Source organism: Triticum urartu, chromosome 1A (genome assembly GCF_056163025.1).
Source record: "Triticum urartu cultivar PI428250 chromosome 1A, HENAU_Tu73, whole genome shotgun sequence".
NCBI lineage: Eukaryota > Viridiplantae > Streptophyta > Magnoliopsida > Poales > Poaceae > Triticum > Triticum urartu.
In genome coordinates, this window is record NC_141873.1 from 351,477,733 (window position 1) to 351,549,821 (window position 72,089).

General features: G+C 46.9%; 3 protein-coding genes across 3 annotated transcripts; 2 read left to right on the forward strand and 1 right to left on the reverse strand.

The window, feature by feature from the left end:
* The first annotated feature begins 8,498 nt into the window (after positions 1 to 8,498).
* Positions 8,499 to 11,896, forward strand: NARA5 (pfkB-like carbohydrate kinase family protein). Its single transcript, XM_048676319.2, has 5 exons — positions 8,499 to 8,972; positions 9,533 to 9,798; positions 9,913 to 10,030; positions 10,366 to 10,574; positions 10,960 to 11,896. Exons 1-5 carry the CDS (start codon positions 8,631 to 8,633, stop codon positions 11,411 to 11,413), a joined length of 1,389 nt encoding a protein of 462 aa, XP_048532276.2. The 5' UTR covers positions 8,499 to 8,630; the 3' UTR covers positions 11,414 to 11,896.
* A 928-nt stretch (positions 11,897 to 12,824) lies between these two features.
* LOC125511055 (AMMECR1 family) lies at positions 12,825 to 15,190 on the forward strand. Its single transcript, XM_048676339.2, has 5 exons — positions 12,825 to 13,082; positions 13,698 to 13,817; positions 13,943 to 14,057; positions 14,153 to 14,246; positions 14,724 to 15,190. Exons 1-5 carry the CDS (start codon positions 12,979 to 12,981, stop codon positions 14,933 to 14,935), a joined length of 645 nt encoding a protein of 214 aa, XP_048532296.2. The 5' UTR covers positions 12,825 to 12,978; the 3' UTR covers positions 14,936 to 15,190.
* Positions 15,191 to 15,448: 258 nt separating this feature from the next.
* Positions 15,449 to 17,675, reverse strand: LOC125511044 (uncharacterized). Its single transcript, XM_048676329.2, has 2 exons — positions 17,257 to 17,675; positions 15,449 to 17,002 (listed from the first exon to the last, which is right to left on the reverse strand). The coding sequence occupies exons 1-2, from the start codon at positions 17,464 to 17,466 to the stop codon at positions 16,091 to 16,093; spliced, it is 1,122 nt and encodes a 373-aa protein (XP_048532286.2). The 5' UTR covers positions 17,467 to 17,675; the 3' UTR covers positions 15,449 to 16,090.
* Between the last annotated feature and the right edge of the window lie 54,414 nt (positions 17,676 to 72,089).

Here is a 72,089-nt window from a genome sequence, read left to right on the forward strand (position 1 = left end):
TCCTGCTAGGCACATTTTACCTTGGCTTCCTGGGGAAGTTGTCAGTTTTTCATACGGGTGTTCTAACTAAAACGTTTGCGATGAGTGTTTTATATTTAAAACCGTATTAAACTGCGTCTTGGGCACCATTAATGGAGAGGATGCGAGCAAGGCGGGCGGCCATGGAAATCAAAGGGCTCGCTTCCTGGTGAGCCTGTGGGGCGTACATCTCGCACGCTTCCCGGTGAGCCTCCGCATTGGAGTACAGTCCGCACGCCTCCCGTTTAGTCAAGCACTCAAGCACATGTCCGCACGGCACCTCCTAGCCATTAAAAGAGTGAGGCGTGACGTCACGTGAATGGTTAATAGAACGCACACAATTTAAATTATACAAAACATTTGAGATGTTATAGTGGCAGCTATTTGTTTCAAAATGCCTTTGTTGGCTGTTATTTGAGTGCGCATTCTCTCAAAATGGACATGAAAAATACCACAACATGTCGAGTGCCATTCCATTATAGCATGCCAAGTTCCATGAATTTCAGACAAGTTTTGGATTTACTAGAATTTAAAAACAAAGTATCTCAACTAGGGCAATTATGTATCATTAATTTCATCCTCTCCCAAGCTTGTGCAACATGTTCATGATCAAGCTGCTTAAAATTCATAATATCGTTCTAAGAGAGATGATTTTAGCAGGAGGAAAATACTTAGAGATAAAAGCATATTTGCACTTATTCCATGAACCAATACTATTTTTAGGCAAAGACGAAAACCAAGCTTTAGCACGATCTCTAAGGAAAAAAGGAAGTAGCTTCAATTTAACAATATCATTGTCCACATATTTCTTCTTTTTCATATCACACAAATCAACAAAGCTATTTAGATGGGTAGCGGCATCTTCACTAGGAAGGCCGGTGAATTGATCTTTCAAGACAAGATTCAACAAAGGAACATTAATTTCACAAGATTCAGCATCGGTAAGAGGAGCAATCGGAGTGCTAAGAAAATCATTGTTGTTGGTATTGGCAAAGTCACACAATTTAGTGTTGTCTTGAGCCATCGTGACAAGCAAGCAATCCAACACACGAGCAAACAAGAAGCGAGCGAAAAAGAGGCGAACGGAAAAAGAGAGGGCGAATAAAATGGCCAGGGTGAAGTGGGGGAGAGGAAAATGAGAGGCAAGTGGCAAATAATATAATGCGAGGGATAAGAGTTTGTGATGAGTACTTGGTATGTCTTGACTTGTGCGTAGACTCCCCGGCAACGGCGCCAGGAATGGCTCGTTGTTGGTAGTCAAATCTTGATTTGACTTGGCGCGAATCTCCCCGGCAACGGCGCCAGAAATCCTTCTTGCTACCTCTTGAGCACTGCATTGGTTTTCCCTTGAAGAGGAAAGGGTGATGCAGTAAAGTAGCGTAAGTATTTCCCTCAGTTTTTTAGAACCAAGGTATCAATCTAGTAGGAGATCACGCTCGAGTCCCATGCACCTACACAAACAAATAAGAACCTCGCAACCAACACGATAAAGGGGTTGTCAATCCCTTCACGGTCACTTACGAGAGTGAGATCTGATAGATATGATAAGATAATATTTTTGGTATTTTTATGATAAAGAGAAATAAAGATGCAAAGTAAAATAAACAGCAATAGAAATAGCTAAGTGTTGGAAGATTAATATGATGGAAGATAGACCCGGGGGCCATAGGTTTCACTAGTGGCTTCTATAAGTATTACAGTGGGTAAACGAATTACTGTCGAGCAATTGATAGAATTGAGCATAGTTATGATATTATCTAGGTATGATCATGTATATAGGCATCACGTCCGTGACAAGTAGACCGAAACGATTCTGCATCTACTACTATTACTCCACACATCGACCGCTATCCAGCATGCATCTAGAGTATTAAGTTCATAAGAACAGAGTAATGCTTTAAGTAAGATGACATGATGTAGAGGGATAAACTCATGCAATATGATATAAACCCCATATTTTTATCCTCGATGGAAACAATACAATACGTGTCATTTCCCCTACTGTCACTGGGATCGAGCACCGCAAGATTGAACCCAAAGCTAAGCACTTCTCCCATTGCAAGAAAGATCAATCTAGTAGGCCAAACCAAACTGATAATTCGAAGAGACTTGCAAAGATAAACCAATCATACATAAAAGAATTCAGAGAAGAATCAAATATTGTTCATAGATAATCTGGATCATAAACCCACAATTCATCGGATCTCGACAAACACACCGCAAAAGAAGATTACATAGAATAGATCTCCAAGAGAATCGAGGAGAACTTTGTATTGAGATCCAAAGAGAGAGAAGAAGCCATCTAGCTACTAGATATGGACCCGAAGGTCTGAAGTAAACTACTCACACATCATCGGAGAGGCCATGGAGTTGATGTAGAGGCCCTCCGTGATCAATGCCCTCTCCGGCGGAGCTCCGGAAAAGGCCCCGGGATGGGATCTTTCGAGTACAGAAGGTTGCGGCGGTGGAATTAGGTTTTCGTGGTGCTCCTGGATGTTTGCGGGGTATGTGGACTTATATAGGAGGAAGAAGTAGCTCAGTGGAGCAACAAGGGGCCCACGAGGGTGGAGGGCGCGCCCCCTGCCTCGTGGCCTCCTCAATTATTTCTTGACGCCCATTCCAAGTCTCCTGGATCACGTTTGTTGAGAAAATCACGTTCCCGAAGGTTTCATTCCGTTTGGACTTCGTTTGATATTCCTTTTCTGCGAAACACTGAAATAGGCAAAAAAAACAGCAATTTGGGTTGGGCCTCCAGTCAATAGGTTAGTCCCAAAAATGATATGAAAGTGTAAAATAAAGCCCATTAACATCCAAAACAGATAATATAATAGCATGGAGCAATCAAAAATTATAGATACATTGGAGACGTATCAATCCACAACGACTCTTGGATCCTTAGAACGCGACGCCTAACCGGCTGGAGGATTCACAGTCCTCAAGTGTAACAAGTCTTCAGGTCACGCAGACAGAAAGACTTCAGTGATGCCTAACACTCTTTGGCTCTGGGTGTTTAGGGCTTTGTCCTCGCAAGGGTTTCTCTCAAAGGCTTCAAGGTGGGTTGCTCTCAAACGACAAAAGCCATGCACTAACTCTGAGCATCCACCAATTTATGGTGTAGGGGTGGGCAATTTATAGCCAGGAGGCAACCCGACCTGATTTGTCCGAAATGACCCTGGGTCACTAAGGAACTGACACGTGTCCAACGGTCATATTTCAAACACACGCGGCAGCTTGACTTGGGCTACAAGTAAAGCTGACTTACCCAGCTCTGGATAAGATTTGCTCTCATTGTCTTCGCTCGAAGACATAGGATTTGGTTGAGCATCACTTCAGCCAGTCTGACTTTGTTCACTTGGACCCTACTTAACAGTACGGTGGTTATTATGACTCGACAAAGAAGAAAAGGAAACTACGAAACAACTATGTCTTTGCAATCCATAGTCTTCATACGATGTCTTCTCATGTCATAGTCTTCAATGTGAAACTCTTCACAGACCACCATTGTCTTCAATGTCTTCACACATTTTTAGGGGTCATCTCTGGTAGGTAAACCAAATCAATGAGGGACTACTACCTGTGTTATCCTACAATTCTCACAAACACATTAGTCCCTCAACCAATTTTGTCGTCAATACTCCAAAACCAACTAGGGGTTTCCGCAATAAATTAGTCATCAAACGAGTGATTCCATCTCGCGTGACTGATGTGATCTACAGAATGTGTGGCTTCTTGCAGCTCTGGAGACCGCTTAGTAAGCGGAGCGACCGCGGCGTCATCGACAACATCATGGCGGGTCTTCGTGCCTCGGCAGCGTCTTTTTCTCCTCCTCCACCGCCACCACCTCCTCCTCCCGAGCCAGATTAGAGTCTCCTTTTAGCTTTATTTGGGGCTTGTCTTGCTGTGCCCCCAGCATGATTCTATGACTTATTGTACTTGACTTTGTGACTTTGGATGCTTGGTGGTATGCTTTATAATATAAAGCGGGGGGAAACCCTTTTTCTTAAACCAACTAGGGGTGGCACTAGATGCACTTACAGGCTTACTAGGGACACATTATTTGTTTATGTATTCACCCATGTATTTAAGTTTCCGATCAATACAATTCTAGCATGAATAATAAACATTTATCATGAATAAGGAAATATAAAATAACATCTTTATTATTGCCTCTAGGGCATATTTCCTTCAGTGTTCCCCTCTCTTGGCCCATAAGGCCCATTAATCTCCCGGGGCTTCCGAGAACCCCTTTCGGTGATCCGATGACTACCCGATACACTCCGAAACCTTTCCGGTGACCAAATAGTATCGTCCTATATATCAATCTTTACCTCCGGACCATTTCGGAGCTCCTTGTCATGTCTGTGATCTCATCCGGGACTCCGAACAACATTCGGTCACCAAATCACACAACTCATATAATACTATATCGTCAACGAACGTTAAGCGTGCGGACCCTATAGGTTTAAGAATGATGTAGACATGACCAACATGCCTCTCCGGTCAATAACCAATAGCGGAACCTGGATACCCATATTGGTTCCTGCATATTCTATGAACATCTTTATCGATCGAACCTTATGACAACATAAATAATTCCCTTTGTCTGTCGGTATGTTACTTGCTCGAGATTCGATCATTGGTATCTTCATACCTAGTGCAATCTCGTTACCGGCAAGTCTCTTTACTCGTTCTGTAATACATCATCTCGTAACTAACTCCTTAGTCATTTTTCTTGCAAGCTTCTTGTGATGTGTATTACCGAGAGGGCCCAGAGATACCTCTCTGATACACGGAGTGACAAATCTTAATCTCAATCCATGCCAACTCAACAGACACCTTCGGAGATACCTGTAGAGAATCTTTATGATCACCCAGTTACATTGTGACGTTTGTTAGCACACAAGGTATTCCTCTGGTATCCGGGAGTTGCATGATCTCATAGTCGAAGGAATATGTATTTGACATGAAGAAAGCAATAGCAATAAACTAAACGATCATATGCTAAGCTAACGGATGGGTCTTGTCCATCACATCATTCTCATAATGATGTGATCCCGTTATCAAGTGACAACATATGTCCATGGTTAGGAAACCTTAACCATCTTTGATCAACGAGCTAGTCTAGTAGAGGCTTACTAGGGACACGGTATTTGTTTATGTATCCACACATGTACTTAAGTTTCCGATAAATACAATTCAGCATGAATAATAAACTTTTATCATGAATAAGGAAATATAATAATAACAACTTTATTATTGCCTCTAGGGAATATTTCCATCAGAATTTTGTCTCTCAAAATCATTTCAATAACAATGCTTATAGGGGTAATTTCAATCCTAGGCCATTTCATGGAAATTCCTCTAATAATTATGGTAATTCCTATGGTAATTCATATATAATAATAATAATAATAATAATAGGATGCCCTCTGATCTTGAAAGTGATATTAAATAATTTATTAATTCTCAAAAGATTTTCAGTACTATGATAGAGGAACAAATTGAATAAAGTTGATGACATGGCTAGGAATATGGATAGGATTGCTCATGATGCGGAAAATTTCAAATCTAAAATTTTGCCACCCAAGCTTGATATTAATGAGTCTATTGAAGCAATCTATGTCTCCATTAATGAAAGTAAATGAAGAACCGCTAGGTTGAGAGCTAAGCGAGAATTCCTAGAAAAGGCTCTTCCGCCTGATTTTTACCGTAACCATGATGAAGATATTAAAATGATTGGTGTCTCACCCATTGAATCTTTTTTAGTAATATAAAACTTGATGAAAAAGGGACTAAATATGAGTCAACTTTAGCTAGAAGGCGTCCCAATTGTTCGGGGGGTGACAATCTTAATGAAAAAATTGATAAAAGTGGGTTTGGAGAGGTTAAAACTTTATTTGATCTCCAAGTGAAGCTAACTAAGGAGATCACAACATGTCCTCCTTTTGTTTTAATTGATCATGCTCATGCAACTAACCCTTTTTGTGAGCATGCTCATCTTGTTGAGGAGAACACTAAATTGAAGGAGCAACTTGAGAAAGGCCTTGTCTCGTGCATACAAGGTGAGAATAACCTCAACAAACTTTTGAGCAATCAAAAGGAAGTTCTAGCTAAGGAGGGGCTTGGATTTGCACCCAAGTCGAAGAAGAAGAACATCAAGAAGAGCAAGACCAAGCAATCTCTTCCTCTCGAAGATGTATTTGTGAAGGAGGGAGAGAATGCTCCAAAGGAGAAGAAGAACAAGGTGGTGGGTGGTAGCCAAAAGGGGCAAAGCCACTTATCCCGATCATGCCAACGATTTTAAACATTCTTATGCTTTATGTCGTGCTAGTGAAAGCCAACTAGAACTCTGTTGCTGATGAAGAATGGCAAAAGAGCAGTTGGAACGGTTGATTCATTGGAAGGAAAATTGTGAGTCGTGAAGTCTTAACACCCACTTTTTGGTAACCCAAGTGGATGATTTCTAATATAGTAACTCCAGTGATAACAGTGGAAAGAGGAGTCTCACTCCATGCTTTGTGACACCGTCAAACAAGAGTCCTTCGAGGGAAGAGTGAAAAAGAGAGGTTGAATAAAGGGAGAGGTGATCGATACTCTGCCACACTTGAGACCATGGTGATAGTAAATAAGGAGCTTGCCATAGATAAGGGAGCAGATAAGGACTCAAAATTGATGGAGCCCAAAGAATTGGAGGAGCTCCAGTTTGCCTTAGAGGAGCGAAGGTGATCCATGATGGGACGCCAAATTGCTGATGAGGAGATCATGTTGAGGAACAAGCAAGAGAAGCAGGAGCAAAGGCTTAAGTTCATGAATTTAGAGGCCCTTTATGAGAAGGGGAAAGCCTACTTCGAGCTTATGCGCTGTTAGTGAGAAGGATACCTAATCGAAGGAGGGGGGCCTATGGGCGTACCTAGACCGAGCTGCACGAACGAGTGTGTAAGGGCTCCATGAGTCCCACACCCATTGTGCCCCGAGTACATTCAAAGGGGATGAAGATGGGTGTGATAAGTTAGAGAATACACTATTATGGGAGATATGTCCCTGTTATAATGGGATGATCATACTCGAAGATAGTTCCTGAACTACTAACATTTCATCTACCTATAAAAGGATAGATGCACCTCTATCAAGGATCAAGTCATTCCAGGAGCAATAAGCCCATAACAAGCTAATTATAGATCCACTCCATTGTAATCCTCATACTGATTCATAAAAAAATAGACAGGGCGTAGGGGTATTACCCACCTGGGAGGCTAAAGTTGGGTAAAACACTATGCCACCTTCGTTGCTATCGAGATCCCTTCGGCACCGCTACTCCCTCTACTGTCTTCCACGGCCTCTAGTAGATCATAAGATTAGTAGTGCATTAATCGTCGACATGCATGATCAATTTTGCCGGCCAAGGCAACGTGCAACTACATGAGAGGTTTCAGTCCCAGGTTCGTCATGCCAGTGATGGTAACTTGGGTGGCATGGTGGCGATGAGAGGGCATGATGGTTGAACTATCATTACTGATTTGGTTGGTAGTTGTCTTGTGATGATGACCTCTTTTGGATGAATTATGCTTGTTTAATCTCAATTTGAAATTTTGAACTTCTAACTTTGATATGTATTGGAATTGTGAGGATATGATCATATTTTTTTGAATTCTTGTCCGCCCATTTATTTATCACCACTTTGGTCTTTTATTAGTCAATGGTTTATAGATGAGAGGACACCCTAACAATATCGATTTAACATTCCATTATCGAATCTCCTAAATTGGAAACAGGAAAAGTAATCGAAATCTTGTGCCAAGGGGCCATACGAAATTCACTCGTGATAAATCCCGATGATAGTTTGAATGTGAAGAAGAGATATATATAGCCAAATAAAAGGTAGGCAAGCAATTTTAGACTTGATGTTGGAGAAGAGAAATGATTCCTAAGACTCATCCCTTCTATACATAAAATTGTTTTTTGATCATCATTTTTGGGTAACCTACCAAAGATACTCTTACCGACTGCCATAACTCAAGGCATGAGCAAATGCCATAGTTAGGTTTATGATTTGTGATCCTGTAACAAGGAGAGGACTAGGACACCGATGTACATAGTCAGGAGCAACGTTACATCCATGACTGACTTTTATGGAGTTGCGTTTTACATGTTTCTATGGCAAGTTTTGGAAAATGGAGCCCCCCCACACTTGAAATTCGGAGTGAAGGAAAAGGGTTTGTAGGACTTTTCATTGGATTCACTCATAAATTGTATCCACTCCGATTTAAAACAAGTGTCGTAATTTTAAAGTAAAGTTCAAAATAAATGTCACAGATTTAAACTAATGTTAGGAGGAAGTAGCAATTTCGGTATAGATTTTTCTTATAATAGTGTGGTGTATTTTTGTCATGCGTTTACCGAAGATTTCCTAGAAAAGCTAGGAGCATGGGGTAAATTCTTATCCGGTCGGACCGGCAACATAAACTTGCTTCCGTTTTCTCTTTCTCAGCCTGGCCGTGGCCGGCCGCGCGAGCTCCACGTCCTCTTCTCCCTCCCCCACACCCTAATCCACTCCATTTCCCTGCTCCGAACACGGCACGGCTCCTCCTCTCCCACTCCCATCCTCCTCTTCAATGGCGCTCGCCTCCACCACCGCCTCCCGCCTCATCAGCCGCCGCCTCGCCGCTCCCCTCCCGCCTCCTCCTTCCTCTTCCTGCGCCGCGCCGCGAGGAGGAGCCAGGCCAGGGCTGCGCCGGTTCGCGGTGCGCTGGGAGGGCAGGCCGAGGGCGCTCCTGGGAGGATTCTCGGACGCCGACGAAGATGCCAGCGACGACGAGGACGAGGAGGATGGCCCGGGCGCGCTCAGCGGTGGGCCGCCGAGGCAGGAGCAGGAGTGCGAGGACGTCATCGAGCTCGCCGCCGCTGCCTTCTCCGGGCCCGAGCGCTGGGACGTGCTCGGACTCGGCCAGGCCATGGTGCGCACATTCTTACCGTTGCTAATCTGCAATCAACCAGTAGCTTCAAGCCTTCAACATAACGTAGGGCATTGACTGGTTAGGACTCTGACAAGATTTTGGTGTTGTTTTTACTGTTAATGATTTAACATTTCGACTTGTGCAAGTTTGACGGTGTTTACTAATGACCTGAATGTTTCCTCGATGTTTGGTCGTGCTACTATATTGTTTCCTAAGTAAATGTGGAATTGAAGGTGGTTTCCCGATGCCAAATTGCAAGAAACCAGTAGCTGGGAAAACAAACATTGACCCCTTCCATGCACCACAAATGCAGAATACACATTGCTAGTAATTGGTGTGAATAGGCTGTGGTGGCTGTCACTAGTGTCAGGGATTCGTCTTGTGGCCTATCTCGTTGATTATTTGCTGCTTGTATGTGCACAAATACAATTTATTCGTCATATGTGTTGTTGGTGCCAAATATGTAATGTACACCAGTACAGAGTACAGACATTCGATCTATTTGGATAAGCTCTTGGGATCAATGGTACTAACTTATGAACGGTTTCTTGCTCAAATAGGTTGACTTCTCAGGCATGGTGGATGATGAATTCCTCGAGAGACTGGGCATAGAGAAGGGTACTAGAAAGGTCGTTAACCATGAGGAGAGGGGACGGGTCTTGCGTGCCATGGATGGCTGCACCTACAAGGCCGCTGCCGGAGGCTCATTGTCCAACTCGCTTGTGGCTCTAGCAAGGCTTGGTAGTAGTCGGGCCAGCAGCTACCCTGAGCTTAGAATAGCAATGGCCGGCAGTGTGGGCAGTGACCCACTTGGTAGTTTCTACAGGTAAAATTCACTAAGACAATATCTTCACTGCCTCTGATCTTGTTGTACTATTGCTACCAGTAAGGCTTTTGAACATTGTCTGACATCAAACTGTTGTTTGGATCATGCTGTTAGGCAAAAGCTGCATCGTGCTAATGTGCAATTCTTGTCCAAGCCGGTCAAAGATGGGACTACTGGCACTGTGATTGTTCTAACAACTCCAGATGCACAGCGAACTATGCTTGCTTACCAGGTTAGTTTCTTCACCAACGGCTTTCTGCTTTTTACAATAGTTGGTAAACTTGTCCAGATTATGATGTATCGTTAGACATAATTTATATGCTCTTTACTCTTTGGGTACTTCGGAGTTGTGCTAATGCCTTCCGGAAGATGCATCAATTCACTGTTTGGCTTCTTAAGACCGTATATTATACACATGATCTTATTTGAAGTACGTATGGCATTGTGAACATCCATCTTATATCAAAGATTCAATGGACAAGTATAATTTATTTTGCTGGCCATTTATGTAGAAATACTCCTGGTACTACCTTATTCTCTAATGATGCCTTGTAACTTGTCTTGCAGGGTACCTCTTCAACTTTGGCTTACGATTCAGACTTGGCAGAGATAGTATCCAAGTCAAATTTACTGATAGTGGAAGGGTACCTTTTTGAGTTTAGTCATACAATTGAAGCCATCAAGCAGGCATGTGAAGATGCTAAGAAGAATGGTGCACTTATTGCTGTTTCGGCATCAGATGTGTCATGCATCAAGCGTTGCCACAGTGATTTTTGGTGAGACTAACCTCCGGGCGATTTCCTGTTTCTATGGCACTTGCAATTATCTCGTCCCAGTTGCACATCCTCTTCAGTCTATAAGTCATCCTCCATTTCCTTTTAATTAACAAGAGGTCCATGAGTAGATCAGGGAAAGGTGTTGCTTTTACTTGCTTCCTACGGTGGTGATGACATGTGCCTGCTCTAGAAAATGCTACATCAGTGGGCTACATGACATGGTAGTTCTATGTGTTGATCATGTGACTGACATCATCAACAGAGCCATATAGTTCTGTATGCTTGTTTGTGATTGCAAGTGTATTTTTGCTCCACGTTCTCTATTATGGTAGCACAATGCTCTGCATATCCCAGCACCACTGACCTCGGTCCTAAACATTTTCAGGGACATCGTAGGGAACTATGCAGACATACTGTTCGCCAATGCCAACGAAGCAAGGGCGTTCTGCGAGCTAACCTCAGAAGAGAGCACGGTCTCAGCTGCGAGATACTTGAGTCATTCTATCCCTCTAGTGTCTGTTACAGATGGTATGCATGGTTCTTACATCGGTGTGAAAGGTGAAGCAATATACATCCCCCCGCCGGCATGTATACCTGTGGACACCTGCGGAGCTGGTGATGCATACGCATCAGGAATCCTGTACGGTATCCTCCGGGGCGCATCGGATTTGAAGGGCATCGGCCTGCTGGCGGCGCAGGTAGCCGCTGTTGTCGTCGGGCAGCAAGGCACGCGCCTGAGGGTTAAGGATGCTGACAGGTTGGCTGAATCGTTCGAGTTCCACCTTGACAACTTGGAGTTCTGTTCAGATGCTGGAACGGACCAGGTTCCCAACTTATGATTTTTCCTCCCCCTCAAGTCCCAAGTCCTCGACAGGCGGCGACGATGGGAACTACTGGGGGCTGAAGTGGGCTGTGCCCCCTTCTCTAGAAGATCTCTTGAGCAATTGTTTAGTTTTACCACTCAGACTCAGGTTCTATATAAATGCTAAACCAGCACCTCCTTCCTTTGAAAAGCATACTAGCAGGTAAATTCCATCAGATTGCCGGCCCTTCAACTTCAAGCCCCGCCGCGACAGGTCGTAGGCACATTCACTTGTATATAGCATCTCATTCCTTTAGTCCTAGCTCATTGTCAGCTCTCTCGGCCTCTGTCACCATTTCATCACTTACATTTTTGCACGGGAAGGATGCTACATACATGATACATGGGTGTTTTTATTTCGAAAAAGGAACATGATATCATATGTTTGGCTGTAATGTAATGCAGTCGAAAGACAAATGCCATCTTGGTCTAGAATGTGAATAAACTTCTTTCGGCGGAACCCGTGTGTCCACTGACCGAATTCGCGTCAAAGGGGATATGCTTATCACCACAACTGTAATGCGATCGTCCGACTTCGTTGGATGGGGATTCGATGTGGTTGGGTGGAACGTCGCCTTCAGCAGCGAAAGGTATAATATCTTGAGCTATACTAGTCAGAGCTGTACTGCAACCAAGTGCAGTTCAGTGCCCCAGATTCTCTTCTTTCTGGTAGCCTATATATATATGCTACTTGTTCTGCTAGCTTTGTTTCTACTAGCTTGTTAAATTTTTGGATGCTGCGTGGCGTGGAGCACACGTATGCTTGCTTGTTTGCAAACTTTTCTTGTTTGATCTGGGAACGCCACCCGACTGTAAAATGTTTCCTTATAGATACGTGTCGACCTGCTGAGCCATTGCCTCGAACAGTTGGCGAGAGCTGTAGACTGTAGAGTTGTTAGCACCATTTGAGGAGCTCCACCCCATGATAAAGAAAAGTTTTACATATATACCCCCTCTGTAAATTTATATAAGATCCAGTGATCTATATTCATTTCTCCGACAATATATCCATTTTCTCGACAAGTATTTTTGGAGGAAGGGAGTATCAGTTTAGTTTACAGAGGGAGTACCAGCTAGAATTTGTAGCAAAATCAGCAACATTGAAGGCTGACTATCTCTGCGCAAAAATTCAAAGCCTGAAGTAGTGTGATGCATCGTATTAATGTGGCGAGTTAGTGCGGATCCGGAATAACGTGGCAGAAATTTCATGGGCAGCAGTTTTAATTCTCCCGGGATTCATGACGCGCAAGCAAATACCCGTTACGTCCCTGGCTACCCCCCACCGCTTGCTTGCATAGGCCGTAAATACCAGCGGCAGCCAGGGGCAATCGTGACAATTCCGAAAAGGAAAGGAAAACTCCCACGGAGACGCACGCATCCCCCTTCTCTACTTGACTCGGAATCCAACAGCACGAAACGAACGCACCGCTCGCTTCCGCCCCTCCCCAACCTCCGTACCCTCCCTCCCCCCACCGCCGCGCCGTCCGCGCCCGCCGCCTCAGCTGAGCGACGGCCGGGCCCTCTCGGCGGCGGCGATCGACGATGGTGGTGGCCACGGAGGAAATGGCGGTCTACTGCTTCGACACCCTCGTCGCCCACTACAGCGGCGAGCAGCCGCCGCCGCCCGCCTTCGAGGAGGGCGTCCAGTAAGCCTCCTCCTCCTCCTCCTCCTCCCAGGCCGCGATCGGCCTCTCCCCTCCACGCCGTAAAGGACGGGCTTTCACGGCGGTCTGGCGTGGTTTCTGGTCAATTTCGCCGCGGATTTGGGGGAAGGGCTCGCCTTTTACGGCGGCGAGAGTGGATTTGGGCGTTTGCTGGCTTGGATTCATCGAGTGTATTCGCTAATATCAGATGCAGAGATTATCTTAAGTAGAGAAGAGGAAATAAGAAACACTCCCTCCTTTCACAGATATAAAGATGCTGCAACTTTCTTTTTTTGAATCAGATGTATATATAGACACGTTTTTAGTGTGTGTTTTCACTCATTTCAGTCCACATCTAGTCCATATTGAAATATTCAAAACGTTTTATACTTGTGAATGGTGGGAGTCCACATGTTTTTGCATGTTTGGCCTTCCAGCTTTTGGTACCGATTCCTATCCTGCCATTCGTAAAATGTTGTCAGAGTTCCATCACAATATTGTAGGTTTATTAAGACTGTTTAGCTAATAAGGTAGTTTCTGAAAAAACGTGTTAGTGTTATCTGGAAAAACATATATGTACCATGTCTGAGCTCAGTGGGTTAAATCTTGTAACTTCAGCCCACTGTTTGTCACCTGGAAGAAGGCTACCAATGGTTCCGAGCCACGCCTAAGGGGATGCATCGGAACTTTGGAGCCCCGTCAGATTGTAAGCGGCTTCAAGGATTACGCGCTGACCAGGTAACTGTTGTAAGGACATAAGATTTCCATGTGCTTGGTATCAATATTTTCATGTGCGCTACCAGTCAGTGTTGCACACTATCTATTAGTTGGATCATATGAACCAACTAAGATCTCACTTGCAGTGCCCTGAGGGATCGGCGCTTTTCTCCGATACAGTCCAAAGAGCTGCCATATTTGGAATGCACAGTTTCTATATTGACTGAATACGAAACTGCACTCAACCACCTTGATTGGGAGGTTTGCTCCTACATGCTATTAACTCTAATTCCATTGGTGTCTATGGTCTTACAGCCAAAAAATTGCATCAACGCCATTTTCTTATGAGACTGCAGGTTGGAAAGCATGGTTTAATTATTGAGTTCACCGATCCTGACTATAATGTAAGACGGAGTGGAACTTATTTACCTGAGGTTGCTGCCCATGAAGGTGAGCACTTATCACCTACATATCCCTCCACCAATATCCCTCAGTTCTTAAAACTGCTACACACAGTTACATAATCAGCCCAAAACCCGTTGAAAATTTCTACTGAGTTACAATGCCATTGTGTTGTTGAGAAATTTGTCCCCACATGCCAATGTATTTTGGCTTTGTGTATCTCTATATAGAGTCTGCCATTTAGCTAGCAAAATCAACCCTCCAGTCTGTACCCTGTTTAGATATCAAGTACTCATCGCAGTTTACTCACTTGCTTGAATGTATAAAGAACCTCAATGCAAGAGAGCCTCAAAGTGCTGGATATGTTAACTTCATGGGATTTCGCAATATCACATGTCCATATATGGATGAAATAAATAAAATTGAAGAGCGCGGGAGAACAAATAAAAATCTTTTAATCAGTACATTCCCATTTTAGTTGCCTCTCTCTCGATATATATGACATAGTCCTGAGATACCTGGCAGGATGGACACAACTAGAGACCATTGACTCGCTCATGAGGAAGGCTGGCTATAATGGCACCATCACCGAGTCTTTGAGGAAGAAAATCCGCGTCACCCGCTACCAGAGTACCCTGTACACCATGCACTATGGTGAATATACTGCATATGTCAAGAAGAACAGAGGTGAAATTAACGGGGCACCCATAGTTAATGGATTCAAACCAGGCCAGTGATTTATCTGTACTGTAGCAGGTAATACAACTATTTTTAATTTGGCTTGGAAGGAATTGGTGTGAGAATTTGTTCGAAAAAATCAACTCTAGTCATTGATCTGCCATCATGCCATTTCATTCCAAAGAATGTGGGGTGCCATGTCAACGGCCCTCATGTCGTTCTGGGACAAATTAAATGGTGATGGTTATGTATCTGTAAGCCTATGCACTTTGATTACAAATAATTGTGTGAAATTAATTGATTTAAGTTGTTCATTCACTGGTTATGATACCAGTAATCTTGTCTTGTTACTACTTGAGATTTGATCTGGAATGTTAGTCAAAAGCTCAAACATAACAATTATTGCCAAGAAAAATACAGGATGAACTCACAATCTGATGTTTGTTGTGACCAACTGAAGCATGAAGAACAATTCTGAAATTACTTGGTACTATGGCAGTGCCCTTCTGTTCCTTTCCACTCTAGACAACTGGAGGCAGGCACCTCACACAAAGAGCAATAACACTGCATTGTGTAGAACAGCAAATTATTTATGCTGGAAAGGAATTTATCATAGTATAGTGGAATCTCTAAAAAGACATATACTCCCTCCGTCCCAAAATAAGTGTCTCAAGCTTAGTACTCCCTCCGTCCGGAAATACTTGTCCTAGAAATGATTGAAAATGAATGTATCTATAACTAAAATAAGTCTAGATACAACCATTTGTAGGACAAGTATTTCCAGGCGGAGGGAGTACAACTTTGTACTAGAGTTAATACAAAGTTGAGACACTTATGTAGAGACAGAGGGAGTATTTAGGAAGGGAGGGAGTGCTTGCAAGCAATCATGGATGGGCAGTCAGTCAGGTTACCTTGCGACAACGGCTCTCGTGCGGAGTTGTATCAAATGGGTAATTCCCACACAGGTGCCTTGGATGCGGAAAGTCTTTCAGTGCCACCTAGTTATTCATCATCATGGAGTATATCAGAGATATTGTCACATTTATATGGATTCAACATCATAAAACATTGAACAGTTCTTGTCACACAAAATCTGAATCATTTGCACTTAGTAGTACTACTGTTATTTGTGGAGCATAAAACATCATTTCTCATTGCAAGCATGCTCAGATTACTTAATACATAGATGTAATATAGCAAGCTGGAAAGCCAGTTCAAAGAGCCTGTTTGGCTACTACAACTACGTCGTCACCGTCTTCCTCATTAAACACTCTTCCTTCAGGGCTGAGTTTATCCATCTCAGGGAGATGGTCATACCCATCCTCTTCTCCGACACACTCTTCAGCACCAAGATGGTCTTCAGGTTTGTGCTTTATCGGCGACATGACAGGAACAGCAACATCCTCAAAGTATTCAGATTCAGACTTCAGCAGCGGCATGGCAGGGATGGTTTTCTCCTTGGAGAGTTCATCCGTGCCACTGTTGTGCGTTACCGGCGACAAGTCAGGAATGACGACCTCCTCAAAGCATTCAGACCCGCATTTCAGCGGCGACATGTCAGGGATGATTTCCTCCTCGATGGGTTCATCCACAGCACCGGCATTGCCTTCAGTCTCACACTTTGCCTGTGACATGCCAGGATTGACGACCTCCTCGAAGCATTCAGAGTCACACTTCAGCAGCGACATCTCAGGCATGACTTCCTCCTCAGAGAGTTCATGCTCATCGCCACCACTGGTGCCATCTTCAGGTTCGCCATTCACTGGCAACATGACAGGAACGCTCTTCGGCAGCAGCACGTCAGGGATGGTTTCAGGGAAGAGCTCGTTCGCACCATTGCCATCTTCAGGTTCACGCTTGACCGGAGACATGTCAGCGAAGAGCCCCCCAAAGGGCAGTTCGGAATCGGACATCACCAGCAGTGGCTCGACAAGGGTGCTTTTGACATCAGGCTTGGCCTCAAGAGGCTCCATCTGATGGATAGTAGGTTCATCTTCTTCAATCTCATAGGGGTTATCCAAGCGATCACCAGCAATGCGTCCGTGCAGGCCACCATTACCATTGGCGATGATAGGGATGGTTTCTGCAGAATGCTCCGACCGATCTACTTCCACCTTGACTTTGATCTACAGGGCATGACAGGAAAAAGAGAAGATGTTCCCGTGGTTCATGAATTTTACATCAGGTGAATATTATGTTTAAGAAAACAAACAATTTCCTCGGTGCCTTCCGATTCATATGCAGCTACCGAGTTAACAGAACAATTACTGATCTGAACTCCAATGGAAAATTAACCGGCCAGACATGTTTTGGGGGGGGGGGGGGGGGGGGGGGGGGGGTAGAAGATAATGGGAGGAAGAGAGAGTGAGAGAGAACCTACCGGGCCTTTCGCCGCAACCACGACCACATCGTCGTCGGCTGATGCTTTGAGGTTCACCTTCTTGGCGAACTCGGCGGGGTCTATCTCGCAGCAGTCGTCGTCTTCCTCGGCGTCGAGTGGTCCTCCTCCGATCTCCAGTATCTTCACCATTGCCGCCCTTCGCTGTTTGAGCTTCTCCTTGCTCTGCTCGGTAGAATGGGCGATTGCCATACGGGAAAGGTGGAGCCCTTTATATGCAGCGGATAGCAATGCCTGATTTATGGCGCATTGAGAACAGGTTGCGGAATCCCAAATGGCACGCTGGTGACCAAGGAGCCTTGTGTGGGAACCGAAGGGACTCTGCACCAAGTCATCAATATACCACGCATTAGGCCCTTCTCCATGGAGTGAGAAGTTATGGTGCACGCGTTTAGAAGTTTCAAAAAAAATATATAAATAAAATCTGTGAAAAAATTATGTGTTCACTACGGATCCATGAAAAATTGTTTTGAACAATATAATTGTAAGCTGTATGGGCCCAAAAGCAAATAAAAGGCCTATTTAAAAATACTTTTGTTTAGGGCACATCTAGGTGTGCATAATTTATTGCACATCTAAATGACACAATCAAGCATAAAATGGAAAGGAAAAGAAAAAAGAAAATATTCACTTGAATTTCCGCGTGAGATCAATGACATAAGACTTAGATGTGCAATACTTATGACACATGTGAAAGTAAAACGTTGTGAAATTTTGCACATACATAGCATACATGTGTGTGTTTATAAAAAACTTATTTTTTAAGGGTTGTAGAAAATGTTTTTTTAATGGGCACCATAGTGCCCGTGCACAACTAGCAATGCCCAATGCTTGTTCAGAGTTACTACTACTACTACGCCTTATTTCTCCTCATAAAGTGGAGGCACTGTTGTCCATTAAAACTTGATATGATAAAAGCCTATGACATAATTGAATGGAATTACTTGCAGGCGATAATGGGGTTCATTAAGAAGTGGGTTGATATTGTCATGAGCTTGGTAAGGACAATCACGCACTCAGTTTTATTTAATGGAAAGAAATTGCAGGAGTTCAAGCCACCCCGTGGGATTCGACAAGGAAACCCAATCTCCCCATACTTCTTGCTGATAGCAGTAGAGGGCCTTTCGTGCCCCATACCTCTTTGACATAAACTAGTGTCGGTGGCATCACGTCCATAGCAACAATGATGTGAGTGGCCTCACCCACCGGTGAGATGATGACCCACAAGTATAGGGAATCTATCGTAGTCCTTTCGATAAGTAAGAGTGTCGAACCCAACGAGGAGCAGAAGGAAATGACAAGCAGTTTTTAGCAAGGTATTCTCTGCAAACACTGAAATTATCGGTAACAGATAGTTTTATGATAGGGTAAATTGTAACGGGTAACAAGTAATAGAAGTAAACAAGACGCAGCAAGGTGGCCCAATCCTTTTTGTAGCAAAGGACAAGCCTGGACAAACTCTTATATAAAGCAAAGCGCTCCCGAGGACACACGGAAATTATTGTCAAGTTAGTTTTCATCATGCTTATATGATTCGTGTTCGTTACTTTGATAATCTTCTATATCTAAATAGCTAGCCCCCACTAACATATTTCTTTCAACATGCAAGCATGCCACCTCATCATTCAACATGCATGAAAAAGGCCCACCTCAACATGGAACTATGCATAATAAAAACCCACCTCAACATGCAAACATGCATGCATGGAAAATTCCATTCTGTTATGCTATTTACATTTAATTTTTATATTCATTCAAAAACTATTATCTCAAATATTCATGTTTCGTATAACCAAAACCTCATCAAAATATTGCAAAACATTCCCGCAACAACGTGGACCGGTGCTTGGGTGTTGCCCTTCCTTGGACAAGCCTCCCACTTATGATTAACCCCTCTTGCAAGCATCCGCAACTACGAAAGAAGAATTAAGGTAAACCTAACCATAGCATGAAACATATGGATCCAAATCAACCCCTTACGAAGCAACGCATGAAAGGACATGCGGTGCCCCCATGTGTGGTTTTGATAATTGATGACATTCTCTATGGACTAATGGTTGCATTGAGTTATATTGGAAGGATTTGTCCATAGGCATTTCTTGAAGTCCATGTGTTGGTTTCAAGGAGTTTATGAGTTGACCAAGGTGCTATTAAGGAAGTATTCAAAGATTGGTCATGTGAGTGTTGAGCTTATTGCAAGCATGTCTTGAAGAAGAAGATTGTGTGATCATTCATGTTTACCTTCAAGACATCATCCAAATGAAGAGAGTTGGAAAGATTCAAGATTGATCAAGACTAAGTCAAGAGTGAATCAAGTTGATCAACTCACAAAGCGTAGAAGAAGTACCGAGAGGGATCAAGTGATCCCATGGTATTGTACGTGTCCATGGGCTTGCGTCAAGAGGAAGATATCACTCACCCCATGGAGAGGATGACATCAAGTGGTGATCGTCATCAAGATTGTCGTGTGCAAGTTCAAGTGGATCATCACGAAGAGATCAAGTGCTTGAAGCTTGCCGTCCATTGTGGTGTCAATGGACTTGTGAAGATGTGTCGAAGAGTGGCTCACCCATAGTGGAGTATGGGGGAGCAATCAACTAGTCTTCATCGAGCCAAAAGAATCAAGAAAGATGGTCCAACTTAAGGAAGTCAAGATCCTCATCATCTAGCTCAAGTGGACTATGTGAAAGGCAAAGGTTTTCCCTTGATGGGTTTTCTATTTTACCGGTCTCATGGTGGTAGTTGGGAGACCGGGTTGTAGGATCGATTGTCCTACTATCAAGGGGGGCTCTCTAGTGAGTAGCTTGATCGTATCGTTCATCGAGAGCTCAAACCATTGCATCCTTTCATCATCTTTATTTGTTCTTGTTTGGTTCTTCTCCTTGTGAGATTTGGAGCTTATGATCATCTTCATGACAAGTTTGAGTTCATCGAAGACCGATTTCATATGCATCTTCTTTTGTGTTTTCGGTGTTGAAGTTTTTACTGGTCTTATTTGAGAAAGGGTTTTCACCATTTTATTTTGGTTTTTTTCTCAATTGCTATTTCTTGACATTTCTAACAATTTTGAGTTTGCTCTTGTCTTTAGCTTTCCAACAAACTTGATTTCATCGAATTCGGAGCTCGTATGCGAAAGTTATGGTTGTTTTGATTTTACCTGTTTTACGTAGACCGGTTGTACCGCTTCTTACACCGGTTGTACCGGTTGACTGGTACTACCGGTGTTTGGGGCTGTTGTACCGCTCCAGAGTTGGTCCGATGGATGTACCGGCCATGTACCGCTCTATCCCCGGTCTGGCTTCTGTTGTGGAGCAGTTGTTGGGCGGTTGTGGGCCGGTTGCACCGGTTACTTCAGTTTAACTGGCACTAACGGTTCCCCGGGCTGTTGTACCGCTTAGGGATTTTTCCTACAGGTAGTTTTTTCCTCTGCTTTGACCGTTTGTACCGGTTTGTGCACCGGTTGTACCGGTCCTATAGTTTTCTGCACATAACGGGCAGATTCGTGGGGACCTATAAAAGGGGATCTTCTTTCCCATTGGACTCTATCCCTTTAGCTCATGTTCTTCCCCCATTGTTGACCTTCTTCGAGCTTGCTATCTCTCAATCCCTCCATGGATTCTTGCTAGTTTTTGAGGGAAAAGAGAGAGGAGATCTAGATCCACATTTCCACCATTCACTTTCTCCTCTATGTGAGGGGAACCCCTTGGATCCAGATCTTGGAGTTCTTGGTGTTCTCCTTCTTGTTCTTCCTCTCATTTTCATCCATAGCTTTCGTTGCTTTGGTGGTATTTTAGAGTGAGGGACTTGGGCACTCGGTGTGCCCTTGCCATTGCATTTGGTGCATAGGTTTGAGTTCTCCACAGTGGTATGTGGAAGTTACAAGTTGAGAAGCTTATTACTCTTGGGTGCTTGGGGCCCTTGAGCTTGTTCCTCTTGGGTGCTTGGGCGCCCTAGACGGTTGGTGGTGTTCGAAGCTCAATCATTGTGGTGTAAAGCTCCGGGCAAGCGTCGGGGTCTCCAATTAGGTTGTGGAGATTTTGACGGGTACCGGTGACCGCCCCCAAGGGTTGCCAAAGTGTACGGGTTCGGTGACCGCCCCTAAGTGTTGCCATTTGTACGGGCTCGGTGACCGCCCTCAAGGGTCCCTTAGTGGAATCACGACATCTTGCATTGTGCGAGGGCGTGAGGAGATTACGGTGGCTCTAGTGGCTTCTTGGGGAGCATTGTGCCTCTACACCGCTCCAAACGGAGATTAGCATCCGCAAGGGTGTGAACTTCGGGATACATCGTTGTCTCCGTGTGCCTCGGTTATCTCTTACCCGAGCCCTTTACTTATGCACTTTACTTTGTGATAGCCATATTGTTCTTTGTCATATATCTTGCTATCACATAGTTGCTTATCTTTCTTAGCATAAGTTGTTGGTGCACATAGGTGAGCCTAGTTGTTTTAGGTTTTGTGCTTGACAAATTAACCGCTAGGTTTATTCCACATTTGTTCAAGCCTAAACCATAATTATTTTAAAGCGCCTATTCACCTCCCCTCCAGGCGACATCCACGATCTTTTAATTGGTATCAGAGCCTCGTCTCTCTTTGTTAGGCTTTACCGCCTAGAGAGTAAAGATGTCGACTAGGGGATTAGGATTCTCTGACACTCTTAGTTTCGATGGCACAAATTTGAATGTTTGGGTAATTCACATGCTTAATCTCTTTAGGGTCATGGACCCAAATTTAGAGCGAATTATAGATATGAGTTTTTCTCCTCCAAAGGATCCCCAAAGATTATCTTTAGAGGATGAGAAAAACTCTTATTTCAATGCTCAAACTTCTAATGTGCTTTTTGATGCTTTGAGCAATGTAGTTATATTTCAACTCATGCCGTTCCGGGATGCTCATGAGTTGTGGACAAAGCTTCAAGATAAATATGGTGTGTCCAAGATTTGTGGGGATGATTGTTCTCCCTCCACCTCTGGCCATGTTGCCTTCTCAACTTCTTCTACTTCACCTACATGTGGGTTGCCACAGGGTAATGTTATGGTAAGTAGTGATGGTCATTGCAATGATGATAGTGTGCTTATCGTTGATGACTCTTCATCACTATCTGTAGGATCGAAAGTATGTCTAGAGGGGGGGTGAATAGACTACTTGACCAAATAAAAATCTAGCCTTTTCCCAATTTTAAGTCTTGGCAGATTTTAACAACTTAGCACAAGTCAAGCAATCAACCTACACATGCAAGTCTAAGAGTATAGCAGTGGAATGTAAAACATTTACATATGAAGGTAAAGGGGGGAGTTTGGAGGGACCAAACACAATGTAGAAACAGAGATTTTTGGCGTGGTTCCGATAGGTGGTGCTATCGTACATCCATGTTGATGGAGACTTCAACACACGAAGGGTAACGGTTGCGCGAGTCCATGGAGGGCTCCACCCACGAAGGGTCCACGAAGAAGCAACCTTGTCTATCCCACCATGGCCATCACCCAGGAAGGACTTGCCTCACTTGGGTAGATCTTCATAAAGTAGGCGATCTACTTGCCCTTACAAACTCCTTGGTTCAACTCCACAATTTTGACGGAGGCTCCCAAGTGACACCTAACCAATCTAGGAGACACCACTCTCCAAAAGGTAATAGATGGTGTGTTGATGATGAACTCCTTGCTCTTGTGCTTCAAATGATAGTCTCCCCAAGACTCAACTCTCTCTCCTAGATTTGGATTTGGTGTAAAGATGATTTTGAGTGGAAATCAACTTGGGGAAGGCTAGAGATCAAGATTCATATGGTTGGAATGGAATATATTGGTCTCAACACATGAGTAGGTGGTTATCTCTCAGAAAATGAATGCTGAAGTGTAGGCACGTTCTGATGGCTCTCCTTACTAATTAAGGAAGGGTGGAGGGGTATATATAGCCTCCACACAAAATCTAACCGTTACACACAATTTACCAAACTCAGTGGGACCGAATCAGAAAACTCAGTCAGACCGATTCGGTTCAAAATGTGAACGTTAGGCTTTTCGTTGGGACCTACATGTCAACTCGGTGGGACCGATTCCATTAGGGTTAGGGCATAACATAATCTAGGTGAGACCGATTACACAAACTTGATGGGACCGATTTTGGTAATAAGCTAACCAGAGAGTTGGTCAGGCAAACTCGGTGGGACCGAATCGCTCATTTCGGTGAGACCGAAACGTTACGAAAGGGAAACAGAGAGTTTGCATTGCGAACTCGGTGGGACCGATCGCTCATCTCAGTTGGACCGAAACATTACGAAGGGAAACAGAGAGTTTGCAATCCCATCTCGGTGAGACTGAGATCCCTATCGGTGAGACCGAAATGACTAGCGTTTCTGGCAGTGGCTATGTCAAGTGAACTCGGTGGAACCGGATAGAACTTTTCCGTGGGGCCGAGTTTGACTTTTGGTTTGGGACATATGTGGATATGAGAAACTGGTTGAGGGTTTTTGGAGCATATCACTAAGAATTTTGAGCAAGTAAGTCATTAAGCAACACCTCATCCCCTTTTAATCGTATTGGCTTTTCCTATGGACTCAATGTGACCTTGGATCACTAAAATGAAAAAGTAGAGTCTTGAGTTTGAGCCAATGTGTGTCCTTAGCATTTTGAGGGCTCCACATTCCTAATCCATGCCATGCCAATCATTGAACTTTCTGAAATGATCATCTTGAAATAGTATTAGTTCAATGACCTATATGTTGTTGGTAATTACCAATACCATCCAGGGATAGTTGCACTTTCAATCTCCACCTTTTTGGTAATTGATGAAAACATATAGATCAAAGCTTTGACAAATGATAATGAGATTTATATACATCGTCGCTTTGAGAAGTATGTGATAAGCAAGAGCTCCCCTAAATTTGTGCATTATTTAAAATTTGCTTTTGAATGCAAATGCACAATCGATTAGGATCATGGGTCACTCTTCCATGTCACATACATCTTGATGGAGCGCTCAAAATGATAGGAATTAAAACATGCACTCATCACCAAGCAAAGTGAATGATCATATAGGGATATAAAACATAATGTCATCCAAGCAAGCATTAAAGTATAATATGATCAAACACATGATCATACAAGTATCTCACACAAAAATAAAGTATCAAACAAGCACACACACACACAAAAGTTCAACCAAATAGCAAGAGAGACAAAGCAGCAAAACACTCTCTCTCGAAGCCTATGATCTATACATTTCTCCCCCTTTGGCAACAAGTTACCAAAAAGTTTGAAAATGCATAGTGCTATGCGTCTCCCAGGCTTGGTCTTCGGGAGGTGGTGTAGAGAGAACTCTAAGGACGAAGGCATCAGTGGATAATGTTGGAGCTGGTGGAGTGGGTGCTGAAGGTGGAACAGAAGCTGTTGCTGGTGTAGATGAAGTAGCTCTTGTATCTAGCACTGGCACCGCAGCTGACCTCTGACTTCTTGGCACTCGCTGAAAAGCATTCGTAGTTGCCTTTCCTCTCTTCTCCTCTGCTTCCTCCTGGAGCTGCTCGACTGCAGTCTGTATCTCAGTCACTTTGAGATCAAGATCATAAAACTTTGTCTCAACGATCCTCTCCAAGCTCTCCTGATTCTGAGTCAGGATGGCCAAGCCCTTCTCAATCCTCAACGTTGCCTGAATCAGATAACCTAGCTGATCTTGTTTGCTCACCTGAGATGCTTCCTCAGCACTTGGCATCTTTGTAGCCTTTCCTTTGCCTTAGCTCTCTTCTCTTTGTGCTTGTGCTGATGAAGGATCATCCTCATTCATCACAACTACGTTATCCTCAAATTCTGGGTGCAATGGTAAATGCTCCTTGTCCAACAAGTAAGTGCATGTGCCCATCTTGTAATTGATGAGCAGCTGAATGTGTGGAGCATACCCACAAGATCTTTTTTGATCTGCATCAGTCCTCTTGATTGTCTCAACAATCAGACTCATGACCTTGCATTTTTTAGGAACATCAAATATCCACAGCAAGTTGATTGAATGTCCTCTTATCATCTTGTGATCTCCAGATTTGGGTAACAGAGTATGCCTTAAGATTGTGTTGATTGTAGGAAGACCAGACAACAGATAATGCATAGAGACAAGCTTGTGTGTCTCCAAAGCTTTGTCTGGGATCTCCTTCTACATGTTTGCCATTGAGTTGTGGTCCTTATTCTTCTTGGCATACACATCCAAATCATCCTCATGCTCTTCTGGGGCATTGATCAACTTGGCCCACTCATCAACAGTTGATTGGTACCTTGTACCCTCAGACATCCATATAATTCTACCATCCGGATAGAAATGAGCTGTAGAATAGAACTGCATAATGAGCTCATCATTCCATTTTGTAAGCTTCTGTCCCACAAACTCATCAACTCCACAAGCTTTGAAGCTTTCATGCACTCCTGGGAAATAGTCTTCATTCTCATCAATGAATTCCCAATCAACCCACTTCATGTCACAAACTATAGGCTTCTTGTCCGGCAGAATGGTCTCATAGAAATCTTGTTGTTCTTTGGTGTGGAACCTATAGTCCACTGTAGTCCTCCTCCTCACATAATAGGGATCAGACTGTATCCAAAGTCTCAATCCTGCATCCTTCCTGATGTTCATGTCCTTAGCCACTGGATGAGTGTCATTGTGTTCTGGAATCTTGGGTTTCAGTTTTCTCAGCACTTGGGCTTTTGCATCGTCTTCAACTTCAGGCACTGGGGCCTTGTTCTTTTCTTCAGCTGGGATGTTCCTGATGCTTCTCTTGGGCTTAGAAGGTTTCTGAGCTTGAGCTGCAGCCTTGGGTGCAGTCTTGGGCTTTGAAGTGGCAGCCCCTGACTTAATGGCATCCCCCATAAGCTTTTGGGACTTGGGTGCTAGTGCAGCATCCTCTTCCTCTTCATCTTCTTCTGGATCTCTCATTATAGAGGATCTACCAATGACTCTGGCAGTTGTCTTCTTGACCCTCTCTTTCCTTTTCTTTCCCTCTCCAGCAGCCTCTTCAGTTGGCTTAGAGATTTCAGCAGTTGAGGCTCTGTCCTTTAGGGTTGGCACCCTCTTGGCAGGGGTCTTCTTGTGCAATCCATGCTTAGTTGTTGCAGCAATACCACACTCTTTCTTCAACACTTTCTTTTTGGATCTAACTTCCTCCTCAATAGCCACTTAGTCCTCATCTTCAGAATCTGAGGTTTTCTTCTTCCTTGTTCTGATGGCTGCCTTGGGCAAATTACTGGGAGTGCTCCTGCTGCCCTCATCATAGCTGCTTGAGGGACTAGTGCCCTCACTTAATTGCACTTGATCTTCTGACTTGTTCTAACTAACACTTTGGTCAGACATCCCGGCAATCAAACTGACAGCAAACCCTGTGAATGGATATAGATGAGGCAGAATAGATGAGCATCACAAAGTGCATAGTTTTTGCAAAAAAAAATGAGTCAAAAACTTAGTTTTAGTTCTTCACAGAAATCATTTCGGAGCTACCGATTTGTCAAACTCGGTGATACCGAAGCAACTGTTGGAGTCTAAACTAGTGAACTCGGTCAGACCGAGTCACAGTTCGGTGGCTCCGAGATTGCTAGGGTTTCACAGAGAATTGAATTCGGTCGCACCGATTTGCAGTTTTCAGTCAGACTGAAAAGCACATTTGCAATGGCCTAAGCCAAATCGGTGGGACCGATTTCTACAACTCGGTCGGTCCGAGATGAGTTCGGCGGAGACCTAACCCTAAATTTTCGAAAAAACCTAACCTAAAGGGAGTTTTCTCTGGATAGATTGATTTCATACTTGGTACTGATCATGGCAAAGCATTTGTTAGAAATATGCCCTAGAGGCAATAATAAAATGGTTATTATTGTATTTCCTTGTTCATGATAATTGTCTATTGTTCATGCTATAATTGTATTAACCGGAAACCGTAATACATGTGTGAATACATAGACCACAACATGTCCCTAGTAAGCCTCTAGTTGACTAGCTTGTTGATCAATAGATGGTCATGGTTTCCTGACCATGGACATTGGATGTCATTGATAACGGGATCACATCATTAGGAGAATGATGTGATGGACAAGACCCAATCCTAAGCCTAGCACAAGATCGTGTAGTTCGTATGCTAAAGCTTTTCTAATGTCAAGTATCATTTTCTTAGACCATGAGATTGTGCAACTCCCGGATACCGTAGGAATGCTTTGGGTGTACCAAACGTCACAACGTAACTGGGTGGCTATAAAGGTGCACTGCAGGTATCTCCGAAAGTGTCTGTTGGGTTGGCACGAATCGAGACTGGGATTTGTCACTCCGTGTAAACGGAGAGGTATCTCTGGGCCCACTCGGTAGGACATCATTATAATGTGCACAATGTGACCAAGGAGTTGATCACGGGATGATGTGTTACGGAACGAGTAAAGAGACTTTCCGGTAATGAGATTGAACAAGGTATCAGGATACCGACGATCGAATCTCGGGCAAGTACTATACCGGCAGACAAAGGGAATTGTATACAGGATTGATTGAATCCTTGACATCGTGGTTCATCCGATGAGATCATCGTGGAACATGTGGGAGCCAACATGGGTATCTAGATCCCGCTGTTGGTTATTGGCCGGAGAGTTGTCTCGGTCATGTCTACATGGTTCCCGAACCCGTAGGGTCTACACACTTAAGGTTCGATGACGCTAGGGTTATAGGGAAAGTATGTACGTGGTTACCGAATGTTGTTTGGAGTCCCGGATGAGATCCCGGACGTCACCAGGAGTGACGTAATGGTCCGAAGGTAAAGATTTATATATGGGAAGTCCCGTTTTGGTCACCGGAAAAGTTTCAGGTGCTATCGGTAACGTATCGGGACCACCGGGAGGGTCCCGGGGGTCCACCAGGTGGGGCCACCAGCCCCAGAAGGCTGCGTGGGCCAAGTGTGGGAGGGGACCAGCCCCAGGTAGGCTGGTGCGCCCCCCACCAAGGCCCAAGGCACAGGGAGAGTGGGAGGGGGCAAACCCTAGGTCCAGATGGGCCTTAAGGCCCACCCTAGGGCGCCCCCCTCTCTCCCTCTCCCCTCTGGCCGCCACCCTAGATGGGATCTAGGGCTGCCTCCCCCCCCTTGGGGAGGGAACCCTAGAGTGGGCGCAGCCCCTCCCCTCCCCCTATATATACTTGAGGTATGGGGCTGCCCAACACATGATTTGATCTCTCTCTTGGCGCAGCCCTACCCCTCTCCCTCCTCGTCTCTCGTAGTGCTTGGCGAAGCCCTGCTAGAGTGCCACGCTCCTCCACCACCACCATGCCGTCGTGCTGCTGCTGGACGGAGTCTTCCCCAACCTCTCCTTCTCCCCTTGCTGGATCAAGGCGTGGGAGACGTCACCGGGCTGTACGTGTGTTGAACGTGGAGGCGTCGTTGTTCGACGCTTAGATCGGAATCGACCGCGATCTGAATCGCTGCGTGTACGACTCCACCAACCGCGTTCTTGTAACGCTTCCGCATTGCGATCTTCAAGGGTATGAAGATGCACTCTTCTCTCTCGTTGCTAGTCTCTCCATAGATTGATCTTGGTGACACGTAGGAATTTTTTTGAATTTCTGCTACGATCCCCAACAGTGGCATCATGAGCTAGGTCTATGCGTAGATTCTATGCACGAGTAGAACACAAAGTAGTCGTGGGCGATGATTTGTTCAATTTGCTTGCCGTTACTAGTCTTATCTTGATTCGGCGGCATTGTGGGATGAAGCGGCCCGGACCGACCTTACACATACGCTTACGTGAGACTGGTTCCACCGACTGACATGCACTAGTTGCATAAGGTGGCTAGCGGGTGTCTGTCTCTCCCACTTTAGTCGGATCGGATTCGATGAAGAGGGTCCTTATGAAGGGTAAATAGAAATTGGCATATCACGTTGTGGTTTTGGCGTAGGTAAGAAACGTTCTTGCTAGAAACCTATAGCAGGCACATAAAAACTTGCAACAACAATTAGAGAACGTCTAACTTGTTTTTGCAGCATTTGCTATGTGATGTGATATGGCCAAAAGGATGTGATGAATGATATATGTGATGTATGAGATTGATCATGTTCTTGTAATAGGAATCACGACTTGCATGTCGATGAGTATGACAACCGACAGGAGCCATAGGAGTTGTCTTAATCTATTTGTGACCCGCGTGTCAATGAAAATGCCATGTAATTACTTTACTTTATTTCTAACCGTTAGCCATAGTAGTAGAAGTGGTAGTTGGCGAGGCAACTTCATGAAGACACGATGATGGAGATCATGGTGTCATGCCGGTGACGATGGTGTTCATGCCGCGCCTCGAAGATGGAGATCAAAGGCGCAAGATGATATTGGCCATATCATGTCACTTTATGATTTGCATGTGATGTTTGTCATGTTTACATCTTATTTGCTTAGAACGACGGTAGCATAAATAAGATGATACCTCACTAAAATTTCAAGAAAGTGTTCCCCCTAACTGTGCACCATTGCTAAGGTCTGTTGTTCCGAAGCACCACGTGATGATCGGGTGTGATAGGTTCTAACGTTCGCATACAACGGGTGTAAGCCAGATTTACACATGCAATACACTTAGGTTAACTTGACGAGCCTAGCATGTACAGACATGGCCTCGGAACACGAAAGACCGAAAGGTCGAACATGAGTCGTATAGTGGATACGATCAACATGAAGATGTTCACCGATGATGACTAGTCCGTCTCACGTGATGATCAGACACGGCCTAGTTGACTCGGATCATGTATCACTTAGATGACTAGAGGGATGTCTATCTAAGTGTGAGTTCATTGAATAATTTGATTAGATGAACTTAATTATCATGAACATAGTCAAAAGGTCTTTGCAAATTATGTCGTAGCTCACGCTTTGGTTCTACTGTTTTAGATATGTTCCTAGAGAAAATCTAGTTGAGAGTTGACAGTAGCAACTATGCGGACTGGGTCCGTAAACTGAGGATTGTCCTCATTGCTGCATAGAAGGATTATGTCCTTAATGCACCGCTCAGTGTGCTGATCCTCGAGCGTCGTCTGTAGATGTTGGGAAACATCTGACATACATGTTTTGATGACTACGTGATAGTTCAGTGCATAATGCTAACGGTTTAGAATTGTGGCACCAAAGACGGTTTTTGAAACGTCGCAGAACATATGAGATGTTCCAAAGACTGAAATTGGGATTTCAGACTAGTGCCCACGTCAAGAGGTATGAGACCTCTTACAAGTTTCTTAAGCCTGCAAACTAAGGGAGAAAAGCTCAATCGTTGAGCATGTCCTCAGATTGTCTGAGTACTACAATCGCTTGAATCGAGTGGGAGTTAATCTTCCAGATGAGATAGTGATGATTCTCCATAGTCACTGCCACCAAGCTATTGGAGCTTCGTGATGAACTATAACATATCAGGGATAGACATGATGATCCTTGAGCAACTCACGATGTTTGACACCGCGAAAGTAGAAATCAAGTAGGAGCATCAATTGTTGATGGTTAAACCACTAGTTTCAATAAGGGCAAGGGAAAGAAGGGATACTTCATGAGACGGAAAATCAGTTGCTGCTCTAGTGAAGAAACCCAAGGTTGAACCAAACCCGAGACTAAGTGCTTCTGTAATGAGGGAACGATCACTGAAGCAGAACTACCCTAGATACTTGGTAGATGAGAAGGCTGGCAAGGTCGACAGAAGTATTTTGGAAATACATTATATTAATGTGTACTTTACTAGTACTCCTAGTAGCACCAGGGTATTAAAATACCGGTTCAGTTGCTAAGTGTTAGTAACTCGATATAAAAAGCTACAGAATAAACGGAGACTAGCTGAAGGTGAGATGACGATAAGTGTTGGAAGTGTTTAGAAGGTTGATATGATCAAGCATCGCATGCTCCCTTTACCATCGAGATTGGTGTTAAACCTAAATAATTGTTGTTTGGTGTTTGCGTTGAGCATAGACATGATTGGATTATGTTTATCGCAATACGGTTATTCATTTAAGGAGAATAATGGTTACTCTGTTTATTTGAATAATACCTTCAATGGTCTTGCACCTAAATGAATGGTTCATTGAATCTCGATCATAGTGATACACATGTTCATGCCAAAAGATATAAGATAGTAATGATAGTACCACATACTTGTGGCACTGCCATTAGAGTCATATTGGTATAAAAACGCATGAAGAAGCTCCATGTTGATGGATCTTTGGACTCACTCGTTGAGGGAGTCCTGGATTAGGGGGTGTCCGGATAGCCGGACTATACCTTCGGCCGGACTCCTGGACTATGAAGATACAAGATTGAAGACTTCGTCCCGTGTCCGGAAGGGACTTTCCTTGGCGTGGAAGGCAAGCTTGGCGATACAGATATGTAGATCTCCTACCATTGTAACCGACTCTGTGTAACCCTAGCCCTCTCCGGTGTCTATATAAACCGGAGGGTTTTAGTCCATAGGACGAACAACAATCATACCATAGGCTAGCTTCTAGGGTTTATCCTCTTTGATCTCGTGGTAGATCTACTCTTGTACTACCCATATCATCAATATTAATCAAGCAGGACGTAGGGTTTTACCTCCATCAAGAGGGCCCGAACCTGGGTAAAACATCGTGTCCCCTGCCTCCTGTTACCATCCGGCCTAGATGCACAGTTCGGGACCCCCTACCCCAGATCCGCCGGTTTTGACACCGACATTGGTGCTTTCATTGAGAGTTCCTCTGTGTCGTCACTTTTAGGCCCGATGGCTTCTCCGATCATCAACAGCGATGCGATCCAGGGTGAGACTTTTCTCCCCCGACAGATCTTCGTATTCGGCGGCTTTGCACTACGGGCCAATTTGCTTGGTCATCTGGAGCAGATCGAAAGCTACGCCCTTGGCCATCAGGTCAGATTTGGAAGTTTGAACTACACGGCCGACATCCGCGGAGACTTGATCTTCGACGGATTCGAACCACAGCCGAGGGCGCCGCACTGTCACGATGGGCATGATTTAGCTCTGCCGCCGAACAGTGCCCTGGAGGCCGCACCTGTGTCCGCTCCGACCCCTAGCTCGGAGCCGATCACACCAACCGAGGATGGGTGGTTAGACACCGCCTTGGGGGCTGCAATCTCTACGGCGATCGAGCCGAGCACCAGCCCTATTCTCTGCGAAGCCCGTGACTCCAAGGAGCCGAACTCCTCTCCAGACTTCGAGCCCTCCGCACCCCGACCGATCGAACCCGATTGGGCGCCGATCATGGAGTTCACCGCCGCGGACATCTTTCAGCACTCGCCCTTCGGCGATATTCTGAATTCACTAAAGTCTCTCTCTTTGTCAGGAGAGCCCTGGCCGGACTATGGTCAGCAAGGTTGGGATGCGGATGATGAAGAAATTCAAAGCCCACCCACCACCCACTTCGTAGCCATTGTCGATGATTTAACCGACATGCTCGACCTCGACTCTGAAGACATCGACGGTATGGATGCCGATGCAGGAGACGATCACGAACCAGCGCCTATAGGGCACTGGAAAGCCACCTCGTCGTATGATATATACATGGTGGACACCCCAAAAGAAGGCAATGGCGATGGAACATCGGAGGAGGACCCCTCCAAGAAGCAGCCTAAGCGCCGGCATCAGCGGCGCCGCTCTAAATCCCGCCAGAAAACGGTGATTCCGGCACGGGAGATAATAACACCCCGGACAGTGCCGAAGACAACCATCTCCAGCAAGATTCAGCACAGGAGGATAGAGAAGCCAGCCCTCATGAGAGAGCGGCAGACAGAGAGGTCGAGGACGATAATTATATGCCTCCCTCCGAAGACGAGGCAAGCCTCGACGACGACGAATTTGTCGTGCCGGAGGATCCCGTCGAACAAGAGCATTTCAAATGCAGGCTTATGGCCATGACGAGCAGCCTCAAGGAAAAATAGCAACAACTTAGAGCTGATCAAGATTTGCTAGCCGACAGATGGACTGAAGTCCTTGCGGCCGAAGAGTAAGAACTCGAACACCCCTCCAAGAGCTACCCAAAGCGCAGGTTGCTACCCCAATTAGAGGAGGAAGCACCTAAACCTACATCACCAACGCATGATGCGGCCGACCGGCCACCCCGTGGCCGCGACAGAGAGGCCTCTCGGCCCTCCACTCAAGCCGCACTCCGGTGCCGCTCAAAAAATACCAAGGCATGGGAAAATGCGCCAGACCTGCGAGACATATTGGAGGACAAGGCAAGGCAAACAAGATCGATCTACGGATCACGTGGGCGCCCCACGGCACGAGACGGTACTCGTCACGCCGGATACAGTAAATCCGGCCGGGCCAAACACAGTAGACAAAGCTCGTTTGAGCTGCGTCGTGATATAGCCCAATACAGAGGCGCCTCACACCCACTATGCTTCACAAATGAAGTAATGGATCATCAAATCCCTGAGGGTTTCAAACCCGTGAACATCTAATCATACGATGGCACAACAGATCATGCGGTATGGATCGAGGACTACCTCCTTCATATCCACATGGCCCGCGGTGATGACCTACACGCCATCAAATACCTCCCACTCAAGCTTAAAGGACCAGCTCGGCATCGGCTTAACAACTTGCTAGCAGAATCAATTGGTTGTTGGGAGGACCTGGAAGCCGCATTCCTCGACAATTTCCAGGGCACTTATGTGCGACCACCAGACGCCGATAACCTAAGCCACATAATTCAACAGCCAGAGGAATCGGCCAGACAATTCTGGACACGGTTCCTAACCAAGAAAAATCAAATCGTCGACTGTCCGGACGCAGAGGCCCTAGCAGCCTTCAAGCATAACATCCGCGACGAGTGGCTTGCACGGCACCTAAGACAGGAAAAGCCGAAATCTATGGCAGCCCTCACGACAATTATGGCCCGCTTTTGCGCGGGAGAAGACAGCTGGCTAGCTCGCAGCAATAACATGACCAAGAGCCCTGGTAATTCGGATACCAAGGAAAACAGTGGCAGGTCGCGTCGCAACAAGCAAAAGCGCCGCATTAACAGCGACAATGCCGAGGATACGATAGTTAATGCCGGATTCAAAGGCTCTAAACCCGGTCAGCGGAAAAAGCCATTCAAAAGAAATACTCCGGGCCCGTCCAGTTTGGACCGAATACTCGACCGCTCATGCCAGATACATGGCACCCCCGAAAAACCAGCCAATCACACCAATAGGGATTGTTGGGTGTTCAAGCAGGCAGGCAAGTTAAATGCCGAAAGCAGAGACAAGGGGCTGCATAGCGATGACGAGGAGGAGCCCCGGCCGCCGAACAACAGTGGACAGAAAGGTTTTCCCCCACAAGTGCGGACAGTGAACATGATATACGCAACCCACGTCCCCAAGAGGGAGCGGAAGCGTGCGCTAAGGGACGTATACACGATGGAGCCAGTCGCCCCAAAGTTCAACCCATGGTCTTCCTGCCCGATCACTTTTGATCGAAGGGACCACCCCACTAGCACCCGTCATGGCGGATTCGCCGCATTGGTTTTAGACCCAATTATTGACGGATTTCACCTCACTAGAGTCCTTATGGACAGCGACAGCAGCCTGAACCTGCTTTATCAGGATACAGTGCGGAAAATGGGCATCGATCCCAACTATACAGGCTCAGTTACACTTGAAGTGGTCTTCGGATCTCCGGATAATTTCCGAAGCGAGGAGTTAATCTTCGACATAGTCTCGTTCCGTAGTGGCTATCACGCACTGCTCGGGCGAACCGCATTTGCCAAGTTCAATGCGGTGCCGCACTACGCATACCTCAAGCTCAAGATGCCAGGCCCTCGAGGCGTCATCACGGTCAATGGAAACACCGAACGCTCTCTCCGAATGGAGGAGCATACGGCGGCTATCGCAGCGGAAGTACAAAGCAGCCTCTCAAGGAAATTCTCTAGTCCGGCCATTAAACGTCTGGACACCGTCAAGCACGCCCGGAGTAACCTACACCAAGACCGCCCGACACGTTCAAAGCAAGCGTAAAAATGCGGCCCCAACCCCAGCCCTCGCAAACTTGCGAAACCAGTGTTGCGCGTACATAACTACGCTCTGGAAATACTATGGGCACAGGGGGAGGGGCACCATCACGGCACACCCGAAGCGCGGCTTAAACCGCACTAGGGGCTGCCGATTTCTTAATTTTCTCTTATTTTTAGGACTCCATTCTTCGGAAGGCCTGTCCGGTAGTACAATTGCTGCACAAACGATACAACCAGGGAAGCAGAAAGCTACGCTGCACTACGGAACTCTAAGGTGGTCTCTATAACGAGCAGTATACCCGTTTCGCATAACATTCCGCAGCTCGCCCCTGGAAAGGACATATTTGATAGTCCCATCTTTTGCTTATCGCACTATTTGTATCGTTCTGCTTTGATTGCAGCTTTTTAAAATAAACAATGCATAGCTTCCGTCTATTATTGCATTACCTATTTTTTACGAATATATGTTCATTAATGACATGTTGCACCCATACACTTTGGTACGGCCAATATGCCAGGGGCTTAAGTACCCCACAACATGGTGTGAGAAGTCCGAACACTTTCACAAGTGCGGCACCCCGAACTTATAGCATTATATGCATCGGCTCCGAATCATGTCTTGGGTCAATAGTTGGGTTTGCCCGGCTCCTATGTTTTGGTACCTTACATTCCGTTATATCGGCTAAGGTAGCACTAGGAGAACTACTGCGATTGTGCCCCAGTTGAGCTGGGCTAAGCACCTCAGTTGAGAAAGCTAAAATTGATCGTCATGATGAGGCGAGAGCTGGTCGCTGTTCGAGAGGTTTTCGAGTCCCTAAAGACTTATGCCGCTTAGAGCGAGGAGTCAGCTTTGTCCGGCCTAGGCATGGATAGCGCCCCGAACTCGGTCTTCCGAACAGTAGGGGCTTTGCCGAAATTTAAAATTATAGAATTCTATGGCTAAGTGAGAGTGTTCAAGCATTATAGTCCGATTGCCTTGTTCGTTGTGTTGAGCGCCTCCCTCGAAGGACCCACAAATGGGAAAAAGAGCGCTCATGTTTATCCCGAACACCCCAGCACTCGTGCCATGGGGGCAGAAGCCGACGACTCGCCATCTCTCAAATTTGATAAACGGCCGCACAGAAGGTAATATTTTAAATTCAAAAAGCATTGCTTAGCGCACATGAACAAGTTTTCAGCGCACAGGACAAAACGAGCGAGTTCACTGAAAAATTACATTCATGGAACATTCATCCGCCACAAGGCAGGCATCCTTCAGAACGCCCTCATAATACATCTCGGGCTTGCGATGCTCCTTGCCCGGTGGTGGCCCGTCCTTCACAAGCTTCTCAGCATCCAGCTTGCCCCAGTGCACCTTCGCACGGGCAAGCGCCCTACGGGCACCCTCGATGCATACGGAGCGCTTGATGACTTCAAGCCTTGGACAGGCCTCCACCAGCCGCCTCACCAGCCTGAAGTAGCTCCCAGGCATGGCCTCTCCAGGCCACCGCCGGACTATGAGGCCCTTCATGGCCTGTTCGGCCACCTTATGGAGCTCGACCAGCTGTTTCAGCTGGTTGCTTAAGGGCACCGGGTGTTCGGCCTCAGCATACTGAGACCAGAACACCTTCTCCGTTGAGCTTCCCTCCTCGGCTCGGTAGGAGGCGACGGCATCCGACACGCTATGGGGCAAGTCTGCGAATGCTCCTGGAGAGCTCCGGATTCGGGTAAGTGACAAGTAATTCACTTTTACGTGCTTGCTTTGCATAAAGAATGCCTTACCCGCCGCTATCTTTTTTATTGCCTCAACCTCCTGGAGGGCCTTCGGCCTTGGCAGACTTGGCATCTTCAATGGCCGCCGTGAGCTCAGACTCTTGCGTCTTCGAGTCAAGCTCCAAACTCTCATGTTTTTTCATGAGAGCCTGGAGCTCTTGCCGCACCTCGCCAACCTGCGTCTCATGCTTCTCCCGCTCGGTGCGCTCCGTGGCCGCCCTCTTTTTGGCCTTGGACAACGCTTGCTTAAGGGCCGCCACCTCAGTTGTGGCCCCTACAATAGCCGTGTTAATCCTGTCACTTTTTGCAATTGCACCTTTCACATATTTCAATAAGGTATTTCTTACCTTCCTTCTCCTCGAGCTGCTGCTTGGCTAGGCCAAGCTCTTGCTCGGACCGCTTGAGGTTCTGCTTCAGCGTATCCACCTCCACAGTCAGTGCGGCGGAGGCCAGCAGCGAAGCCTGCATACGCATATTGACTTGATTATGTTAGACTCCTGCGAATGTTATTAGATCCTCTATTCGGCTTTTCTTTCCGAACGCCGAACAGAGCATCAGGGGCTACTGTCTATGCGGTAATATTTTTACATATTCTTTACTTACTCAAAGCCTGTTAGAAGGCTGGCACAGGCTTCAGTCAGTCCGCTCTTGGCGGACTGAACCTTCTGGATCACCGCACTCATAATAGTGCGGTGCTCCTCTTCGATGGAGGCGCCGTTAAGCGTCTCCAGCAAATTGTCCGGTGCCTCCGGTTGGACGGAGGTCACCGGCTCGGTAGGCTTGCTCCTCTTGGAAGGAGGCTGCCTACCGGAGTCCGGAACCGTTGAAGGTTCCGGCGCGGTGTCCGGCTCAAAGCCAGACTTAGAGCCCTTGGGGGTTCTACCCCCTTCACGCCTGGAGTCCGGGAGGTCGCCTTGCGGCGCCTCCAGGGCCACCTCCTCCTGGCTTGGAACCTGTTGGGACAGCACCTCGGCATCGTCCGTAGGGTGGGGGGAGGTAGCCGTCGGAAGCAAATTCACATCCGACGAATCCAGGGAACCGCTCGACGACACGTCGAGCCGGTCTTTGGGTGGACTGCATAAACATGTTTGACATAAGGAAAAGCTGTGCAATGGAGGAATACTATGAATCACTCTGGTATCCGGACACTTACGATCTCGCCAGGGGCTTGGCCCTGTGTGGCCACTCCTCTTCGCCATCGTTGGCGTTGGTGGAGCCGTCCGGAGGAAGGGTTTTCCCCTTCTTGGACCCTTCGGCCTCCCTAGTTGGGGCGGCCTTCCTTTTCTTCTCTCCCCCCGCTGGAGGGGGAGAGGTATCCTCTTCCTCCTCCTCGTCTTCACGGGAGGAGTGCGTCTTGGAGTCGTCGGATGATGAATCCGACACCCCCATACGCCGGGCACTCTTTCGAGTCCCCGTGGCCTTCTTCTCCGGCACCACATAGGGTGCCGGAACCAGCAGCTTCGCCAAGCGAGCGTCCGCTGGGCCTTCGTGCAAAGGAGCCGGACAGTTGATCTGTCCGGACGTCTCCTGCCAATCCTGTCAAAGGTAAGGGAGCTTAGATCCCTCATGGAGTCAAAACTATAAAAACTAATACCCTGTAAAAGGTAAAAACAGCTTACCGCACGAGCGCGACGCTGCGTGCTGAATCCGCGATCCTCGGTAGCGGATGCGGGGGCCTCGGCGCCCTTGAAAAGCACCTTCCAGGCATCTTCGTACGTCGTGTCGAAGAGCCTGCTCAGAGTTCGGTGCTGCGCCTGGTCGTACTCCCACAAGTTGAAAGCCCGTTGTTGACACGGGAGGATCCGGTGGATGAGCATAACCTGGACTACGTTGACAAGTTTGAGCTTCTTGTCCACCAGGGTTTGGACGCATGTCTGGAGTCCGGTCAGCTCTCCTTCTTTACCCCACGACAGGCCCATCTCTTTCCAGGAGGTGAGCCGCGTAGGGGGTCCGGATCGGAACTCGGGGGCTGCGACCCATTCAGGGTCGCGCGGCTCGGTGATGTAAAACCACCCCGATTGCCACCCCTTTAGGGACTCCACGAAGGAGCCCTCGGGCCATAGGACGTTGGGCATCTTGCCCACCATGGCGCCTCCGCACTCCGCCTGGGTGCCGCGCACCACCTTCGGCTTGACATTGAAAGTCTTGAGCCATAGGCCGAAATGGGGGCGGATGCAGAAGAAAGCCTCGCACACAGCGATAAACGCCGAGATGTTGAGGACAAAGTTCGGGGCCAGATCATGGAAATCCAGGCCATAGTAGAACATGAGCCCCCGGACAAATGGGTGGAGAGGGAAGCCCAGTCCGCGGAGGAAATGGGGGAGGAACACCACCCTCTCATGGGGCCTAGGGGTGGGGATGAGCTGCCCCTCTTCGGGAAGCCGGTGCGCAATGTCGTTAGACAAGTATCCGGCCTTCCTCAGTTTTTTGATGTGTCCCTCTGTGACAGAGGAGACCATCCACTTGCCTCCCGCTCCGGACATGGCTGGAGAAGGTTGAGGTGGGGTGTGCGGACTTGGGCGCTGGAGCTCGAGTGCGCGGAAATGGATAGGCAAAGGAGGAAGAAGGCGTGGATGAAAAGGTGGATCCTTATCCCCTTATATGGGCGGACGCGACTATGCGCCCCCACCAGCCTGGTAAAACTTGCTTATCTCCCAAGCGCCATAGTCAATGGCGCAGTTGGGTTACCCACACCCGTATTGATGAGAATCCCGGAATAAGGGGACACGATCTCTGCTTTAACAAGACGTGCCAAGGAAACAGCCTCGCTAAACGCGCTAAGGTGGGACAGTAAAACGATTCGAATAAAGACTTGGCCGTGATGTGATGTCACGCTACGGAATACGTCAGCAAATTAGATTTGTGTAAATATTATTCTCACTATGGCAATATGTGGAAACTTATTTTGCAGAGCCGGACACTACATTTGTGTTCAAAATCTTCTATGAAGTATTTGGAGGAGGAGCCCGCCTTGCAATGCCGAAGACAATCTGCGCGCCAGACTCGTCGTCATTGAAGCCTGGTTCAGGGGCTACTGAGGGAGTCCTGGATTAGGGGGTGTCCAGATAGCCGGACTATACCTTCGGCCGGACTCCTGGACTATGAAGATACAAGATTGAAGACTTCGTCCCGTGTCCGGAAGGGACTTTCCTTGGCGTGGAAGGCAAGCTTGGCGATACAGATATGTAGATCTCCTACCAGTGTAACTGACTCTGTGTAACCCTAGCCCTCTCCGGTGTCTATATAAACCGGAGGGTTTTAGTCCATAGGACGAACAACAATCATACCATAGGCTAGCTTCTAGGGTTTAGCCTCTCCGATATCGTGGTAGATCTACTCTTGTACTACCCATATCATCAATATTAATCAAGCAGGACATAGGGTTTTACCTCCATCAAGAGGGCCCGAACCTGGGTAAAACATCATGTCCCCTGCCTCCTGTTACCATCTGGCCTAGACGCACAGTTCGGGACCCCCTACGCGAGATCCGCCGGTTTTGACACCGACACTCGTTTTGAAAAGATTGAGACATGCGAACCATGTCTATTGGTAGATATGCATGAAGAAACTCCATACAGATGGATCGTTCGGACTCACTTGATTTTGAATCACTTGAGACATGCAAATCATACCACATGGGCAAGCTGACTGAAAGGCCTCATTTTCAGTAAGATGGAACAAGAAAGCAACTTGTTGGAAATAATACATTTTGATGTGTGCAGTCCAATGAGTGCTGAGGCACGCAGTGGATATCGTTATGTTCTTACTTCACAGATGATTTGAGTAGATGCTGAGTATATTTACTTGATGAAACACAAGTCTGAATTATTGAAAGGTTTAAGTAATTTCAGAGTGAAGTTGAAGATCATTGTGACAAGATGACAAAATGTCTTTGATATGATCATAGAGATGAATATCTGAGTTACGAGTTTGGCACACAATTAAGACATTGTGGAAATTGTTTCACAACTAATACCGCCTGGACCACCATAGTGTGATGGTGTGTCCGACATCATAACTGCACCCTATTGGATATGGTGCATACCATGATGTCTCTTATCGAATTACCACTATCGTTTATGGGTTAGGCATTAGAGATAACCACATTCACTTTAAATAGGGCACCACACAATTCCGTTGAGACGACACCGTATGAACTATGGTTTAGAGAAACCTAAGCTGTCGTTTCTTAAAAGTTTGGGGCTGCAATGCTTATGTGAAAAAGTTTCAGGCTGATAAGCTCGAACCCAAAGCGGATAAATGCATCTTCATAGAATGCCCAAAAATAGTTGGGTATACCTCCTATTTCAGATCTGGAAGCAAAAGTGATTGTTTCTAGAAACGGGTCCTTTCTCGAGGAAAAGTTTCTCTCGAAAGAATTGAGTGGGAGGATGGTGGAGACTTGATGAGGTTATTGAACCGTCACTTCAACTAGTGTGTAGCAGGGCACAGGAAGTTGTTCCTGTGGCACCTACACCAATTGAAGTGGAAGCTTATGATAGTGATCATGAAACTTCGGATCAAGTCACTACCAAACCTCATAGGTCGACAAGGATGTGTACTACTTCAGAGTGGTATGTAATCCTGTCTTGGAAGTCATGTTGCTAGACAACAATGAACCTACGAGCTATGGAGAAGTGATGGTGGGCCCGGATTCCGACGAATGGCTCGAGGCCATAAAATTCGAGAGAGGATCCATGTATAAAACAAAGTATAGACTTCGAAAGAACTACTTGATGGTCGTAAGCCTGTTGGGTGCAGATGGATTTTAAAAGGAAGACATAAAATGATGGTAAGTTTCACCATTAAGAAAGCTCGACTTGTCGTTAAGATGTTTCCCGACAAGTTCAAGGAGTTGACTACGATGAGACTTTCTCACTCGTAGCGATGCTAAGAGTCTGTTGGAATTATGTTAGCAGTTACTGCATTATTTATGAAATCTTGTAGATAGGATGTCAAAACATTGTTTCCTCGACATTTTTCTTGAGGAAAGGTTGCATGTGATACAACCAGAAGGTTTTGTCAATCCTGAAAGATGCTGACAAGTATGCAAAGCTCCAGCAATCCTTCTAAGGACTGGAGTAAGCTTATCGGAGTTGGAATGTACGCTTTGATGAGATGATCAAAGATTTTGGGTTTATACAAAGTTTATGAGAAACTTGTATTTCCAAAGAAGTGAGTGGGAGCACTATAGAATTTTTGATGAGTATATGTTGTTGACATATTGTTGATCAAAAATGATGTAGAATTTCTGGAAAGCATGCAGGGTTATTTGAAAAGTGTTTTTCGATGGAAAACCTGGATTAAGCTACATGAACATTGAGCATCAAGATCTATAAGGATAGATCAAAAAAACTTAATAGTACTTTCAAATGAATACATACCGTGACAAGATTTTGAAGGAGTTCAAAATAGATCAGCAAAGAAGGAGTTCTTGGCTGTGTTACAAGGTGTGAGTATTGAGTAAGACTCAAGACCTGACCACGGCAGAAGAGAGAGAAAGGACGAAGGTCGTCCCCTATGCTTTAGACGTAGGCTCTGTAGTATGCTATGCTGTGTACCGCACCTGAAGTGTGCCTTGCCATGAGTCAGTCAAGGGGTACAAGAGTGATCCAGGAATGGATCACATGACAGCGGTCGAACTTATCCTTAGTAACTAGTGGACTAAGGAATTTTCTCGATTATGGAGGTGGTAAAAGAGTTCGTCGTAAAGGGTTACGTCGATGCAAACTTTGACACTAATCCGGATGACTCTGAGGAGTAAACCGGATTCATATAGTAGAGCAGTTATTTGGAATAGCTCCAAGTAGCGCGTGGTAGCTACATCTACAAGATGACATAGAGATTTGTAAAGCACACATGGATCTAAAAGGTTCAGACCCATTGACTGATAAACCTCTCTCACAAGCAAGATATGAACACACCCCATGGGTGTTGGATTCACTACAATTACATAGTGATGTGAACTAGATTATTGACTCTAGTGCAAGTGGGAGACTGTTGGAAATATGCCCTAGAGGCAATAATAAAAAGGTTATTATTGTATTTCCTTGCTCATGATAATTGTCTATTGTTCATGCTATAATTGTATTAACCGGAAACCGTAATACATGTGTGAATACATAGACCACAACATGTCCCTAGTAAGCCTCTACTTGACTAGCTCGTTGATCAATAGATGGTCATGGTTTCCTAACCATGGACATTGGATGTCATTGATAATAGGATCACATCATTAGTAGAATGATGTGATGGACAAGACCCAATCCTAAGCCTAGCACAAGATCGTGTAGTTCGTATGCTAAAGCTTTTCTAATGTCAAGTATCATTTCCTTAGACCATGAGATTGTGCAACTCCCAGATACCGTAGGAATGCTTTGGGTGTACCAAACGTCACAACGTAACTGGGTGGCTATAAAGGTGCACTGCGGGTATCTCCGAAAGTGTCTGTTGGGTTGGCACGAATCGAGACTGGGATTTGTCACTCAGTGTAAACAGAGAGGTATCTCTGGGCCCACTTGGTAGGGCATCATTATAATGTGCACAATGTGACCAAGGAGTTGATCACAGGATGATGTGTTACGGAACGAGTAAAGAGACTTGCCGGTAACGAGATTGAACAAGGTATCGGGATACCGACGATCGAATCTCGGGCAAGTACTATACCGGTAGACAAAGGGAATTGTATACGGGGTTGATTGAATCCTTGGCATCGTGGTTCATCCGATGTGATCATCGTGGAACATGTGGGATCCAACATGGGTATCCAGATCCTGCTGTTGGTTATTGGCCGGAGAGTTGTCTCGGTCATGTCTACATGGTTCCCGAACCCGTAGGGTCTACACACTTAAGGTTCGATGACGCTAGGGTTATAGGGAAAGTATGTACGTGGTTACCGAATGTTGTTCGGAGTCCCGGATGAGATCCCGGACGCCACGAGGAGTCCCCGAATGGTCCGGAGGTAAATATTTATATATGGGAAGTCCCGTTTTGGTCACGGAAAAAGTTTCAGGTGCTATCAGTAACGTAGCGGGACCACCGGGAGGGTCCCGGGGGTCCACCGGGTGGGACCACCAGCCCCAGAAGGCTGCGTGGGCCAAGTGTGGGAGGGGACCAGCCCCAGGTAGGCTGGTGCGCCACCCCACCAAGGCCCAAGGCGCAGGGAGAGTGGGAGGGGGCAAACCCTAGGTCCAGATGGGCCTTAAGGCCCACCCTAGGGCGCCCCCTCTCTCTCTCCCCTCTGGCCGCCACCCTAGATGGGATCTAGGGCTGCCGCCCCCCCTTGGGGAGGGAACCCTAGAGTGGGCACAGCCCCTCCCCTCCCCCTATATATACTTGAGGTATGGGGCTGCCCAACACATGATTTGATCTCTCTCTTGGCGCAGCCCTACCCCTTGTTGGGTAACGTAGCAGAAATTCAAAATTTTCCTACGTGTCACCAAGATCTATCTATGGAGAAACCAGCAACGAGGGGAAGGAGAGTGCATCTACATACCCTTGTAGATCGCTATGCGGAAGCGTTCAAGAGAACGGGGTTGAAGGAGTCGTACTCGTCATGATCCAAATCACCGGAGATCCTAGTGCCGAACGGACGGCACCTCCGCGTTCAACACACGTACAGCCCGGTGACGTCTCCCATGCCTTGATCCAGCAAGGAGAGAGGGAGAGGTTGAGGAAGACTCCATCCAGCAGCAGCACAACGGCGTGGTGGTGGAGGAGCGTGGTACTCCAGCAGGGCTTCGCCAAGCACCGCAAGAGACGAGGAGGAGAGAGGTAGGGCTGCGCCAGGGAGAGATCAAATCGTCTTCTATTGGGCAGCCCCAAACCTCAACTATTTATAGGAGGAGGGGAGGAGGGTGCGCCCCCTCTAGGGTTCCCACCCCTAGAGGGGCGGCAGCCCTAGATGGGAAGGGGGGTCAGCCAAGAGGGGGAGAGGGGGCGCGCCCTAGGGTGGGCCTTAGGCCCATCTGTGCCTAGGGTTTCCCCTTTCTCCTCCTAGCTGCGCCTTGGGCCTTGTGGGAGGTGCACCAGCCCACTCAGGGGCTGGTCCCTTACCACTTTTGGCCCATGCAAGCCTCCGGGGCTGGTGACCCCACTTGGTGGACCCCCGGGACCCTCCCGGTGGTCCCGGTACGTTACCGATAAAACTTGAAACTTTTCCGGTGACCAAAACATGACTTCCCATATATAAATATTTACCTCCGGACCATTCCAGAACTCCTCATGATGTCCGGGATCTCATCCGGGACTCCGAAAAACATTCGGTAACCACATACAAACTTCCTTTATAACCCTAGCGTCATCGAACCTTAAGTGTGTAGACCCTACGGGTTCGGGAACCATGCAGACATTACCGAGACGTTCTCCGGTCAATAACCAACAGCGGGATCTGGATACCCATGTTGGTTCCCACATGTTCCATGATGATCTCATCGGATGAACCATGATGTCGAGGATTCGATCAATCCCGTATACAATTCCCTTTGTCTAGCGGTATTGTACTTGCCCGAGATTCGATCGTCGGTATCCCGATACCTTGTTCAATCTCGTTACCGACAAGTCTCTTTACTCGTTCCGTAACACATCATCCCGTGATCAACTCCTTGATCACATTGTGCACATTATGATGATGTCCTACCGAGTGGGCCCAGAGATACCTCTCCATCACACGGAGTGACAAATCCCAGTCTCGATTCGTGCCAACCCAACAGACACTTTCGGAGATACTTGTAGTGTACCTTTATAGCCACCCAGTTACGTTGTGACGTTTGGCACACCCAAAGTATTCCTACGGTATCCGGGAGTTGCACAATCTCATGGTCTAAGGAAATGATACTTGACATTAGAAAAAGCTTTAGCATACGAACTACACGATCTTTGTGCTAGGCTTAGGATTGGGTCTTGTCCATCACATCATTCTCCCAATGATGTGATCCCGTTATCAACGACATCCAATGTCCATGGTTAGGAAACCGTAACCATCTATTGATCAACGAGCTAGTCAACTAGAGGCTTACTAGGGACATGGTGTTGTCTATGTATCCACACATGTATCTGAGTTTCCTATCAACACAATTCTAGCATGGATAATAAACGATTATCATGAACAAGGAAATATAATAATAATCAATTTATTATTGCCTCTAGGGCATATTTCCAACAGTCTCCCACTTGCACTAGAGTCAATAATCTAGTTCACATCGCCATGTGATTAACACTCACAGGTCACATCGCCATGTGACCAACATCCAAAGAGTTTACTAGTGTCACTAAACTAGTTCACATCATCATGTGATTAAGACTCAATGAGTTCTGGGTTTGATCATGTTTTGCTTATGAGAGAGGTTTTAGTCAACGGGTCTACAACATTCAGATCCGTATGTACTTCGCAAATCTCTAGGTCATATTATAAATGCTGCTTCCACGCTCCACTTCGAGCTATTCCAAATGGTTGCTCCACTATACGTATCCGGTTTGCTACTCAGAGTCATTCGGATAGGTGTTAAAGCTTGCATCGATGTAACCCTTTACGCCGAACTCTTTATCACCTCCATAATCGAGAAACATGTCCTTATTACTCCAAGGACAATTTTGACCGCTATCTGGTGATCCACTCCTGGATCACCTTTGTACCCTCTTGCCAGACATGTGGCAAGGCACACATCAGGTGCGGTACTCAGCATGGCATACCGTATAGAGCCTATGACAGAAGCATAGGGGACGACATTCGTCCTTTCTCTTTCTTCTGCCGTGGTCGAGCTTTAAGTCTTAACTTCATACCTTACAACTCAGGCAAGAACTCCTTCTTTGACTGATCCATCTTGAACACCTTTAAGATCATGTCAAGGTATGTGCTCATTTGAAAGTACCATTAAGCGTTTTGATCTACCCTTATAGATCTTGATGCTCAACGTTCAAGTAGCTTAATCCAAGCTTTCCATTGAAAAACACTTTTCAAATAACTCTGCATGCTTTCTAGAGAATCTACATCATTTCCGATCAACAACATGTTAACAACACATACTCATCGGAAATTCTATAGTGCTCCCACTCACTTCTTTGGAAATACAAGTTTCTCTTAAACTTTGTATACACCCAAAATCTTTGATCATCTCATCAAAGCATACATTCCAACTCCGAGATGCTTACTCCAGTCCTTAGAAGGATTGCTGGAGCTTTGCATACTTATTAGCATCTTTCAGGATTGACAAAACCTTCCGGTTGTATCACATACAACCTTTCCTCAAGAAAATCGTCGAGGAAACAATGTTTTGACATCCTATCTGCAAGATTTCATAAATAATGCAGTAATCGCTAATATAATTCCAACAGACTCTTAGCATCGCTACGAGTGAGAAAGTCTCATCATAGTCAACTCCTTGAACTTGTCGGAAAAAATCTTAACGACAAGTCGAGCTTTCTTGATGGTGATACTTACCATCATTGTCCGTCTTACTTTTAAAATCCATCTGTACTTAACAGACTTACAACCATCGAGCCGTTCTGCCGAAGTCTACACTTTGTTTTCATACATGGATCCTCTCTCGGATTTTATGGCCTCGAGCCATTTATCGGAATCCGGGCCCACCATCGCTTCTCCATGGCTCGTAGGTTCATTGTTGTCTAGCAACATGACTTCCAAGACAGGATTACGTACCACTCTGAAGTAGTATGCATCCTTGTCATCCCATGAGGTTTGGGAGTGACTTGATCCGAAGTCTCATGATCAATATCATAAGCTTCCACTTCAACTGGTGTAGGTGCCCAGGAACAACTTTTTGTGCCCTGCTATACACTAGTTGAAGTGACGGTCAAGTCTCCACCATCCTCCCACTCAATTCTTTCGAGAGAAACTTTTCCTCGAGAAAGGACCCGATTCTAGAAACAATCCCTTATTGCTTTCGGATCTGAGACAGGAGGTATACCCAACTGTTTTGGGTGTCCTATGAAGATGCATTTATCCGCTTTGGGCTCGAGCTTATCAGCCTGAAACTTTTTCACATAAGCGTCGCAGCCCCAAACTTTTAAGAAATGACAGCTTAGGTTTCTCTAAACCATAGTTCATACGGTGTCATCTCATCGGAATTACGTGGTGCCCTATTTAAAGTGAATGTGGTTGTCTCTAATGCCTAACCCATAAACTATCGTGGTAATTCGATAAGAGACATCATGGTATGCATCATATCCAATAGGGTGCAGTTATGATGTTCGGACACACCATCACAGTATGGTGTTCCAGGCTGTATTAGTTGTGAAACAATTTCCACAATATCTTAATTCTGTGCCAAACTCGTAATTCAGATATTCATCTCTATGATCATATCATAGATATTTTATCCTCTTGTCACGACGATCTTTTAACTTCACCCTGAAATTACTTGAACCTTTCAATAATTCAGACTCATGATTCATCAAGTAAATATACTCAACATCTACTGAAATCAACTGTGAAGTAAGAACACAACGATATCCACTACACGCCTCAGCACTCATTGGACTGCACACATCAAAATGTATTACTTCCAACAAGTTGCTTTCTAGTTCCATTTTACTGAAAACGAGGCTTTCAGTCATCTTGCCCATGTGGTATGATTTGCATGTCTCAAGTGATTCAAAATCAAGTGAGTCCAAATGGTCCATTTGCATGGAGTTTCTTCATGCATATACACCAATAGATATGGTTCGCATGTCTCAAACTTTTCAAAAATGAGTGAGTCCAAAGATCCATCAACATGGAGCTTCTTCATGCGTTTTATACCAATATGACTCAAATTGCAGTGCCACATTTGTGTGGTACTATCATTAATATCTTATACCTTTGGCATGAAAATGTGTATCACTACGATCGGGATGGTATTATTCAAATAATAGAGCAACCATTATTCTCCTTAAATGAATAACCGTGTCACGATAGACATAATCCAATCATGTCTATGCTCAATGCAAACACCAAATAACAATTATTTAGGTTTTAATACCAATCTCGATGGTAGAGGGAGCGTACGATATTTGATCAACCTTGGAAATACTTCCAACACATATCGTCATCTCACCTTTAGCTAGTCTCCGTTTATTCCGTAGCTTTTATTTCGAGTTACTAACACTTAGCAACCGAACCGGTATCTAATACCCTGGTGCTACTAGGAGTACTAGTAAAGTACACATTAACATAATGTATATCCAATATACTTCTATCGACAGCCTTCTCATCTACCAAGTATCTAGGGAAATTCTGCTCCAGTGGCTGTTCCCCTTATTACAGAAGCACTTAGTCTCGGGTTTGGGTTCAACTTTGGGTTTCTTCACTAGAGCAGCAGCTGATTTGCCATTTCATGAAGTATCCCTTCTTGCCCTTGCCCTTCTTGAAACTAGTGGTTTCACCAACCATCAACAATTGATGCTCCTTCTTGATTTCTACTTTTGTGGTGTCAAACATCGCGAATATCTCAAGGATCATCATATATGTCCCCGATACATTATAGTTCATCATGAAGCTCTAGCAGCTTGGTGGTAATGACTTCGGAGAAACATCAATATCTCATCTGTAAGATCAACTCCCACTCGATTCAAATGATTGTTGTACTCAGACAATCTGAGCACAAGCTCAACAATTGAGCTTTTCTCCTTAGTTTGTAGGCTAAGAAAATCATCGGAGGTCTTATACCTCTTGACATGGGCATGAGCCTGAAATCCCAATTTCAGCCCTCGAAACATCTCATATGTTTTGCGACATTTCAAAATGTCTTCGGTGCCTCAACTCTAAACCGTTTAACTGAACTATCACGTAGTTATCAAAATGAGTATGTCAGATGTTCGCAACATCCACAGACGACGTTCGAGGTTCAGCACACTGAGCGGTACATTAAGGACATAAGCCTTCTATGAAGCAATGAGGACAATCCTCAGTTTACGCACCTAGTCCGCATAATTGCTACTATCAACTTTCAACTAAATTTTCTCTAGGAACATATCTAAACAGTAGAACTAAAGCGCGAGCCACGACATAATTTGCAAAGACCTTTTGACTATGTTCAGGATAATTAAGTTCATCTTATGAACTCCCACTCAGATAGACATCCCTCTAGTCATCTAAGTGATTACATGATCCGAGTCAACTAGGCCGTGTCCGATCATCACGTGAGACGGACTAGTCATCATTGGTGAACATCTTCATGTTGATCGTATCTACCATACGACTCATCCTCGACCTTTCGGTCTCTTGTGTTCCGAGGCCATGTCTGTACATGCTAGGCTCGTCAAGTCAACCTAAGTGTTTCGCGTGTGTAATTCTGTCTTACACCCGTTGTATGTGCACGTTAGAATCTATCACACCCGATCATCACGTGGTGCTTCGAAACAACGAACTGTCGCAACAGTGCACAGTTAGGGGGAACACTTTCTTGAAATTTTAATGAGGAATCATCTTATTTACTACCATTTTTCTAAGCAAATAAGATGCATAAACATGATAAACATCACATGCAATCAAATAATAGTGACATGATATGGCCAATATCATATAGCTCCTTTGATCTCCATCTTGGGGATCCATGATCATCTTGTCACCGGCATGACACCATGATCTCCATCATCATGATCTCCATCATCGTGTCTCCATGAAGTTGCTCGCCAACTATTACTTCTACTACTATGGCTACCGGTTAGCAATAAAGTAAAGTAATTACATGGCATTGTTCAATGACACGTAGGTCATACAATTAATAAAGACAACTCCTATGGCTCCTGCCGGTTGTCATACTCATCGACATGCAAGTCGTGATTCCTATTACAAGAACATGATCAATCTCATACATCACATATCATTCATCACATTCTTCTTGGCCATATCACATCACATAGCATACCCTGCAAAAACAAGTTAGACGTCCTCTAATTGTTGTTTGCATGTTTTACGTGGCTGCTATGGGTTTCTAGCAAGAACGTTTCTTACCTACGCAAAGACCACAACGTGATATGCCAATTGCTATTTACCCTTCATAAGGACCCTTTTCATCGAATCCGATCCCACTAAAGTGGGAGAGACAGACACCCGCTAGCCACCTTATGCAACTAGTGCATGTCAGTCGGTGGAACCAGTCTCACGTAAGAGTACGTGTAAGGTCGGTCCGGGCCGCTTCATCCCACAATGCCGCCGAATCAAGATTGGAATAGTAACGGTAAGCATATTGAACAAAATCAACGCCCACAACTACTTTGTGTTCTACTCGTGCATAGAATCTACGCAATAGACCTAGCTCATGATGCCACTGTTGGGTAACGTAGCAGAAATTCAAAATTTTCCTACGTGTCACCAAGATCTATCTATGGAGAAACCAGCAACGAGGGGAAGGAGAGTGCATCTACATACCCTTGTAGATCGCTATGCGGAAGCGTTCAAGAGAACGGGGTTGAAGGAGTCGTACTCGTCGTGAAACAAATCACCGGAGATCCTAGTGCCGAACGGACGACACCTCCACGTTCAACACACGTACAGCCCGGTGACGTCTCCCATGCCTTGATCCAGCAAGGAGAGAGGGAGAGGTTGAGGAAGACTCCATCCAGCAGTAGCACAACGGCGTGGTGGTGGTGGAGGAGCGTTGTACTCCACCAGGGCTTCGCCAAGCACCGCAAGAGACGAGGAGGAGAGAGGTAGGGCTGCGCCAGGGAGAGATCAAATCGTCTTCTGTTGGGCAGCCCCAAACCTCAACTATTTATAGGAGGAGGGGAGGAGGGTGCGCCCCCTCTAGGGTTCCCACCCCTAGAGGGGCGGCAGCCCTAGATGGGAAGGGGGCGGCCAAGAGGGGGAGAGGGGGGCGCGCCCTAGGGTGGGCCTTAGGCCCATCTGTGCCTAGGGTTTCCCCTTTCTCCTCCTAGCCGCGCCTTGGGCCTTGTGGGAGGTGCACCAGCCCACTCAGGGGCTGGTCCCTTACCACTTTTGGCCCATGCAAGCCTCCGGGGCTGGTGGCCCCACTTGGTGGACCCCCGGGACCCTCCCGGTGGTCCCGGTACGTTACCGATAAAACTTGAAACTTTTCCGGTGACCAAAACAGGACTTCCCATATATAAATCTTTACCTCCGGACCATTACGGAACTCCTCGTGACGTCCGAGATCTCATCCGGGACTCCTAACAACATTCGGTAACCACATACAAACTTCCTTTATAACCCTAGCGTCATCGAACCTTAAGTGTGTAGACCCTACGGGTTCGGGAACCATGCAGACATGACCGAGACATTCTCCGGTCAATAACCAACAGCGGGATCTGGATACCCATGTTGGTTCCCACATGTTCCATGATGATCTCATCGGATGAACCACGATGTCGAGGATTCGATCAATCCCGTATACAATTCCCTTTGTCTAGCGGTATTGTACTTGCCCGAGATTCGATCGTCGGTATCCCGATACCTTGTTCAGTCTCGTTACCGGCAAGTCTCTTTACTCGTTCCGTAACACATCATCCCGTGATCAACTCCTTGATCACATTGTGCACATTATGATGATGTTCTACCGAGTGGGCCTAGAGATACCTCTCCGTCACACGGAGTGACAAATCCCAGTCTCGATTCGTGCCAACCCAACAGACACTTTCGGGGATACCTGTAGTGTACCTTTATAGCCACTCAGTTACGTTGTGACGTTTGGCACACCCAAAGTATTCCTACGGTATCCGGGAGTTGCACAATCTCATGGTCTAAGGAAATGATACTTGACATTAGAAAAAGCTTTAGCATACGAACTACACCTTTGTGCTAGGCTTAGGATTGGGTCTTGTCCATCACATCATTCTCCCAATGATGTGATCCCGTTATCAACAACATCCAATGTCCATGGTCAGGAAACCGTAACCATGTATTGGTCAACGAGCTAGTCAACTAGAGGCTTACTAGGGACATGGTGTTGTCTATGTATCCACACATGTATCTGAGTTTCCTATCAACACAATTCTAGCATGGATAATAAACGATTATCATGAACAAGGAAATATAATAATAATCAATTTATTATTGCCTCTAGGGCATATTTCCAACACCGCTCTCCCTCCTCGTCTCTCGTAGTGCTTGGCGAAGCCCTGCTAAAGTGCCACGCTCCTCCACCACCACCATGCCGTCGTGCTACTTCTGGACGGAGTCTTCCCCAACCTCTCCTTCTTCCCTTTCTGGATCAAGGTGTGGGAGACGTCACCGAGCTGTACGTGTGTTGAACGCGGAGGCGCCGTTGTTCGGCGCTTAGATTGGAATCGACCGCGATCTGAATCGCTGCGTGTACGACTCCACCAACCACGTTCTTGTAACGCTTCCGCATTGTGATGTTCAAGGGTATGAAGATGCACTCCTCTCTCTCATTGCTAGTCTCTCCATAGATTGATCTTGGTGACACATAGGAATTTTTTTGGAATTTCTGCTACGATCCCCAACAACATTGTGCTAGGAATCGGAATGAGGAATTAGCACACAAAGTCGAACTCATACCCTAGTTCGGCGGGAGTTTGCTACGGCGACAATGGCGGGGCAGAATACCGTTGACGGCGACGGAAGCCAGCGGCGGGAGGTCGCTGGCGACGATGAGACAATCCGGAGACCCGATGCGGCAGAGCAAGACACGCACGGGCTGAGGAGGTTTGAAGAAAATTCCAAAATCTCACCCGTGGGTATATATATCCTGACCCTGTCGGTGTGACTGAGTGAACAACTCGGTGGCACCGAGATGAAGAATTGCAAGCGGTTACTGCAACTCGGTGTGACCGAAAAGTTCAAATCAGTTGCACCGAGATTGAAAACCTAGATAAACTCAGTGAACTTCATATGACTGAAATGGATGGATCGCTCAAACCGAAATGCACAGAGAGATTTTGGAAGTTTAAGTCTATGACGAATCGGGAACTCCGAGTGCTCCTCACACAGAGTGGTTCGAATCTGACTTGATCAAACTTTGTGATGTAGCATGAATAGAGATTGAGACAAGAAAAGCATAGATGGCTAGAGGAGGTTCTTAGGCATTCTTGTCCATCCACTTGGCAAAAGGGAAAGAGCCAAACAATCAAAACAATAAGTGGATGTCCTCGAATGAGTAAAATATGCAATCAACATGCTCACACAATAAAATGACAAACGAAATATGTGGCAAAGCATGCACAAACACTCTAGCATCTATCAAGCAATTGGTGATGACTAGGTCATCTATATATGAGTATATTGACTTATGATTCGAATGAGAACATTTGATCGTAGGTCATACTCATCGTTTAAGCGCAAGTGGGGTTACCACTTTTACATAAAGCATTGTTGTGTTCACACCATTAGAGTTGCTTTAGCTCAATTAATTAGAGTAAAGCTCCCCTAGATGTGATATCCTCCTAAGAGGGATGAACTAACCTTGGGTTTTGTCGATGATGACTTCATGTAGGTGTTGAAGATGTGGATGCTCAATGTTGATGTAGATCATGTGGAGCAATCCATTGGAGTGAGTTGCACTTTCAATACCTACATGGGTTAGTCCCACAAGGAACAAACAAGGATATCCATAGACATAGAGTGATGTTCACACAAGATGATGTCCATCAAGGCAATATATTACCTTGTCCCTTGTCTTACCAACAAGAGGGTTTGTGACTCCTTGAACTAGTGCAAGATGTGGAAGTTGTTTGCACTTGTCCTCGCCAAAAATGATATGAGTGAAGTATGTTAGCGGAGTCACCCTTAATAATTCTCTAGTTCATCTTCTTCAGGATACACATCATCTTGATGGGAATCCTTGGAGTTGTAGTCATACATGATGAAGTAAAACTTGATGTAGTCTTGGGAACCCACTTGACCAAGGTCTTAGGAGCTTCTTCAAACACATCAATCTCCTCTTGAAGCTCGTCCTTGCCTTTTTGCTGGTGGTCTTGTGGTGGAAGATCATCTTGAGCTTGTGTTCCTTGGAAAGAAGTAGGATCATACTTCTCTTGTTGAGGAACAAACTTCGTCTTGGGGTATTGATCTTCTTCCCACTCAACTCCATTGGCATTGAACTTTCGTTCAAAACCAACACCTTGATTCTTACAGTGCCTTCCTTGCTTGCATACAATTTCCTCAAATTTCTTACTCCCGGCAAGGCTCTTGTAAACACCTTTCTCTATAATTCCCTTCAATAAGCTATTCTCTTGCTCATGTTAAACTTGGCTAAGAGAATCATTAGTGGAATCAAGAGAACTACTAGAAGCAACAACATTGGATTTAACATGATTATTGTTACTACTAGAAGAAGAATATTTCTTACTCTTGTTGCTAGATTTAACTTGTGGCATGTAAGTAGACAAGAGTAAACGCTTGGCAATGTAATAAGAACTTTTCTTGTGAAGATCATCATTGATTTCTTTTAAGAACCCAGCTCTTGCTCAAGGTTGAAATTTTCAAAGCGTAACTTCTCATGAGTCTTTAAAAGCTCTCGATGATTTTCCAAGGTAGTTTCATGAGCTAACTTAAGAGTGTTTAGTTCTTTAGTTAGACTCTCAGTCTCCTTCTTATCATCATCATTCGTTTTATCTTGATTAGCATGATTAATAGCAAGTTCATTATAGTTTTGTCATGGTATTCTCACGGGGGGCTTGCGAGTCGACAGATGCCACAAAGGCTTAGTGTGAGGGTAAGACTGCTGCTGATAGGACCGGGAGCGGGTATGCGAGTAGCACGCGCTAGTTTACCCAGGTTCGGGGCTCTCCGGAGAGATAACACCCCTACTCCTGCATGTCTGAGTATATCTGGTATATCTGGTACAGAGTGCTCCTGGAGCTGTATCTGAAAGCAGTGCCACAGGCATCTAGCTTTGTATATGCCTATATGAGGCATGCTAGTGGCCGGCCATGCTCATGGCCGTGAGCATGTGTGCTCATGTGGATGGATGGATGGATAGCTAGCTAGCTTGCTAGCTAGTTGCTTGTGTGTGTGCGTGAGAGTCCCCTCCCCTGGATGGATGGATGTGTGCCCCTTTATATAGGAGAGGGTAGCTTATGATGTAAGCTTGGTAGTGGGCATGGGTAAGGCATGGTGCATGTCATGCTTGTCCCCTGGGTCACTTCATAAATAGTGCCAGGGGACAAGTGACACTGTACATGATTGCGTCGTGGTACAGTTGTCTCGTCCGAGGTATGGCCGTCTCGTCGGTGTCTTGTCGGTGTCGGGTTGGGCCGCAGTCGGCAGCCGGCTGGTTGGCGCAGTCGGCAGCCGGCTGGTCGGCCGGGCAAAGCAGTCGGACGAGGAGCCGGCAGGAGCAGCCGGGCAGTCGGACTGAGGGGCTTTGCTAGCCCCGATGTCTTGAAATATTGTCTTGCCGTCTTCGGGGTACCCGTGGTCAATTACTCCGTCAGTAGCCCCCAAGCCTCCGGGCAACTTGGCAAAGTTGGGCGGAGGTTTTTTGGCGAGTGTTCATGGAAGTGATCATGAAAAAGACAAAGTTAGTCCACGCAGATATATCAAATGTTTGCTTTTAGCATTGCAAGTTTTATGCGGAGGGTGCCGACTTGGTTTCGTCCGAGCCCCCTTCAATCTTTTTCATGTTCCCTCCGCTTTTTGGCTTGTGCTCTTGCTTGCCGGACAACTGCTCTGCAGTCTGTGGCTGAGAGTGGGCCGCGAAGCGGAGTGTACAGTACTCAGAGTCTGGGAGCAGATTCGACCGAGCAGACACTCGCAAAGGAAACGGTCGGATCGCCCGATCTGTTTTTCTTCCCAGACGTTTTTTGCGTGGGTGGCCTCCAGCGTTCACTCTTGCTAGTCGGACAGCCGCTCTGCGGTCTGTGACTAAGAGTGGGCCTTTGGTACCGCGCACGGTACTAAGCCGTCTGTGGGAACTAACGTTTCAGGCCAAGCGGTCAGCCCCCGGGCCAACTCTGGCTGGCGCCGGGGCGAACAGTGATGCTACTGTAATAAAATGCGGAGACAGCCCCCGAGCATCGCTCAAGGTTGTCCGTGCTTGTGTGGTGCAAAAAATATGCGGGTGAGGAGCTCACATTGATTTTCATGTAGTCGCGGTCATTGTTGAAGACAGCCGGCACGGCTCAGCGCTCGCGGAGCGCGCCGGCGCACCCGCTGGGTGCAGCCTTCGAGCCTCCGGGTGCTCGAAGGGGAGTCCTAGCCGGTCAGGCTCGACCAGCCAGGCGGCGAGGTGTCTTGCAGCGCCCTTTTTTTCTCTTTTTTTTCTGCCGGCTGCTGGCAGCCGGACAAAACTCTTCTCTTGTCTGCAATCTTCGCGGGGGCGCGCCAGCGCACCCGCTGGGTGTAGCCCCCGAGATTCGGGCCAACTGCTGAGCAGTCGGGCCGGATCTTCCAGCAACTATCTTGTCTTCTTCTTCGCGGGGGCGCGTCAGCGCACCCACTGGGTGTAGCCCCGAGATTCGGGTCGATTGCTGAGCAGTCGGGCCGGATCTTCCGGCAACTATCTTGTCTTCTTCGCGGGGGCGCGTCAGCGCACCCGCTGGGTGTAGCCCCCGAGATCTGGGCCGACTGCTGAGCAGTCGGGACGGATCTCCCTGTAACTACTTTGTCTTCTCTTCGCGGGGGCGCGTCAGCGCACCCGCTGGGTGTAGCCCCCGAGATCTGGGCCGACTGCTGAGCAATCGGGCCGGATCTCCCGGCAACTACTTTGTCTTCTTCTTCGCGGGGGCGCGTCAGCGCACCTGCTGGGTGTAGCCCCCGAGATCTGGGCTGACTGCTGAGCAGTCGGGCCGGATCTCCCGGCAACTACTTTGTCTTCTTCTTCACGGGGGCGCGTCAGCGCACCCGCTGGGTGTAGCCCCCGAGATCTGGGCCGACTGCTGAGCAGTCGTGCCGGATCTCCCGGCAACTACTTTGTCTTCTTCGCGGGGGCGCGTTAGCACACCCGCTGGGTGTAGCCCCCGAGATCTGGGCCGACTGCTGAGCAGTCGGGTCGGATCTCCCGGCAACTACTTTGTCTTCTTCTTTGCGGGGGCGCGTCAGCGCACCCGCTGGGTGTGTTGTCGGAGCAAGAGGTAGTCCAGCCGGCTTGGCACAGCCGGCAGCGTGGGTCACGACTGACCGTCCGAGTGGCGAAGCATGCGGATGAGTCATTCAGACGGGTTTTTCTTTCTTCTTTTTCTCCCAGTCAACTTCTCTCTCTCTACTTTTTTTAGCATCCGGCTGTGGGCACTTGGCCACTTCTTTTCCAGCTGACTTGATGGGAGCAGCCGGCCCGCAACCCCTTTTTTTAGCAGCAGCCGGCCACGATCTGTTTTTTGCCGGCCCGACTCTTTCTCAGCCGGCTGGGCACAAAGCCCTTGACTTTTCTTGGGCAGCTAGCCCACTTTTCCCAGCCGGCTACAAGGCAGTCGGCCTCTTCTCTTTCTTTCTTCATCTTCTCTACAGCCGGCACCCACTCCCCTTTTTTCTCTCTTTTTTGTTTTGTTTTGGGCACTCGGCTCTTTGCTCTTTTTTCTCCAGCCGCGATCTTTTCTTTCCTTCCAACTGGCCCTTGTTGTTTCTCACGCCGGCAGGGTGGAGTGCAGGCGGAGAAGCCGGCAGGCCGGGGAGTGGGCGGAAGCCGGCCTCCGGCTGGAGTGGCAAGCCGGCAGGCGCGGGGGCCGGACCCAACGCGGGAGGCTAGCAGCCGGCAGGGCGGAGGCCGGACCCGACGCGGGAGAGGCGAGCGCGCAGGGTCGAAGCCGGGCGAGCGCGGACGATATGGCGATGCGGAGGCGACACTGGGAGGCCGGACACGCAGGAGTCGGCCAGCGGCGAGCGAGAGCCGGCCATCGGGCGGGGCCGGGCGGCGCGGGCGCTGGCGTGGAGGCGGAGCCGGGCGGGGCGACGCAGGAGCCGGACCCGGCAGCCAGCTAGAGCGGAGGCGAGGCGCAGCCCGCGCGCGTGGAGAAGTCGGCACGGGGGCGGAGAACCCGTCCGTTGTCTGTCGGACGTGGAGCCAGCCGGCCGGGTCGAGGCGCGAGTCGGAGCCGGCGTAGTGTGCGGCAGCGGCTGGCCGAGGCAAGCCGGTAGGGGGCACCCGGCCGCGGGTCGGCGCACGGAGGAGCGAGGCCGGCGCGGGGCTCTGCAGCGGCGCAGGAGGAGCTCGCTGCGGTGGAGCGCCGGGGCGGCCTGGTGCGGGGGCGCGGAGATGCACTGGAGCCCATGGCCAGCGGCTTCTCAGGAGGAGCACAGAGGCTGGGGAGCTAGGTGCGCGGAGCCGGCAGGAGCATGGAGCGGGCGCTCGGTACAGGAGGCCGAAGCAGAGCGCGCGGGGGAGGAGGCGACCAGCGCTGGGGTCATTGAGCACCGCACGGGTGAGGGATGTGCATCCGTTGCAGTTCAGCAGCACTGCAGGAGGAGGCAGCAATCGGACAGAGCGGAGGACGCGAGCACGACGACCTACTGGGCCATAGGCGGCGATGATGTGCGTGCAGAGAAGAACAAAGGCGAGCAAGCGCATGGTGGGCGTACGCGCAGTGCATGACCATTATCTAGCCAGTATCCGGATATTGTACGAGGCGTGTACAAGGCATGTATGGCTATTATCTGGGGCGCATCTGCATAGTGTGTATGGCCAATGATTTGACCATTGCATCTAGCTAGCTACCGAAGACGATATGTGGAGCAGCGAACGCCCGCTCCGCGCGGAGCAAAGCGCTGCGCGGAGGGGAGCGGACACGAGCGGTGCGTAGATGGACACGGTCGACCGAAATGAGGCCCCGCGCGCGGCGCGCGCGGGGTCAGACTGCCGGCGTCGCAACGGTGGTGACGAAGGCGGCGAGGCCGACGGCGAGGACGCGCCGTCCCACGTGGCCGCTCCGGGGGCGGGTCGAAGTCGAGCCCCCGAGCGCTACTGGAGAGACGGCGCGACGCCGCGGCGGTGATGGCGAAGATGGTCCCGCCCGGACTGCGAAACCAGCAGCAGCGTGGTAGCATAGTAGTAGTACCACACCACGGTGGGCGCCAACTGTAATGGTATTCTCACGGGGGGCTTGCGAGTCGACAGATGCCACAAGGGCTTAGTGTGAGGGTAAGACTGCTGCTGATAGGACCGGGAGCGGGTATGCGAGTAGCACGCGCTAGTTTACCCAGGTTCGGGGCTCTCCGGAGAGATAACACCCCTACTTCTGCATGTCTGAGTATATCTGGTATATTTGGTACAGAGTGCTCCTGGAGCTGTATCTGAAAGCAGTGCCACAGGCATCTGGCTTTGTATATGCCTATATGAGGCATGCTAGTGGCCGGCCATGCTCATGGATGTGAGCATGTGTGCTCATGTGGATGGATGGAAGGATAGCTAGCTAGCTTGCTAGCTAGTTGCTTGTGTGTGTGCGTGAGAGTCCCCTCCCCTGGATGGATGGATGTGTGCCCCTTTATATAGGAGAGGGTAGCTTAGGATGTAAGCTTGGTAGTGGGCATGGGTAAGGCATGGTGCATGTCATGCTTGTCCCCTGGGTCACTTCATAAATAGTGCCAGGGGACAAGTGACACTGTACATGATTGCGTCGTGGTACAGCTGTCTCGTCCGAGGTATGGCCGTCTCGTCGGTGTCTTGTCGGTGTCGGGTTGGGCTGCAGTTGGCAGCCGGCTGGTTGCCGCAGTCGGCAGCCGACTGGTCGGTCAGGCAAAGCAGTCGGACGGGGAGCCGGCAGGAGCAGCCAGGCAGTCGAATTGAGGGGCTTTGCTAGCCCCGATGTCTTGAAATATTGTCTTGCCGTCTTCGGGGTACCCGTGGTCAATTACTCCGTCAAGTTTTCATCACTAGAGTTGTCAACAAGTAAATCATCATCACCTAGCAAATCATCTTCGTCACTATTGAAATCAACATACTCGGGGTGTGATACCTTTGGGCCTTTAGCCATGAAGCATCTTCCAATTCCTTCATTTGGTGAGTCAAATATGTCATAGGAGTTGGTTGACACAAGTGCTAGACCGGCAACACCTTCATCTTGAGTATATTCAGAGTCAGAGTGATAACTTCTCTTGGAGTGATTGTCGGAGTCGGAGTCGGATACCGACTCACCAACATGAGCTTGATGTCTTCGTTTTGTGTAGCTCCTTGATGACTTGTCCTTCCTTTCCGAATCCTTGCTTCTCCATGATGTTCTTCGTTCGTAACGATCATCTCTACCCATTCTCTCTCTTGGTGGTGATTCTTCTCTTCTACTTCTCCTTTTGTGTGAATCTTCTCTTCTTTTGTAGGGGCCGTACACTCATTGGAGTAGTGTCCGGGTCTTCCACAATTATAGCAATTTCGTTCATGACTCGAAGATCTTTTGTCATTGTAGGACCTTGACTTGGAACTTCTTCCTTGCTTCTACTCTTGTAGAATTTGTTGAAGTTCTTCACCATTAGGCTCAATTCTTCATTGAAGGCTTGTTTCTCACTTGATGATGTAGGAGCATCACATGAGGCTTTGTAAGCACCACTTGACTTGTTGTGAAGCTCTTCCTTATCCTTGAGTGACATCTCATGAGCAACAATTCTTCCAACGACTTCCATTGGCTTGAGATCTTTGTAGTTGGGCATCATTTGGATCAATGTGCACATGGTATCATATTTTCCATCCAAGGCTTTTACGATCTTCTTGATGATGAATCTATCGGTCATCTCTTCACTTCCTAAGGCGGCGATCTCATTTGTGATGAGAGCAAGCCTAGAGTACATTTCGGTGACACCTTCACCATCCTTCATTTTAAATTTGTCAAGTTGACTTTGAAGCACATCCAATTTGGATTCCTTTACGGAGTTGGTACTCTCGTGCATATCAATCAAAGTATCCCAAATTTCCTTTGCATTCTCAAGACGGCTGATTTTGTTGAATTATTCGAGGCACAATCCATTGAAGAGGATATCGCAAGCTTGAGCATTGTATTGCAGCATCTTCAACTCTTCCGCGCTAGCTTCAAGGTTCGGTTCTCTCCCATCAAAGAATTCACCTTGCACGCCAATACACACAATAGCCCAAACGGCGGGGTTATGTCCAAGAATATGCATTTTCATCTTATGCTTCCAACTAGCAAAATTAGTACCATCAAAGTAAGGACCTCTATGGTGGTAATTTCCCTTGCTAGACGCCATACTCTCCTAGGTTATGAAACCAAGGCTATGATCACCAAAAGCTATGGAAATCAAGGAAAATTGAGACCAAAGCTCCGATACCACTTGTAGGATCGAAAGTATTCTTGAGGGGGGTGATTAGACTACTTGACCAAATAAAAATCTAGCCTTTTCCCAATTTTAAGTCTTGGCAGATTTTAACAACTTAGCACAAGTCAAGCAATCAACCTACACATGCAAGTCTAATAGTATAGCAGCGGAATGTAAAACATTTGCATATGAAGGTAAATGGGGGAGTTTGGAGGGAGCAAACAAAATGTAGACACGGAGATTTTTGGCGTAGTTCCGATAGGTGGTGCTATCGTACATCCATGTTGATGGAGACTTCAACACACGAAGGGTAACGGTTGCGCGAGTCCACGGAGGGCTCCACCCACGAAGGGTCCACGAAGAAGCAACCTTGTCTATCCCACCATGGCCATCGCCCACGAAGGACTTGCCTCACTAGGGTAGATCTTCACGAAGTAGGTGATCTCCTTGCCCGTACAAACTCATTGGTTCAAGTCGACAATCTTGTCGGAGGCTCCCAAGTGACACCTAGCCAATCTAGGAGACACCACTCTCCAAAAGGTAATAGATGGTGTTTTGTTGATGAACTCCTTGCTCTTGTGCTTCAAATGATAGTCTCCCCAACACTCAACTCTCTCTCACAGATTTGGATTTGGTGGAAAGATGATTTGAGTGGAAAGAAACTTGGGGAAGGCTAGATATCAAGATTCATATGGTTGGAATGGAATATCTTGGTCTCAACACATGAGTAGGTAGTTCTCTCTCAGAAAATGAATGCTGAAGTGTAGGCACGTTCTGATGGCTCTCCTTACCAATGAAGGAATGGTGGAGGGGTATATATAGCCTCCACACAAAATCTAACCGTTACACACAATTTACCAAACTCGGTGGGACCGAATCAGAAAACTCGGTCAGACCGATTCAGTTCAAAATGTGAACATTAGGCTTTTCGGTGGGACCGATTCCATTAGGGTTAGGGCATAACGTAATCTTGGTGAGACCGATTACACAAACTCGGTGGGACCGATTTTGGTAATAAGCTAACCAGAGAGTTGGCCAGGCAAACTCGGTGGGACCGAATCGCTCATTTCGATGAGACTGAAACGTTACGAAAGGGAAACAAAGAGTTTGCATTGCAAACTCGGTGGGACCGACCGCCCATCTCGGTTGGAGTGAAACGTTACGAAGGGAAACTGAGAGTTTGCAATCCCATCTCGGTGAGACCGAGATCCCTATCGGTGAGACTGAAATGACTAGGATTTCTGGCAGTGGCTATGTAAAGTGAACTCGGTGGCGTCGGATAGAACTTTTCGGTGGGGCCGAGTTTGACTTTTGGTTTGGGACATATGTGGATATGGGAAAGTGGTTGAGGGTTTTTGGAGAACATCACTAAGCATTTTGAGCAAGTAAGTCATGAAGGAACACCTCATCCCCTTTTAATAGTATTGGCTTTTCCTATGGACTCAATGTGATCTTGGATCACTAAAATGAAAAAGTAGAGTCTTGAGTTTGAGCCAATGTGTGTCCTTAGCATTTTGAGGGGTCCACATTCCTAATCCATGCCATGCCAATCATTTAACTTTCTGAAATGATCATCTTGAAATAGTATTAGTTCAATCAGCTATATGTTGTTGGTAATTACCAAAACCACCTAGGTATAGTTGCCCTTTCACTATCTTGTTGCAATGCTCCATCTTTGGACTTTAACACTTTGTGCACCTTACATATTTCACATGCTTGTGTTGATAGTTCGTGCATATCATGTAGAAATTGCTTCACTAAATCTCATATTGATATGCTTGCTATATCTTGTTGCCATGATAAAAATGCATGTATTTCCTCGAGTTGTTGTGCTAACAATGTAGAGGAAATCCAACACTCCATGGAGCAACATGTGGTCTCAAATGGTGCTTCAAGGGATCCTACATCATCATCTATTGCTTTATGCCTTATGGCTAAGGCTTCAAAGGTATCTCCTACTTTGAACCCCAATATGTCTCTTGATGATGATGTTAATGCTAATGATGACGAGGATAATTATGAAGAGAATGATAATGTTGCCTCCTTAAAAATTAAGGGGGAAATGATTTTTAAAGCTCTTCATAAAAATAAAATTACTCGTTCCAACTTCATGGAAATCATGTCCATTGCCATTGAGGGCAAGAAATATATTGAGGAGTTGGAATCTCATCTCGAGGAGCATGAGGTGACCATTGAAAAAATGGAAGTTCATGAGCGTGATTACACTAATGAGATTGCAGACCTCTCTCAAGCTCTTGAACTTGAACAAACCACCAGGGAATCTCTTGAGGAGACTTTCGCTCTAGAATTATCTAGAGTGAAGGAATCTCATGATAGAGCTCTTGAGGTGGCTAATGATTTTGAAACTAAAAAAGAGAACCTTGAAGTCACTACAAAAAAAGACACATCTGTGACATTTTGGGCCGAACAAATTTTTTTCTGTCATACATATGACACTTCTATGACGATAATTGTGACAAAACCCGGCATCATCATAGATGTGGTGGGCTCCTACTTCTATGACAAAAAATCATGACAGAAAATGGGCTTTTCGTACTGGGCGGGCCGGAGATGCAGCTGCATGACATTCTTTGGGCCGTCCATGACGGAAAAAACCATGGTAGAAGCGAGGGCGAGGAAAATTTCGGGGAGTTCCCGGTTACGGTGGGAGGTCGGGGGCCGAGCGATGCGCGTTTCTCTCGTACACGTACGCGCATGTGCGAGGCGTTGGCTCTAACTGAACCCGAGCGAGGCGTTGGGCTCTAACTGAACCTGAGCGATTGCACTGCAGGCTACGCGTTACTGAACCCGAGCGATCGATCGATGGCTGTTAACTGAACCTGATCGAGCGATTCCTTCGCTACTGCTGCTAACTGAAGCCGATCGATGGGATGAACAGTGAGCATTGCAGGGGGGGTTGGATGAACAGTGAGTGGTTGCATTGCCTCTGGATGAACAGGACCCTGTGGTGTGGTGGAGGGCTGGATGAACAGTAGACGGTGGAGGGGTGCCCGTGGAGGGGTGGATGAACAGGACCCCGTGGTGTGGAGGGCTGGATGAACAGTAGACGGTGGAGGGGTGGTTGAACAGGACCCCGTGGTGTGGAGGGATGGATGAACAGTAGACGGTGGAGGGGTTCCCGTGGAGGGGTGGTTGAACAGGACCCCGTGGTGTGGAGGGCTGGATGAACAGTAGACGATGGAGGGGTGGTTGAACAGTAGCCGATGGAGTAGCACGTGGTGGAGGCTGGATGAACAGGAGCCCGTGGAGGCTGGAGGAGGTCGACGGTGGAGATGAACAGTATCCCGTGGAGTCCCGTTTTGCGGTACGCCACACCCCTCTCGATGAACAGGACCCCCGTTTCGACCGTAGCGCTCCAACACAAGTCCGTTTCGTCCGTTTTGCGGTACGCCACACCCCTCCCGATCAACAGGACCCCCGTTTCGACCGTAGGAGGTACGTTTCCTCCGTTTTGCGGTACGCCAGACCCCTCCCGATGAACAGGATCCCGTTTCGAACGTGGCCGGTCGAACACAAGGCCGTTTCCTCCGTTCCGCAGTAGACCATGCCTCGTTTCCATCCCCTGTTCCGTCCAAGCCCTCCCGATGAACACGACGCATTCCGTTGCCTCCCCATGAACATGACGCATTCTGTTGCCTCCCCATGAACACGACGCATTCCGTTGCCTCCCCATGAACACGACGACGACACTGTTTCTCCATTCCGACCCAGCCATGTACACGAGCCCTGGCCGTACGTATGCGCGAGTAGGCGTTCGAGACCCCGCCCGTATGTACACATACGTGGCCGTATTTTCTTTCTTGCACCCTGGCCGCTGTACGTACGTGTAAATTCTACATGCGCACCTCTACTACGACACGTGCGCGCCTCTACATCGACCAGTATGTACGTACACGTTCACGACCAGAATGACAACGCTACGTACGCTTCGACCAGGTGGGTCCCGACTGTCAGACACTTCCTTGCCTGCGAAGATGTAGCTGGTGGGTCCCAGCAGTCAGGGGGCGAATGTTGGGGAATGTTGCAGAAATCAAAAAAAATTCCTATGTTTTCACCAAGATCCATCTATGAGTTCATCTAGCAATGAGTGATCGGATGCATCTACATACCTTTGTAGATCGCGAGCGGAAGCGTTCAAAGAACGGGGATGAGGGAGTCATACTCGTCGTGATCCAAATCACCGGAGATCCTAGCGCCGAACGGACGGCACCTCCACGTTCAACACACGTACGATCAGCGTGACGTCTCCTCCTTCTTGATCCAACAAGGGGGAAGGAGAGGTTGATGAAGATCTAGCAGCACGACGACGTGGTGTTGGATGCAGCAGTCACCGCAGCAGGGCTTCGCCGAGCTTTCGCGAGAGGGAGAGGTGTAGCAGGCGAGAGGGAGGTGCCAAAGCTTGAGGTGTGGCTTCCCTCCCCCCTTTATATAGGCCCCCTAGGGGGGTGCGCCGGCCCTAGGAGATGGGATCTCCTAGGGGGGGGGCGGCGGCCAAGGGGGTGGAGTAACCCCCAAGGCAAGTGGAGGCGGCTCCTCCCCTAGGGTTCCCAACCCTAGGCGCATTGGGGGCCCAAGGGGGGGCGCACCAGCCCACTAAGGGCTGGTTCCCCTCCCCACTGCATCCCTTGGGGCCCTCCGGGATGGGTGGCCCCACCCGGTGGACCCCCGGGACCCATCCGGTGGTCCCGGTACAATACCGGTGACCCCGAAACTTTCCCGATGGCCGAAATAACACTTCCTATATAATTCTTCACCTCCGGACCATTCCGGAACTTCTTGTGACATCCAGGATCTCATCCGGGACTCCGAACAACTTTCATATTACTGCATACTCATATCTATACAACCCTAGCGTCACCGAACCTTAAGTGTGTAGACCCTATGGGTTCGGGAGACAAGCAGACATGACCGAGACGACTCTCTGGTCAATAACCAACAGCGGGATCTGGATACCCATGTTGGCTCCCACATGCTCCTCGATGATCTCATCGTATGAACCATGATGTCGAGGACCTAATCAATGCCGTACTCAATTCCCTTTGTCAGTCGGTACGTTACTCGCCCGAGACTCGATCGTCGGTATCCCAATACCTCGTCCAGTCTCGTTACCGGCAAGTCACTTTACTCGTACCGTAATGCATGATCCCGTGATCAATCACTTGATCACATTGAGCTCATTATGATGATGCATTACTGAGTGGGCCCAGAGATACCTCTCCGTCATACGGAGTGACAAATCCCAGTCTCGATTCGTGCCAACCCAACAGACACTTTCGGAGATACCTGTAATGTACCTTTATAGTCACCCAGTTACGTTGTGACGTTTGGCACACCCAAGGCACTCCTACGGCATCCGGGAGTTGCACAATCTCATGGTCTAAGGAAATGATACTTGACATCCAGAAAAGCTACAGCAAACGAACTACACGATCTTTGTGCTATGCTTAGGTTTGGGTCTTGTCCATCACATCATTCTCCTAATGATGTGATCCCGTTATCAATGACATCCCCATCTCCATAGTCAGGAAACCATGACTATCTATTGATCAACGAGCTAGTCAACTAGAGGCTCACTAGGGACACATTGTGGTCTATGTATTCACACATGTATTACGATTTCCGGATAATACAATTATAGCATGAATAATAGACAATTATCATGAACAAGGAAATATAATAATCATTTTATTATTGCCTCTAGGGCATATTTCCAACAGTCTCCCACTTGCACTAGAGTCAATCATCTAGTTACATTGTGATGAATCGAACACCCATGGAATTCTGGTGTTGATCATGTTTTGCTCTAGCGAGAGGTTTAGTCAACGGATCTGCTACATTCAGGTCCGTATGTACTTTACAAATCTCTATGTCTCCATTTTGAACACTTTCACGAATGGAGTTGAAGCGACGCTTGATATTCCTGGTCTTCCTATGAAACCTGGGCTCCTTGGCAAGGGCAATAGCTCCAGTGTTGTCATAGAAGAGAGTCATCGGGCCCGACGCATTGGGTATGACTCCTAGGTCGGTAATGAACTCCTTCACCTAGACTGCTTCGTGTGCTGCCTCCGAGGCTGTCATGTACTCCGCTTCACATGTAGATCCCACCACAACGCTTTGCTTGCAACTGCACCAGCTTACTGCCCCACCATTCAAAATATACACGTATCCGGTTTGTGACTTAGAGTCATCCAGATCTGTGTCGAAGCTAGCGTCGACGTAACCCTTTACGACGAGCTCTTCGTCACCTCCATAAACGAGAAACATTTCCTTAGTCCTTTTCAGGTACTTCAGGATATTCTTGACCGCTGTCTAGTGTTCCTTGCCGGGATTACTTTGGTACCTACCTACCAAACTTACAACAAGGTTTACATCAGGTCTGGTACACAGCATGGCATACATAATAGACCCTATGGCTGAGGCATAGGGGATGACACTCATCTCTTCTATATCTTCTGCCATGGTCGGACATTGAGCTGAGCTCAATTTCACACCTTGCAACACAGGCAAGAACCCCTTCTTAGACTGATCCATATTCAACTTCTTCAATATCTTATCAAGGTATGTACTTTGTGAAAGACCTATGAGGCGTCTTGATCTATCTCTATAGATCTTGATGCCTAATATATAAGTAGCTTCTCCAAGGTCCTTCATTGAAAAACTCTTATTCAAGTAGGCCTTAATGCTGTCCAAAAGCTCTATATCATTTCCCATCAAAAGTATGTCATCTACATATAATATGAGAAATGCTACAGAGCTCCCACTCACTTTCTTGTAAACGCAGGCTTCTCCATAAGTCTGCATAAACCCAAACGCTTTGATCATCTCATCAAAGCGAATGTTCCAACTCCGAGATGCTTGCACCAGCCCATAAATCGAGCATTGGAGCTTGCACACCTTGTCAGCATTCTTAGGATCGACAAAACCTTCCGGCTGCATCATATACAATTCTTCCTTAAGGAAACCATTAAGGAATGCCGTTTTGACGTCCATTTGCCATATCTCATAATCATAGAATGCGGCAATTGTTAACATGATTCGGACGGACTTCAGCTTCGCTACAGGTGAGAAAGTCTCATCGTAGTCAACCCCTTGAACTTGTCGATAACCCTTAGCGACAAGCCGAGCTTTATAGATGGTCACATTACCATCCGCGTCTATCTTCTTCTCAAAGATCCATTTATTTTCTATGGCTCGCCGATCATCGGGCAAGTCAGTCAAAGTCCATACTTCGTTTTCATACATGGATCCTATCTCGGATTTCATGGCTTCCAGCCATTTGTCAGAATCCGGGCCCGCCATCGCTTCTTCATAGTTCGAAGGTTCACCATTGTCTAACAACATGATTTCCAAGACAGGGTTGCCGTACCACTCTGGTGCGGAACGTGTCCTTGTGGACCTTCGAAGTTCAGTAGGAGCTTGATCAGAAGTATCTTGATCATCATCATTAACTTCCTCTCTAATTGGTGCAGGCACCACAGGAACATTTTCCTGAGCTGCGCTACTCTCTGCTTCAAGAGGCAGTACTTCATCAAGCTCTACTTTCCTTCCACTTACTTCTTTCGAGAGAAACCCCTTCTCTAGAAAGGATCCATTCTTGGCAACAAAGATCTTGCCTTCGGATCTGAGGTAGAAGGTATACCCAATAGTTTCTTTAGGGTATCCTATGAAGACGCATTTTTCCGACTTGGGTTCGAGCTTTTCAGGTTAAAGTTTCTTGCCATAAGCATCGCATCCCCAAACTTTTAGAAACGACAGCTTAGGTTTCTTCCCAAACCATAATTCATACGGTGTCGTCTCAACGGATTTCGATGGTGCCCTATTTAAAGCGAATGTGGCAGTCTCTAAAGCATAGCCCCAAAATGATAGCGGTAAATCGGTAAGAGACATCATAGATCGCACCATATCTAATAGAGTGCGATTACGACGTTCGGACACACCATTACGCTGAGGTGTTCCAGGCGGCGTCAGTTGTGAAACTATTCCACATTTTCTTAAGTGTGTGCCAAATTCGTGACTCAAGTATTCTCCCCCACGATCTAATCGCAAGAACTTGATTTTCCTGTCACGTTGATTCTCAACCTCACTCTGAAATTCCTTGAACTTTTCAAAGGTCTCAGACTTATGTTTCATTAAGTAGACATACCCATATCTACTCAAGTCATCAGTGAGGGTGAGAACATAACGATAGCCACCGCGAGCCTCAACGCTCATTGGACCGCACACATCAGTATGTATGATTTCCAATAAGTTGGTTGCTCGCTCCATTGTTCCTGAGAACGGAGTCTTGGTCATTTTACCCATGAGGCATGGTTCGCATGTGTCAAATGATTCATAATCAAGAGATTCTGAAAGTCCATCTGCATGGAGCTTCTTCATGCGTTTGACACCTATGTGACCAAGGCGGCAGTGCCACAAGTATGTGGGACTATCATTATCAACCTTACATCTTTTGGTATTCACACTATGAACATGTGTAGCATTACGCTCGAGATTCATTAATAATAAACCATTCACCATCGGAGCATGACCATAAAACATATCTCATATAAATAGAACAACCATTATTCTCGAATTTAAATGAGTAGCCATCTCGTATTAAACGAGATCCTGATACAATGTTCATGCTCAAAGTTGGCACTAAATAACAATTATTGAGGTTTAAAACTAATCCCGTAGGTAAATGTGGAGGTAGCGTGCCGACGGCGATCACATCGACCTTGGAACCATTCCCGACGCGCATCGTCACCTCATCCTTCGCCAGTCTCCCCTTATTCCGCAGCTCCTGCTTTGAGTTACAAATGTGAGCAACTGCACCGGTATCAAATACCCAGGAGCTACTACGAGTACTGGTAAGGTACACATCAATTACATGTATATCGCATATACCTTTCGTGATGCCGGCCTTCTTGTCCGCTAAGTATTTGGGGCAGTTCCGCTTCCAGTGACCACTTCCCTTGCAATAAAAACACTCAGTCTCGGGCTTGGGTCCATTCTTTGGCTTCTTCCCGGCAGCTTGCTTACCGGGCGCGGCAACTCCCTTGCCGTCCTTCTTGAAGTTCTTCCTACCCTTGCCTTTCTTGAACTTAGTGGTTTTATTCACCATCAACACTTGATGTTCCTTTTTGACTTCTACCTCTGCTGATTTCAGCATTGCAAATACTTCAGGAATGGTCTTTTCCATCCCCTGCATATTGAAGTTCATCACAAAGCTCTTGTAGCTTGGTGGAAGCGACTGGAGGATTCTGTCAATGACTGCGTCATCCGGGAGATTAACTCCCAGCTGAGTCAAGCGGTTATGTAACCCAGACATTGTGAGTATGTGCTCACTGACATAACTATTTTCCTCCATCTTACAGCTGAAGAACTTGTCGGAGACTTCATATCTCTCGACCCGGGCATGAGCTTGAAAAACCATTTTCAGCTCTTCGAACATCTCATATGCTCCGTGTCTCTCAAAATGCTTTTGGAGCCCCGGTTCTAAGCTGTAAAGCATGCCGCACTGAACGAGGGAGTAATCATCAGCACGTGTCTGCCAAGCGTTCATAACGTCTTGTTCTGCAGGGAGAGCAGGTGCTTCACCTAGCGGTGCTTGTAGGACATAATCTTTCTTGGCAGCTATGAGGATGATCCTCAGGTTCCAGACCCAGTCCGTATAGTTGCTGCCATCATCTTTCAGCTTGGTTTTCTCTAGGAACGCGTTGAAGTTGAGGACAACGTTGGCCATTTGATCTACAAGACATATTGTAAAGATTTTAGACTAAGTTCATGATAATTAAGTTCATCTAATCAAATTATTCAATGAACTACCACTTAGATAGACATCCCTCCAGTCATCTAAGTATAACATGATCCGAGTTGACTAGGCCATGTCCGATCATCACGTGAGATGGACTAGTCAACATCGGTGAACATCTTCATGTTGATCGTATCTTCTATACGACTCATGCTCGACCTTTCGGTCTTCTGTGTTCCGAGGCCATGTCTATACA

Bases quoted from the DNA above. Each gene is read 5' to 3' on its own strand.
- NARA5 (XM_048676319.2), top strand. From the start codon at position 8,631: ATGGCGCTCGCCTCCACCACCGCCTCCCGCCTCATCAGCCGCCGCCTC. The intron at 9,799-9,912 runs GTAAAATTCACT...TCATGCTGTTAG, and splicing joins CCACTTGGTAGTTTCTACAG to GCAAAAGCTGCATCGTGCTA. The intron at 10,031-10,365 runs GTTAGTTTCTTC...CTTGTCTTGCAG, and splicing joins GAACTATGCTTGCTTACCAG to GGTACCTCTTCAACTTTGGC.
- LOC125511055 (XM_048676339.2), top strand. From the start codon at position 12,979: ATGGTGGTGGCCACGGAGGAAATGGCGGTCTACTGCTTCGACACCCTC. The intron at 13,083-13,697 runs GTAAGCCTCCTC...TTGTAACTTCAG, and splicing joins GCCTTCGAGGAGGGCGTCCA to CCCACTGTTTGTCACCTGGA. The intron at 14,058-14,152 runs GTTTGCTCCTAC...ATGAGACTGCAG, and splicing joins TCAACCACCTTGATTGGGAG to GTTGGAAAGCATGGTTTAAT.
- LOC125511044 (XM_048676329.2), bottom strand. From the start codon at position 17,466: ATGGCAATCGCCCATTCTACCGAGCAGAGCAAGGAGAAGCTCAAACAG. The intron at 17,003-17,256 runs GTAGGTTCTCTC...CATGCCCTGTAG, and splicing joins TGGTTGCGGCGAAAGGCCCG to ATCAAAGTCAAGGTGGAAGT.